Here is a 72,089-nt window from a genome sequence, read left to right on the forward strand (position 1 = left end):
ATATTCTGTTTTGAGAACGAGTTAAAGTGTTTACGTGCGTGGTTTGATGCATGCAACTTTATATATTCATACATATGCCATTCACATTCATTTCAGTTATTCGTTTAGGATTGAAAATTGTTGTACAACGCACTCTCTATATTTTTCTTCTTGATTATACTGAGCGTCGGCTCTCCATTTGTATACTAATTTTTTTTTATGACTCTTAATTTGTAGGGTTCACAGTTGTTATAACATCAGCACGATGTCATGCATGCATGCACTACAGTCATCTGATGCATTTTTTGATTATTTCTTTATAATTTTTATTGTTATATGAACAAATGTAATTTTTGTATTTTAATTTGAATTTGTATGATGTACTTTTATTTGAATTTTGAATTTTTTGAATTTTTTTTTTTTTTTGGTTATCTGAACATATGTTATTTCTTTATTTTAATTAAATTTGTATTTGAATTCAAAATTTTGAATAATTTACGAATTTTGTAGTAATTATGGTTTCAGGTTACGTATGCGAAAATGTAATTATAAATTTTTACTTGAATTGATGATAAAAAAAATTAGTAATATTTTTTATTTTTAATTATTAGTGAAGGATTCAAATTCATCACTAATAGTAGGATATTAGTGACAAATTACAAATTTGTCACTAATAATAAAGTATCAATTTCTATCACTAATAGTACAGTATTAGTGACTATTTTTAAATTTGTCACTAATACCTTACTATTAGTGATGAATTTGAATCATTCACTAATATTGTATTATTAGTGACGAATTTGAATAGAACCGATGTAGTATTTATAGTGACGATATTAGGGTTTTAGTGATGGTTGTAATTCGTCACTAATAATCTATTATTACTGACGAATTTTATATTCATCACTAATAGTTAATAGTAATTGTAGATATAACAACTAATTTAAAATCGTGACTAATACATATAAATTCATCACTAATAGTATTAGTGACAAATTTATATATATTAGTGATGGATTTGATACTTCACTAATACCTTGATTTTTTGTAGTGACAATCGACCATCCCATCTCCACACTCTTCACGAGACATGTGGGTGCACTAATCTCTACCAAAAAATCACCAGCAACAATACTGTACATAAACACGAAACCACAATCCACCGGAATTCTTAAACCATAACTTGCAAATTAACGTTCACATTTAACTCTGATTCAACAATCATACACAATAAATATTCTCAGTGCATTTCAGTATTTCTAACATCTCATATATATCATAATTCACCGCAATATATTCTTTTTACTCATGCCACACGATTTAAAATAATACACATATTTATACATTTACTAAAAATATGCTGTAAATTACGGTGTTATCCCAAAAAAGGGGGTGAATTGGGTATTTTTAAAAATACGCCCTTTACGTTCTAATTTTGAAAGCAATCAATTACGAACTTGCAAGCTACTAATTACCACCTCAATCAATTTATTTAATTAATCAACCCAATGAGTAATTTTATGTGTCTTTATCAAGCATACAATGTTACCCAATTATTCAATCATGCACCAAAATGTTTAACACATTCACAATATACATGGAAATTAAGTAGGGGGGGGGGGTAAGAGAGATGTAAACTCAATTTTACAAGGTTTGGTCTACCCCAGCTTACATCCTCGGCTTTAGTAACCCACTCAAGGATTCCACTAAATAATCCACTCCTTTAACTAGGACGAAGCAGCCTTTACAACCTACTGCTTATAAGAGGCATAACTTCCTCCTCAATCCCGATTTACAACCTGAACCATGTATACAAAATAGAGATTACAATTTTTGCAATAACTCAAAACGCTTCTAAACAAAGCTAGTAAGTACAATAGAAGCCTAACACATAATCATATGATAAACGCTTGAAGCTTAATGTGTATGTACCAATATGATCTTTATATTAAGAAAGAGATGTTTCACAAATCTACCCTTTAATCAATATCTCCCAAAATAATTTTATAAGTAGATGCTTTGGAGAACTTAGGGTTTGAGTTCAACTTACTAGATGCAAGAATATCAAATGTGTTCTTTCAAAAAAAAAAAATTGTCGTGAATGTTATGAAGATCTAAGTTCTCACTATCAAGTAACTCGTAAGATCACACCTTTGAATAAATATATGACTTTGAGTATTTCAAAGATTTAAAAACAATATTTTTTTCAAATACTTTTTTACACCAATAAAGTAGATCCCTTTGTATAAAAAAAATTACTTTTAATATTTCAAGGATTCAAACTTTAGAATTGTGACGCTGCGATTTTCGTAATTTTTTTTACAATAATAAATAAATATTCACTTGTCCTCAATAACATTCATAAATCGGCAATGTCAACAACCCTACTACCTTTTATACAACCCGACCCGCATTAGTTATCGGGTAAAAAGTCACTTTATTTATAAAACCTAACAACGAAAGGTAATACACGCTTAACAACTAGAATACAATACCTAGAGTATCAACATACATATACGAATACATCACCATCTGATACTCAAAAACAACTCAACTCTAGGGAAATTACACCTCCCCTGGTCCAAAACTCACCCTGTGTGTCAGGGTCTCAGGTCCCTAAGGTCTCGGAACTCTATCGCCTGACCTATCTATGTTCCCTAAAAAATTTAGATAATTTGGGTGAGATACATCTCAGTCAGAAGGAATAAATTATTTACAATGTGTGGTCATATAAATTCAGTTATAACATGCTATACTTTTCAAAACAACATTTCACCTAAGAAAAGTACACTGATAAATATATTCTCATAATCATATAGGTAAACAACAGAAGCTTTTATAAGTTTTAAAATCATTTCTTAAGTTTAATTATTTTCAACACATATTTACCCGCGAAGTTCCTGAGAATAGGAAAGATTACCCGCCCATACAGGTAGCTTCACTCTGCCCTAACACGTTATGTTACTAGATATGGCCACATCTGATACCTATCAGGGCACTCACCTTACTCAGTAAGCCCTTAGGCGGAGAGTTTCACTTTGCCTCAATTATTTATGTTATTAAGTCACACGAATCCATTTCTCAATTTTATCATTCTCTATTTCTCAATTTCCATTATTTCTTTCATTTCTCATTTTAGTCCATTTTATCATTCTTTCACTTTTCGTTTTTATTTTACTTTCTAGCTCATGAGTATCCTTGGTATCAAATATCAACATCGTGTCTGTAACTCATGGCCACCCTGAGAATCTTTCTTTCCACGCCATGCTTCCCCCCATAGTCAAGGTTGTGCAGCCCGAAGGTTGGATCTAACCGCGATTGGCTGACCCGGTTTGATCAAAATATCATATCACATATCGCGTCTGTAGTACGACTGGTCGGCCTATAGCCCTGATCCAGACTCAAGGGGTCCAACAACCCTACAAAATGACATAGTCGACTATCACGCCACATGCTCCAAGAGTCCGTGTGATTGCATTACACCACTAGTAATAATACCGTACTTAATATCATAACCATCCATCAGGGTTCACTACCACATACCCGCAACATTATGCGGTGTTAGCATTTCATCAATCATATTTCAGTATATCTTAATTTAGTTCAATATAAATATTCTCATCATTTTTTGTGCACATTCCATCATCTTATAATAGTATATATCATATTTCATGTATTTCCACAGTTCCCAAAATACTCATATCAGTAATTTGTACAATCTCATTTTTCATGCAAATAATTTCTACTCACATATAAATACCACATTTCATTATTTCCCACTAATCACATCAATCATTCTCATTTCAATATTTTCACAAAAAATACCCGTCGTTATATTTCACATTTTTCAACACATGTCATGTGCAACACAGTTTTCATCTAATATTATATTTCACACTCCAAAACATCACAATTTAATATTACTCAAATGTCACACAATTTATCTAATATTTATATCATAATAACTTTCAAGCAAAATATCATATGCTCATTTTCACCTATTAATTTAAACAGTAATTCTAAAAATACTGCTATAATTTATTCTCCTTACCTGGCTTACTGAGAGTCTCGTTAAGACCCAAATCTTATGCCCTTGGCACCCGAAATTCAAATCCTGCAATTTGCAATTTCCCCAGATTAATTAACACATTTCTCCAAAATAATACCCATCTAACATTTCTTAGGCTTCATACACCCCAAATTAACATTTAAACTAGCATTTAATAGTCCCACTTAATTTCCTAAATTATGCCTACGGGTCTCGAAATTACACCCGCGGAGCTTACCTAGACCCTAAATTTTAGAAATCCTACTTCAACACCAGATGCTTAATATTTAAGCATTTCTAAATTAATACTAATTATTTAAAAATAAGCCCATTAATAACCCCTATATCACAAATTTGGGGTTTTACCCATGACGACCCCACGAGAAATCCGTCCCGCTAGACTTGTAGAGAATTATCCCTAAATTCTCGTGGTGGTATTTGATCGTCAATCAGGCTTATAATTTATACGAAATTGAGAAAAAAGCAGAAATTTGCTTACCCCAAGAGATATGCCTACGTCGCTCTTACCACTGATCCGCTCCAATAGAAATGACGGCAGCGGAGAGTATAATCCAGCGGTATCTTCCAATTTTCGATCGAGCGAGAACCCGTCACGGAACTAAGGAGAGAGGGAGAGAGAGTTTCCTGCATGCAAAAGAAGAAAAGAAGAAGAAAGGGAAAGGAGGGGGTCTAGATTCGGGATTCAAAATCATACAGAAGCTTCAAAGAAGCTTCAGGAATGATTAATAATAATAATAATAATAATAATAATAATTAATATTAATAATATATTTTATTAATAAAAATTAAAATAAATTTTAATTATTATTCCTTTTTCTTTTTTATAAATTTGATTAATTAATTAATTTTCTTTTTCTTTTTTGGGACCACTCCACTAATTTTGTATAGCCCTTTTTGGGGTTATTACATTCTCCCCTCCTTATAAAAACTTTGTCCTCGGAATTTGCTATTCGTTTGCTTCCCATCCTTAAAGAAAACACTTCTAATTTTATTAATTACCCTCACTTATGGCGGAGGAATACCATGGTTACAAAGAGGGTTTCAGGAGATTACAACTATTTAAAATTCTCGCAAAACCATTCATATTTCAAAACTAAAACTCTATCTATCCTACGTTACACTATACAAATAAAAATACACAATATTATTCCCTTTACTTTGACTGGCTCAACACTAAATTCCACTGAATAAGTGTGGATATCTCTGGGGCATTTGATCCTCTAGTTCTCATGATGCCTCCTCAACGGCATGATTGCACCATAACACTTTCACTAGTGGAATCTTCTTCGTGCGTAACTCCTATTCCTTCCAGTCAAGAATCTGCACTGACACTTCCTCATAAACTAAAGTGTCTCCCAACTCCAGTGCTTCATAGCTGATCACATGGGAGGGTCTGGGACGTACTTCCTCAGCATAAAAGCATGGAATACGTCATGGATCCTAGATAGGGCCAATGGTAATCTCAAACGATAGGCAACTGGACCCACTCTTTCAAAAATCTCGAATGGTCCAATATATCTAGGGCTTGGCTTACCCTTCTTCCCAAACCTCATAACTCCCTTCATCGGTGCCACCTTCAAGAAGACGTGATCTCCTACATCAGACTCCAGTTCTCGTCGGCAAGTATCTACATAACTCTTCTACCGACTTTGTGCTGTTCTAATCCTGTCCTTGATGAGTTTGACTTTATCTTGGGTCTGCTGTATCAGCTCTAGCCCCAACATCTGTCTCTCCCCAATCTCATCCCAATATAACGGGAATCGACACTTCTTGCCATACAGCGCCTCATACGGTGCCATCCCAATGCTGGTCTGGTAGTTGTTGTTATACGCAAACTCAATTAGTGGCAAATACTACATCCAACGACCTCCAAAGTCCAGCACACATGCTTGTAGCATATCCTCCAGAATCTGTATTGTCCTCTCCTTCTGCCCATTTGTCTGAGGATGAAACGTTGTGCTGAACGACAATGGAGAACCCATGGCCTTTTGCAGACTCTTCCAAAATGAGATGTGAACCGTAAGTCTCTGTCTGAAACTATGGACACTGGGACACTATGGAGCCTAACTATCTCCTGGATATATAATTCTGTCAATCTATCCATGGAGTAGCTAACTCTGATCGGAAAAAGGTGGTCAGTCTTTGTCAGTCGATCTACGACTACCCATATAGTGTCCTATCCATGCAATGCAGGTGGTAATCCTAAGACGAAATCCATTGCTATATGCTCCCACTTTCACTCGGTAAAGTGGGGTGGCTGCAATGATCCTATCGATCTCTGGTGCTCATCCTTCACTTGCTGGCACATCAAACACTGATCTACATACCGTGTTATCTCCCTATTCATGTTGCTCCACCAAAAGGACTCTCAAAGATCTCTGTACATTTTAGTGCTACCTATATGTATAGTATACAGGGACCGATGTGCTTCCACCTAAATAACCTTCTTGATCTCAGGGTCGGTAGGAACGTATAACCTGGTATGGAACCTCAAGGCTCCATCATCTAAGATGCTGAACTCTGTTTCCTGACCATCATGTACCTTCCCCATAAGCTCTACTAGTTCTGCATCATTTCTCTAGGCTGCTTTAATCCTTTCCTGTAGAGTCGGCTGCAAAACCAAGTCAGCAATGAACACCTGGTGATCGCCCTCTACCAGCTCCATACCGAGCAACCATATTAGCCTTTCCTGGGTGGTAGCTGATAGTGCAGCCGTAATCCTTTATTAGCTCCAGTCATCTCCTCTGTCTCATATTTAATTCCTTCTACATGAAGAAATACTTTAAAATCTTATGGTCGGTAAATATCTCACACCTACCCCCATATAGATAGTGCCTCCAAATCTTCAGCGCGTAAACAACCGCTGGCAATTCTAGATTATGGGTAGGGTAGTTCTTCTCATATTCTTTCAACTGTCGTGAGGCATAGGCTATCACTCTCCCTCGCTGCATCAACACGCATCCGAGCCCTTTATGGGATGCATCACTTTAAATTACGAACCCCTCTTCTCTTGAAGGAATCGTCAATACAGGCGCAGTGATGAGTCGCTGCTTCAATTCCTGGAAGCTCTATTCACATTCAGCAGACCACTCAAACTTCACTCCCTTCTTAGTCAATCTGGTCAATGGGTCTGATAGTCTAGAGAAGCCCTCAACAAACATGTGATAGTACCCATCTAATCCTAGGAAATTCCTGATCTCGTGCACATTCTTTGGTCGTACCCAGTCTGTTAGCTTTACTGTGATCCCAAGAGGGGGGGTGAATTGGTATTTTTAAAATTTAACCCTTAGGTATTCCTCCTAACAACAGTATGTTCACAATCTCATGGTCAATCTAATGCAAGTAATATAAACATATCAGAAATTAAATAAAACTGTTTAATTAATCTCACAGCACCAAAAAGCAGTAAAGAGAGGGTAACACATAGATATGTTATCGAGGTTCGTCCAACTGCCTACGTCCCCACCTTGGCTAACTAGCACAAGGATTACCACAATAACTTGCTCACTTAAATGAGTGGAGCGGCACCTATACAAATTAGGTCAATTAACACAGGGTTGACCTCAACCTTTACACCAATCCTTACCGGGCTTGATTACTGCCCCCTTAGATCACGCCTGGAATCACTTAGATATTACAATCAAATGGTACAATATAAAAGTGTTTTCACATAAAGCAGATTTGTACCTAAATGCATTCAATCACATACACCACAGATGATTTAAAATGTAAGCTCAATGTGGTCTAAATAGTTCAACTCTCATATATATTTTCTACCAGTATAGTGAGTACGTGAGAGTGACAATAACAATCTGTGTATCACAAAATATTCAATCAAAAGTGTTCACGCAGAATATCAAGCGAGTTTCAAGTATGTCAATCAATAGTATGTCTCAATCACGAACATAGTGTATATGCTTGGTTTGCAAAAGCTATGCAATCTTTGTATTCAGCAAGTGATATAGACTTGAATAAGTATTGCCACAAAGATTAATATAAAAAACACAAATATTTTTTCATAAATACGTCAATATGAATACCACAAGATATTTGAGTAGGTTTTGAAAACGATTTTGTAACCCAAAAACAAATACAAAACTTCCTAAGATATTGCAACGAAAATTCAACACTCGAAAGTTTAATATGAGTCTTCTTAGGATAGGCTTATTAGAAAAGCCTCCTAAGAGAACTTAGGTATTGCTCTCGTAAAAGCCAATTCAAACACTCACGAAATGAGAGAGCAAACCTCTAAACAATAACACTAAATACACTAACAAATGATACAGAGTGATGAAGAAAGTAAGTTTGAGTGGATTTAGAAAGAGTGAGCAATGGGAAATAGTTTTCTTGAGAGAGAAATTTGGAATTTTTGTTTTGCTAATCAACAACCTAATTTTCCCAAATGAAGGGGTATAAATAGACACCCTATGATTTTTGACCGATGGGGGCCTATTAGGAATTGTTAGAAAAGTTTAATGACATTTTAAAAATTTTAACCCTATTTAAAAATATTAACTGCAGTAAAAAATGAGGTGCAACCCGAGAGGTCCGGTTGACCAAAAAGGTTTCGATCGACTAGATCTCATATGGTTCGATCGACCAAGGCATTTTTGAACTGAGTGGTCGGTCGACCGAAAGTGGGCGATTTCTCATTTTTTTTCGAGGTTCGATCGACCGGGCCATTTTGAACTGGCTGGTTCGATCGACCAGACCGTTAGGATTTTTCCCGAGGACCCTCGGTCGACCAGATAGTTAGAGTACAAAACTGGCTCGGTCGAATCAGATGGTCAAACATTTGACCCCAAGCAGTTTCGATCGATCGGGAGTTTTGAACTATAATGATTCAGTCGACGAGGGCCTTGGTCAACTATTGACCCAGGCCTGTTTCGGTCAACCAGGGCAAAATGAACTATCTTTGCTGGTCAATCGAAAATGCACAATGTGTGCTTTTTGGTCCTGTTTCAATACACATTCACCCTATTCAAGTGCCTAATGCATGCAAGTGCAAAGGTGAGTGTCCTAAGGTCATTTATGTCCAAAATAGAGACACTGAAAAAGTTCGGTGTCGGTCGACCTTCGGTCAACCAAAGGGTAAACCCTAAGGTCATTCTACGGTCACTTTTAATTCCTATTTGGTTTGAGCTTACATAATAAATCATGCATGTGTTGTGTGTGCTTATTACAAACCAAATATCCTAATTACTACTACAAACCCTTGAATAAATATAAAGTACAATACAATTAGAAAAAGGTCTTCAACTTCGCTCTCTCTTTGTGCATTGTGATTTCCCAATATGAGTTCCTGCACAAAACCTCAAACACCCATTAGTTGCAATGAGTATTTGTCATAATCAAAACCGGGCGTGACCTATAAGGTCAATACAGTCTACTACCACCCCACTCTTACTCAGATCAACAGAAATACCACCTCTTGATATAACGTGTTCAAGGAAGGTAAACTGTTCCAGCCAGGACTTTCACTTCTTGAGCTTTGCATACAACTTCTTCTCTTGCAACACCTGAAGCACTATACTCAAATGCTCCTCATGCTCCTCTTGGCTCTTCGAATACACCAGCATATCATCAATAAATACTACCACAAACTGGTCCAATACTGGTGAAAGACTCTGTTCATCAAATCCATAAACACTGTAGGAGCATTCATCAAACTAAACAACATAACTAGAAATTCATAATGACCATACCGTGTTCTAAATGCCATCTTTGAAACATCTTCCGCCCTGACATTCACTTGATGGTACTTGGAGCGTAAGTCTATCTTCAAAAAGATCTATGTCCCCTGTAACTAGTCAAACAAATCATCGATACGCGGGAGCGGGTATTTTTTTGTGATAGTTACTTTGTTTATTTCCCAGTAGTCAATGCACAACCTCATCAACCCATCCTTTTTCCTCACAAATAAAATCGGTGCTCCCCAGGGCAACACACTGGGCCAAATAAATCCCTTATCTAACAGTTCCTGCAACTGCTCTTTCAATTCTTTCAGCTCTACTGGTGTTATTCGATACGTTGCTTTCAAAATCGATGTCATCCTTGGAACCAGATCAATAACGAACTCTACCTCATGATCAGGAGGTAGTCCTGGCAAATCCTCTGGGAATACATTAGAAAAATCCCTTACCACTGGGATATCCTCCACCCTCAGCTCCCCTTCTGATACTACCTTCACATAAGCTAAATATCTCTGACAGCCTTCTAATAGCAACCTATGTGTCTAAATAGTAGATAGTAACTAAGGTGGGGTGCGTACACATGATCCCACAAATCTGTACTCCTGTCCCTCTGGGGGTTTGAATACTACCTCTCTCTGATGACAATCAATGCTAGCATAGTGGGCAGCTAGCCAGTTCATACCCAAGATTATCTCAAACTCATGCATGTCTAAAACCACCAGATTAGCTAACAAAGACCTCCCCTGAATATCCACTATACAGTCCTTGAGTACCTTTCTACATACCCCTACAGCCCCAGTTGGCGTAGTAACAAACAGACTAATATCTAACTGCTGAGGTTCAAACCCACACAACTTCACATATTCTCAAGCGATAAAGGAATGAGTCGCCCTAGATTCAAACAAGACAATAGCTTTAAATGACAGTATTGAAATAGTACCTGTCACCACATCTCCTTCCGCCTCAACATCTCTAGACATTAGTGCATAAACTCGCGCCGGAACAATATTCCTCTGTTATCCACCTCGAGGTGCCTAATAGCTTCCTCTGTATGGTTGAGGAGTAGCTGTTACCACTAGAGGTGCCTGACAGTTTCTCGCGATATACCCAAGCCGGTGGCACTGATAGCAGACAACTTCCCTTGCTTGGTACTCTCCTGGGTGCCTCCTCAAACATCTAGGCCAAGGAGGGGGCATCTATCTGCCCTATACTGCTCGATCTCCTCCTTTACTATCATATCTCTTCCATGGCCCTCAACTGGACCCTACCTGAAAATCAGAAGGCACGAACCTCTTCCTCTAGCTCTATGCTACTGCGCCTCTCTATATGCTGCTCTCAGTCACAATAGCTCTGTCCACTATCTCTGAGAAGTTCTAAGCTCGGAAGCCTACCACCTTCTCATACAGATTCTGCCACAGGCCTTCCTCAAACTTCCTCACCTTCCTCTCCTCATCTGGCAGCATATAGGGGACAAATCAAGACAGCTCAACAAATGTCGCTGCGTACTGCTGCACCTTCATATACCCCAGTGTCAGATACAAAAACTTCTATGCCTTTGCACTCCTGACCATAGCGGGAAAGTACCGCTCAAAGAAGATCTCCTTGAAGTGACTCCATGTCATTGCTACAGGGTCAAGCCTCTGCTCCTCCAGTAATCTCACTAACCTCCACCAACGCTTTACTTCCCGGTCAATTTAAATGTAGCAAATAACACCTTCTGCTCGTCTGTACATGAGAGGACTGCCAGTATGTCCTCTATGTCTTGAACCCAGTTCTCTGCTACCAGTGGATCCGCTCCTCTAGCAAAAGACGAGGGTTGCATACACGTGAACTGCTAGATCGTGCAGCTCCGCTCCCTTGAGCTCCTAGCCATCACAGCCATCACATGTTGAGTGACGCTACGCAACACTGCGTCAAAGTCTGCACCACTCATACGGGAAGGTCCTACTCCATCACCTCCCGCATTCATGTTACTGTTCCCCTGATCCATCCTGCAAAAGGAGCAACTAATTTCAGCATACAATTACTATCACACAACCTATACACTGCAATAACTCATAAATTACTCTTCTATGACCATTTATCCCCACATCCTTAATCCCCATTTAGGATTCAGCCCTACCACTCAGAAACAAGACCCAGCGATAGTATCCATGGTTTTCCTGAAATCGTCACCCCAGGAAAAACATAAAAACAACCCCGGTACTCCTGTCTCTAGGCCGCAAGATAGAACCCTAAATTCTCACCTCATCCTCTAACAACCACTAACTCATATTTCAATCTACCCATCTCCTATTCCCCTCAAAATCTGCTCCTATACTCTGATATTGTATTCCGCTGTTTACTAAAGTCTGTAGAACCTGGCAACCTAGGTTCTGATATCAAACTGTGACGTCCCGATTTTCGTAAATTTTTTTTTTTACAATAATAAATAAATATTCACTTGTCCTCAATAACATTCATCAATCGGCCACGTCAACAACCTTACTACCTTTCATACAACTCGACCCGCATTGGGGACCAAGTAAAAAGTCATTTTATTTATAAAACCTAACAACGGAATATCATACATGCTTAAAAACCAGAATACAATACCCAGAGTATCAACATACATATACAAATATATCACAATCCCATACTCAAAAACAACTTAGCTCTAGTGAAATTACACCTCCCCTAGTCCAAAACTCACCCTGTGTGTCAGGGTCTCAGCTCCCTAAGGTCTCGGAGCTCTATTGCTTGGCCTATCTCTATTCCCTAAAAAATGTAGATAATTTGGGTGAGACACATCTCAGTGAGAAGGAATAAATTATTTACAGTGTGTGGTAATATGAGTTCAGTTATAACATGTTATACTTTTCAAAACATTTCATCTGAGAAAAGTACACTGATAAATATATTCTCATAATCATATAGGTAAACAACACAAACTTTTATAAGCTTTAAAATCATTTCTCAAGTTCAATTATTTTCAACACATATTTACCCACAAAGTTCCTGAGAATAGGGAAGATTACCAGTCCATACAGGTAGTTTCCCTCTACCCTAACACGTTATGTAGCCAGATGTGGTCACATCTGATACCTATCAGGGCACTCACCTTACTAAGTAAGTCCTCAGGCGAAGAGTTTCACTTCGCCTCAATTATTTATGCTCTTAAGTCACACGAATCCATTTCTCAATTTTATCATTCTCAATTTCTCAATTTCCATTATTTTTTTCATTTTTCATTTTAGTCTATTTTATCATTTTTTTCACTTTCCGTTTTTATTTTACTTTCCGACTCATGAGTATCCTTGGTATCAAATACCAACATCACGTTTGTAACTCATGGCCACCCTGACGATCTTTCTTTCCAAGTCATGCTTTCCCTCATGGTCAAGGTATTGCGGTCCGAAGGCTGGATCTAACTGCGGTTGGCCGACTTGGTTAGATTAAAATATCATATCACATATCGCGTCTGTAGTATGACTAGCCGGCCTGTAGCCTTATCCGGAATCAAGGGGCCCAACAACCCTACAAAATGGCATAGTCGACTGTCACACCACACGCTCCAAGAGTTCATGTGGTTGCACTACACCATTAGCAACGGTACCGTGCTCAGTATCATAACCATCCATCAAGGTTCACTACGCAATCATTATGCAGTATTGGCATTTCATCAATCATATTTCATTCTATCTCAATTCAGTTCAATATAAATATTCTCATCATTTTCTGTGCACATTCCATCATCTCATAATAGCACATATCATATTTCATGTATTTCCACATTTCCCAAAATATACATATCAATAATTTGTACAATCTCATTTTTCATGCAAATAATTTCTACTCACATATAAATATCACATTTCATTATTTTTCACTAATCACATCAATCATTCTCATTTCAATATTTTCTCAGAAAATACTCATCGTTATATTTCACATTTTTAAACACATGTCATGTGTCACACAGTTTTCATCTAATATTCATAATATATTAATTTCACACTCCAAAACATCACAATTTAATATTACTCAAATGTCACACAATTTATCTAATATTTATATCATAATAACTTTTAGGAAAAATACCAAATGCTCATTTTCACATATTAATTTAAACAGTAATTCTAAAAATACTCCTATAATTTATTTTCCTTACTTGGCTTGCTGACAGTCTCGTTAGGACCCAAATCCTACACCCATGGCGCCCGAAATTCAAATCCTGCAATTTGCATTTTTCCCAAATTAATTAACTCATTTCTCCAAAATAATACCCATCTAACCTTCCCTAGGCTCCCTACACCCCAAATTAACATTTAAACTAACATTTAAAAGTCCCACTTAATTTCTTGAATTATGCTTCCAGGTCTCGAAATCACACCCACGGAGCTCACTCGGGCCATAAATTTCAAAAATCCTATTTCAACCTCAGATGCTCAATATTTTAGCATTTCTAAATTAATACTAATTAATTAAAAATAAGCCTCTTAATAACCCTCATATCCTAAATTTGGGGTTTTGCCCACGACGACCCCACAAGAAATCCGTTTCGCTAGACTTGTGGAGAATCATCCCTAGATTCTCATGGTGGTGTCCAATTGCCAATCGGGCTTATAATTTGTAAGAAATTGAGAAAAAAGTAAAAATTGGCTTACCCCAGGAGATACACCTACGTCGCTCCTACAATGACGGCAGCGGAGAATGGAGTCAGCGGTATCTTCCAATTTTCGATCGGACGAGAACCCGTCATGAAACTGAAGAGAGAGGGAGAGAGAACGAGGAGAGAGAGATAGTGTCTTGCATGCAAAAGAAGAAAAGAAGAAGGGGAAAGGGGGGGCGTCTGGATTCAGGATTCAAAATCATCCTAAAGCTTCAGAAATGATTAATAATAATAATAATAATAATAATAATAATAATAATAATAATAATATTGAATTAATAATAATAATAATAATAATAATAATAATAATAGTAATATTTAATTAATATTAATAATATATTTTATTAATAAAAAAATAAATTTTAATTATTATTATTTTTTTAATAAATTTGATTAATAAAATAATTAATTAATTTTTATTTATTTTTTTTATTTTTTTTTAGAATCACTCCACTAATCTTGTATAACCCTTTTTGGGGTTATTACAAGAATACTATTCCTAAAATATTTTTCACGATAAATAAGCATGGGAAAATATATTTCTTACTCCCAAGAATATTTTTATTTGAATGGTGAGTTTATACATGTGATCCGGATTCTTATGGTTTTCAAAACATGGGGGTTGTTCTACATATACTTCTTTATTTATGTAGTCATTTAAAAATGTGTTTTTGACATCCATTTGATATAGATTGAAGTCCTTAAAAGCTGCATAGGCTAAAAGCATTCGAATGGCTTCCATTCTATCTACAGGTGCAAAGGTTTCTTCAAAATCTATTCCTTCTTCCTGGTTATATCCCTAAGCTACTAGTCTAACCTTATTTCTAACAACTATCCCATGTTCATCTTTCTTGTTCTTATATATCCATTTCGTTCCAATGATTGTCTTCTCCTCAGGTCTAGGAACTAGTGTCCATATTTTGTTTCTCTCAAACTGATTTAACTCTTCTTGCCAATTCATCCTCAGTTGCTTCACTCACATTCTTAGGTTCTTCTTGCGATAGAAAGGCAAAATGACTAATCATATTCCTAAGTGAGGATCGTGTGGCTACTCCACATAATGGTTCACCTATTATTTGATCAATGGGATGATTCTTTATGTACTTCCATTCTCTAGGTGGTCCACTAACCTCATTTTCAATGTGATTTGTTTCAGTGGATGGTTCCTTAATTTCATTTTTCTTTTCTGAATCATTCTCAATGGATAGTTTCTCAAATTCCTTGTTTATCTCAATTTTATCTTCATCAGTTCATTTGGAGAAGGGATTTAATTCATCAAACACTACATGAATGGATTTTATAATGATTAGTGTTCATTTGTTGTATACTTTGTAGGCTTTACTATCTAAGGCATACCCTAGGAAGATACCTTCGTCTGATTTCATATCAAACTTTCCTAAATGTTCGTTGTCTCTAAGTACGAAACATTTACAGTCAAAGACATGAAAATATGATATGTTTGGTCTATGGTCATTCCAAAATTCGTACGAAGTCTTATTAAGTGATGGTCTAATCAAAACCCTATTTAGAACATAGCAGGCGATATTCACTACCTTAGCCCAAAAATACTTAGGTAATTTATGTTCGTTAAGCATAGTTCTGGACATTTCTTGTATAGACTTATTCTTCCTTTCAACTACACCATTCTGTTGTGGTGTTCTAGGGGCTAAAAAGTTATGATCTATTCCTAATGAATTACAGTAGTCTTCCATGCCTTTATTTTTAAATTCTCTACCCCTATCACTTCGAATTTTAGTGATAGTATATCCCTTTTCATTTTGAATTTTCTTGCACAGATTAATGAATTGTTCACACACTTCATCTTTGTGACCTAAGAATAGTACCCATGTATATCTTGAAAAATCATCAACTATGACGAATGCGTATGATTTTCCTCCTATACTCTGAATTGGGTTTGGATCAAATAAGTCTAAGTGTAGCATTTGAACTGGCCCAGTAGTGGAGATTTCTTTCTTTTTCTTAAAGCTCGTTCTTGCTTGTTTTCCTAGTTGACAAGCCTCACAAATTTTATCTTTGATGAATTTTATCTTAGGCAATCCCTTAACTAAGTCTCCCTTAACTAATTTAGATATTAAGTCCATATTTGCGTGTCCTAGTCTCCTATGCCAAATCTAACTAAGTTCATTTATAGCAGAGAAGCATGTCATACTCTGTGAGGTTAAGTTATCAAAACTGGTGGCATATACGTTTTCATGACGCTCAGCTGTGAATAGTATCTTATTAACAGTTTTGTGTTCAACAACGCAATTGTCATGTTCAAAAGACACTTTGTAACCTTTATCACACAGTTGGCTTATACTCAATAAGTTGTGCTTTAAACCATCAACCAGTAAAACATCATCTATAATTAATGACGAATCATTACCAACTTTACCTACACCTGTGATCCTTCCCTTAGCATTATCTCCAAAAGTGACAAATCCTTCATCCTTAGGTGTGATGGATGTGAGCTTCGCTTTATCCCCGATCATGTGACGTGAACATCCGCTATCCACATACCATCTATCTTTTAAGGATGATGATCTTAAGCATATCTTCCAAACGCAATCAGATAACTACTTTTGGTGCCTAGATTTTCTAGGGTACATAGGGGTTAGTACTAGATTCTCCTTTGACTTTCCTGACTTTCTTACTTTTGACATCTTTAGTTTTGAAAGGACAGTCAAATTTTATGTGAGCCAAACTCTTACATTTAAAACATGTAATATTTCTATGATAATCCTTAGTTGGAACATATGATTTTGACTCTCTTACAAAATATCTCATGTAAAGATGTCTTTGTGTTAGATTTTCTTTCCCATTAAAACCAAAACCTTCCTTTTCTAGGGAATTTCTTTGAGCTCCTAGGATTTTTCAAAATTATTTTGTCCTTCAGTAAATTTACAAATAATCTCAGATTTACCTTTCAAATACTTTTCTAACTCCTCAATTTTCAATTCTTTGTCTTTCACGAGAGATGCATGAGATTCATTTTGGCATTCAACTAAACTTGAAAGTTCTTTAACTTTACTTTTCAAATCAGAAATTTTCTTTATTTTCTTCTTAAGCATTTTAATAGAGTATAAATATTCTTGTTTCAGTTCATCATATGAAAGCATGTCATTCTCATTTTCAGAATCACTAGAATAATATGAAGATGATGAGAATGATGATTGTACCTCAAGGTCATCATATGCCATTGGACACAGATTGGCAATCTCATCATCATTGGATTCAGATTCTAAACAGCTTGTGTTGTGCGTATCCTAACCGACTTTTAGTGTCTTCTTCTTTTTCTTTGAGGCTTTCACTAGTTTGGGACACTCAGACTTGATGTGTCTAACCTCTCTACAGTTGTAGCATGTTGGTGGATCTTCGTTCTTTTTTATCATGCTTAACTCTCCTCTTTCTGATTTTGAGTTCCGGAATTTTCTATTGAACTTCTTATTCTTCTTCAAGAACTTTCTGAACCTCTTTGTTAGTAAGGCCATTTCATCATCTAATTCTAAATCACTTCCCTCACTAGAGCAGTGAGATGATGCCTTAAGCATTGTGGCTTTCTTTGCTTTACTTTGCTCATTCTTCCTCTCATTTATTGCAAACTCATAGTTGATGAGCGATCCAATGAGTTCGTCAACAGACATCTCCTTGAGATTTCTCCCTTCTGCTAATATTGTAGCTTTCGCTTCCCAAACTAGAGGTAGTCCCCTAAGTATTTTCCTGATCAACTTATAAGTAGAGTAAGTTTTTCCAAGTGCATTTAAAGAATTTGTGATGTGTGTGAATCTAGTGTACGTGGATTGAATAAATTCATCAACGGTCATTCTAAATGCTTCATATTCACTAGTGAGCATGTTTATCCTACTATCTTTTACTTCCTTAGTGCTTTCATATGTAACTTCTAATTTTTCCCAAATTTCTTTAGCAGAGTTATATGTTCCTACCCTATTAAATTCATTTACATCTAATGTGTTAGAATTGGTGTATTCCCAAGAGGGGGGGTGAATTGGAATTTAAAAATTTTTCTCCTAGGTTAATCTATCCTACAACAGTATATACACAACCTAGGATCTGTCTATTCAATTTCCAAATGCGTAGATAAATATAATGTGAAATTTAAGTCATACGCATCATTCACCCATAACATACATGTGCGGTAAATATAAAGTGCGGAAATATAAATGAACACACGATATGTTATCAGGGTTTGGCCAACCGTGCCTACGTCCCCGCCTCAAGCTTGCAAGTCGGAGGATTCCACTAAAGGCTCACTTAAGGATGGAGCGACACCGTTTACAACCAGGTCAAATTAACACAGGGCTGACCTCAACCTACACCAGGTCAATTAGCGGGGCTGACCTCAACCTACACGCCTTAACAGGACGACGCACCTAACTTTCCTAACCGGGTCTAAGCCAATCCGGGACTATTCCAGGGCTAGTCTCCCTCTTCAGGCCCGTGCCTGGAAATACAATAGATTTGAAATACAATCAAATGGTACAGTGATTGTGCTTTCAAGTCAAGCAGATGTGTACCGAAATTCGCCCAATAATATACACCACAATCATGAAATGATTTGTAAGCTCAATGTGGTCTAGATGATTCAACTCTCAAAGGTATTTTCTATCGGTGTAAAGCGTACGTGAGAGTGTCAAACAAACAATCTTCGTATCACAAGATATTCAACAAATAGGTTCACACAAAGATGTCAAGTCTTATGTATTTCAATCATTAAGATATCTCAAGCATGTAAGTATTAAACAATGTATATGCTTGATTTGCAAAAGACGTGTAATCTTTGCATTCAGCAAATAATATATGAGTGAAATAATATTGCAACAAAGATCACAATCACACAAACAAATATCTCTTCAAAATATTTTGCAATATAAAAGTATAATAGATATTTGGAAATGTTTGAAAAGTTTTTGCAAGCAAAAACAAATACACTCTTCTCAAGATCTTGCAATGAAGGTGCAAGCTTAGAAGATCTAACAAGGTTTTCTTAGGAAATGCTTATTAGCAAAAGCCTCCTAAGAATCCTTAGGTTTGGCTCTCAAGAAAATCATGTCAAACAAGTAGCATAAGGAGAGCAAACCTATTAAGCAAAACACTCAATCAACTTACAAAATATGTAGGCAATGATAGAAGGCAAGTATGAGTGGTTTGAGTAATAAAATGAGTAGTATAGGGTTTTTATTTTTCAGAGAATTCTTCCCTAATCAAGGTGGCTAATCTTCTCTTAATCTTTGCAAATGAACACATATATATAGCCATGGAAGGAAATATGATCGTTTGGGACCTTTTGGGTATTATTAGAAAAGTTTAATGACGTTTAAGGCATTTTAACCCTATTTAAAAAAATATTAACTGCGGTAAAAAATCAGGGCAACCCGAGAGGTCTGGTCGACCAGAAATGGTTCGGTCGACCAGGACTCAAATGGCTCGGTCGACCAGGGCTATGTTGAACTGAGTGGTCGGTCGACCGAGGCAGGGCGATTTTTCAAGATTCCGAGGATCGGTCGACCGGGCCCTTTTTGAACTGTGTGGTTTGGTCGACCAAACCGCTGGGAATTCTCCCGAGACCCTTCGGTCGACCAGGTTGTTGGAGTACAAATTTGGTCGGTCGACCGAGAGGTCAAAATGTTGACTCCCAAGTGGTTCGGTCGACCGAGGTCAAATGAACTATAAGGGCTCGGTCAACCGGGCCTTGGTCAAACTGTTGACCCAGGGCCGGTTCGGTCAACCAGGACCTTTTGAACTAAGTTGGGCGATCGACCGAAAGTGCACCAAGTGTGCATTTCGGTCCCATATTGACCCAAACAAGTCCTATTCAAGTGCCTAACAAATGTATGTGAATATGTGCGTGTCCTACGGTCACTTGAGGTCCAATTTGGAAACACCAAAAAAGTCCAGTGTCAGTCGACCGAAGGTGCACCCTAAGGTCTTTCTAAGGTCTTGTCTCATTCATGGTTCGGTTTGAGCTTACAAAATAAATCATGCATGTGATGTGTGTGAGCTTATTACAAACCAAATGCCCTAATTACTATTACAGACCAATATAAATTTATTACAATGAATATGATTTGGTCTTCAAGCTTCTCTTGCTTTGTGCACATCTTGATCTTATCATTCTTGATTCCTACACAAAACCTCAAACACTCATTAGATACAATGAGTATTTGTAATAATCAAAATCGGGCGTGACCAATAAGGTCAACATAATGCACATAAACGCAAGTTCATCGTAATAGCTTTTATTTGCACTGATTTCCAGTCCTCTTCAGTATACTCATCTTTAGTTTTAGGTACATTTACCTTATCAATTACTTTCATGGGAATATAATTTCTCTTAGTAGCTACTTTCCATACCTTCCAATCTACATTTAACAGGTATATGCTCACCCTATGTTTCCAATAAGTGTAATTTACACCATAGAAAATTGGTGGTCTAGTAGATGAGTGTCCCTCACCAAATGGAGTTACACCGATGTGTGTCATGTGATCTTTTTACAAATAAACTATTAAGTCTATGTAAACCCGCTCTGATACCAAATGTTGATTTAGGTGTAATCCTAAAAGGAGGGGTGAATTGGTTATTTTAAAATTCTTTGAAAACTATTTACCATTTAGTCCCTATTTCTATATTTAACCAATTACTTATCAAGATCGTGTGAGGTTATTCAACAAACACACATGAAATATAAGTAATGAAATGTAGTGCTGAAAGTAAAGAGATAAGGGAAAAGATAATGCAAACACGATTTTACGAGGTTCAGCCAACCCAGCCTACGTCTTCGCCTTGAGCAACCCACTCAAGGATTCCACTATAATCCCTACTCTTTAAATTGGGACGGAGTTTCCCTTACATCCGCTACTTACAAGAGGTACAACTTCCTCCTAATCCGTTGCTTACAAGAGATACAACTCTCTCCTCAAACCTGGTTCATAAACCGAACCGTGAGTATAATAAAATATCAAATCTGTAAAAACACTCAATGTTGATTCTAACAAAGCTAGTGAGTACAATTGAAATTCCTAATACATAATCATATGATGAAACTTGAAACTTAGAATGTATGTAACGATATAATTGTTATATGCAAGAGTATGATTCACTAACTTTCCCATTTTTTCAAATCTCTCAAAAATATTTATATAAGTCAATGCTTTGGAGAACTTAAGTTAAATCTTTGAATACATAAAAAGCTTTGAAGATTGCAAAGATTTGAAACACACTTTGTCACAACAATATTTCTCTCAAGTGTATATAGATAACCTTTAGACTTTTCAATCAAGTAGATTTTGGAATATTAAAAATATCAAGTCTTTGGATGAAAACTCACTTGAATAAAAAATATCTAATCAATAACAAGAGCTTTTCTCAAGTGGTAATCTTATCAAAATGATTTAATATATGCGCACTCAAGATCAACCTCTTAACAAATATTCAAAAATGGATTTTGCAATTACAAACTCTTTGAAAAATAGATATCAATTAGCAAATCAGTTTAGATGAAGAAACTCTATGAGAAGAACTCTTAACAAGTAGTGTGATTTACCAAACCTCAATATCAAAATGCTTGTACAATAATCATAAGAAAACCTTTTGAGGATCAAAGTAACTTTAGCTCAGATGTGTAGTATAAGATTTGAAATCCCAATCACAACCTCAGTAGTGTGATCTCCCAAGCTGTGCTAATATGCTCAATCGTATTCCCAAGATTTGATTTTCTTCGTTTTGTAGTTGTTTCTTATCATTCTTCTTGTTCTTGTTGATCTTAGCTTAAGCACTAGGGTTTAGATGTTTAATGTATAGGTGTCTTACCCTTAGAATCAATCCTAACCGTTGGATCAAGAATTAGCTCGCGTGTTCTCTTATTTAAAAATAGATTTTTAAACTTTCCTGCAAGTTCAGACGACTGAGGTTAAAGGCCCAGATGACTAAAGTTCCTTAGAGCTTCAAAAAATTAACCTGGACACAGGGTCAGATGACTGAAGTTTGGGTTCAGTCTTTTGAAGTGCCAGGTTCAGATGACTGAAGTCTTAGTTCAGTCTTCTTAGGTGATCTGTCAGGTTCTGTATTTCACCATAAATTATTCATACGACTAAACTTAATCTTCGGTCTTCTAAAGAAATTCTTCAGATGACTGAACTTATCTTTGGTCTTCTAAAGTTGCAACTTTAGGCAACTAAGCTTGAAGTTCGGTCTTCTGAAGTTCCCATTTCCTGAATTTTTTCCTATCTAGTTTAAAATTCTGCTTTGCTCTCTTTCTTGGCTCTTTTATAAAAATATTTTCCAGGGTTTTAAAAATATTTTTAAGTTCATAGATATCCCCTAATGATGCTCATGAAATGCATGAGTCCTAAGGTCATTATAGGGTATATGTTGAGCCTCAAATTAAATCATATGAATATGTAAATACATTAGCTCTAAGTATCCATTCTCATGACGATCTTGAACTTGCTGTTTGCATCTTCATTCTTATACTCTTTTAGTTCCATGGATTGTGTCATGTTGTGTATGCTTTAATCTTCATGGCTTCCAGAACTTGTTATCCTTCCGTGCAAGCTTAATATAGTTTATGTTCACAATCTCAATGCACATATCAAATACCAAGTGATTTGTTATTATCAAAATCGGATTAGACTCATAGAGTCAACAATATGCCTGCTGCACTAGATCTGGCCCCACAACTCGCCGCTCACCTAACTCATCCCTGTATAGAGGAGAACGACATCTCCTACTAAATAGTGCCTCATAAGGTGTCATGCTACTGCTGGCCTGATAACTGTTATTGTATGCAAACTCTATCAGCGGCATATATTGGGTCCAATAACCCCCAAAATTCAGAACGCACACCCGCAACATATCCTCTAATATCTAAATCACCCTCTCAGTCTAGCCGTCCACCTAAGGATGAAATGTTGTGCTAAAAGATAACTAAGACCCCAGAGCTTCTTGAAAGCTCCTCCAAAACCATGACATGAAACGTGGGTCTCGATCTAACACTATAGACACTAGCACACCATGAGAATGAACTATCTTCTGAATATAAATCTCTGACAATCTGTCCATAGAGTAGTTGATTTTAATAGAAATGAAGTGAGCGGTCTTTGTTAATCTATCAACGACCACCCAAACAGCATTCTAACCATGCGGTGCCAGTGGCAAACCCGTCACAAAGTCCATAGATACATGATCTCACTTCTACTTTAGGATGTAAAGTGGTTGCAACTCGCCCGCCGGCCTCTAGTGCTCAACTTTAACTCGCTGGCACGGTAGGCACTACTGCATAAACTCGGCAATCTCCCTCTTCATACCGCTCCACCAGAAAGACTTCCACAGATCCCTATACATTTTAGTACTACCTGGATGAACCGTGTACAAAGACCGGTAAGCCTTCTCTAAAATCATCCTCTTGATATCAACATTTGTAGGCACACATAATCTGGTGCAGAACAACGGAGCTCTGTCATCTGAAATATTGAACTCTTCCCCCTGTCCATCCTGCACTTTCTCGATTAACTCCACCAACTCCACGTCATTCTTCTGGGCTGTCTTAATCCTTTCCTGTAGAGTAGGCTGTACTACCAGGCTGGCAATAAATGCTTAAGGATCACTCTCTACCAACTCAACACCGAGTCTCTCTAGATCCATCTGGATCGAATGCTGAACTTCCCTAGCTGCCAATACTAGTCCTACTGATTTCCTGCCTAGAGCATCGCTACCATATTTGCTTTCCCTGGGTGGTACCTAATAGTGCAATTATAATCTTTAATATATTATAACCACCTTCTCTGTCTATTGTTCAGCTCCTTTTGGGTGAAGAAGTACTTCAAACTTTTTTTATCAAAGAATATCTCGCATCTCTCACCGTATAGGTAATGCCTCTAAATCTTTAACACGTGCACCACTGCGGCTAATTCCAAATCATGGGTAGGGTAGTTCTTTTCATACTCTTTCAACTGTCATGAGGCATAAGCTACAACCCTCTCGTCCTACATCAATACACAGCCGAGCCTTTTCAAAGACACATCATTGTAAATGACATAACCATCACCCCCTGACGGAATGATCAGTACTGGTACAATGACAAGCCTCTATTTCAGTTTCTGAAAGCTCTACTCTCAATCATCATCTCATTCAAACCCGACATTCTTCCTGGTCAAACGCATGAGAGGCCCTAATAAAGCTGAGAATCCTTCAACAAACCGATGGTAATATTTCACCATTCCCAAGAAACTCCTAATTTCTTGAATGTTCTTTGGCCTTTCCCAATTCAACATTGTCTCAATCTTGCTGGGATCCATTAAAATATCATCCCCTAAAATAACATGCCCCAGGAATGCCACTTTCTCCAACCAAAACTCATATTTACTGAACTTGGCATACAATCTCTTTTCTTTGAGCATCTGAGGTACCAGCCATAAGTATGCCTCATGCTCCTCAAAACTCCTCGAATAGACCAGTATCTCATCAATGAAAATCACAACAAACCGATCTAAATACTGATGAAAGATTCTATTAATCAAATCCATGAATACTGTAGGAACATTCATCAAACCAAAAGGCATAACAAGGAATTCATTATGCCCATAGCTGGTCATGAAGGCTGTCTTCAAGAAATCTTCTACTTTTACTTTCATCTGGTGGTAGCCTGATCTGAGGTCATTCTCGGAATAGACTCGCATACACTGAAGCTAGTCAAATAGATCGTTTATACGGGGTAGAGGATACCTATTCTTGATTGTCACCTTATTAATTTCCCTATAATCTATACACATTCTCATAGACCCGTCCTTCTTCTTTACAAATAACACTGGAGCTCCCTACGGTGATACACTGGGCCGAATAAAACCCTTATCCAGCAAGTCTTGCAACTGATCCTTTAACTTTCCCAACTTTGTTGGAGCCATTCTGTAAAGAACTTTAGAGATCGGTGCCATCTCGGGAAGTAGATCAATAGGAAAATTTACCTCGTAGTGAGGAGGCAATCCTAGTAATTCTTCTGGGAAAATATTTGGAAACTCCTTAACCACTAAAGTATTGCTAAGCTCCAACTCATTTCCTGACACCTCCTTCACAAAAGTCATAAACCCCTAACAATTATTCAGGAGTAGCCTTCTCTCTTGCATGGCTGACACTAACAGAGGCGGGGAACACACTTGCGACCCCAAAAACCTGAATTCTTGCTTGTTTGGTGGTTTGAAGATCACCTTTTTCAAATGGCAGTCAATATTAGCATAGTTAGCTGCCAGCCAATCCATACCTAGTATTACATCAAACCTATGCATGTCCAATACAATTAAATCAGCAGGTAGTACTCTTCCCTGAATTTTTACAGAATAATCTCTGAGCATCCTACGACACTTTACCACTGAACCAGCTGGTGAAGCTGTCGACATTTCTACATCTAATAATTGGGTCTCACCTTTAGAAAATTTAATGAAATTTGTAGACACAAAAGACTGAGTAGCACCCGAATCAAATAAAACAACAGCAAAGCATGACAAAATAGTAAGGGTACATGTCACGACATCTACAGCCATCTCAGCGTCTCCTGGCGTCAGAGCATAAACCCTCGTTGGGGCTGCATTCCTCTGCTGACCTCCACGAGGTGCTTGGTAACCTCCCTTGAACTGACTGGGAGTAGAAGCAGTACCAATAGGTGTAGGACAATCTCGTGCCAAATGCTCCGATCCTCCATAGCTGTAACATATACCTCTCCCTGCTCGGCACTCCCCTAGATGCCTCTTCCCACAAATCTGACATACAGGGTAGGTTTGAGCACCCTGAACCTCACGGCCCCTAGTCTCCTAGCTCTGACCCCTGCCGTAGTTTTCTCTCCTCCACTGACCACGACCAAAGCCCTACTGAAAGCCTGAAGGTGTGGACCTCTTCATTTGTCCTTGTTCCTTTGCACCCAATCGCCCACCGACCTCAACCAAAGCTACTTTATCAACTAAGACAACAAAGTCATGTATTATCAACACAATAACTTGCCTGTAGATCTCATGCCTCAAACCCCTTTCAAACTGTCTTGCTTTCTTTGCTTCATCAGGTATGATAAACGGGTCGAAGCAAGACAACAAGATAAACCTCACCGCGTACTGTTGGACCGTCAGTTGTCCCTACTTCAAATTCAAGAATTTTCCATGTTAGTTTCCCTGACAGTAATTAGGAAATATCTGTCAAAAAATAATTCTTTAAATCGGTCCCATGTTATAATTATCGGCGCGGTCCTCTTCTGCTCCAAAAGTTTCACCGTAGTCCACCACCTCTCGACCTCCCCTGTCAGTTTACAGGTGGCGCAGAGGACCCTTTGCTCCTCCGTGCACTATAATACTGTCAAAACCTTCTCGATCTCCTGCATCCGGTTCTCAGCAGCTGCAGAACCAATTCCTCCTGAAAATGCCAAAGGATTCATCTTGGTAAATTACTCTATCGTGCACCCATGGCTAGTAGATGAGCCACTCTGCTCTATGGAGCTCCTAACGATCTCAGCCATAACCTACTAAACCACGCTGCGTAATACCACATCAAAGTCAGGCCTGCCTGCACTCGAGGGCCCTATACTATCACTACCGGCATGTGCACTACCTCCTCCAGGGTACATCTTGAAAAGACAATAAACATAACTTAGGGACCCTATCCTTATAACTTACGCATCTAACCAAAATCCCCCATTTTGACATTCTTATCTTATTTTAAGATCCAGCCCTACACTCTAGAAACATAATCCGGCAATACTTTACTATGGCTTTCCTGAAATCATCACCCTAGGAAAGTCACAAAAATCACCATGGAAGTTATGCTTCTAAACTGCAAAACAAAACCTCAAATCCTTTTCCAATACTCTAGTATTGTTTTCGCAGCACTCTAAAGTCTAAAAAACCTAACAACCTAGACTCTGAGACCAAACCTTAACGACCTGCCTATTTTACCATATATTTTTTTCCATAATAATATTTAATATAATAATTCTGTACAAGTGAATAACATAATCAACCTAAACCCATGGGTACCATGGATATGCCCAAAATACAACTCAAACACCTAAGTAGTAGGAAACCTAAACTACAACATACCATACAACCAACAACAATAGCATAGTCTTACTAAAACTATATATACATACAATCATCCACTAAAAAGACCAAAAGTAGCCTAGGGTCGCTTCCCAAAAATAAATCCAACGCTGGCTCTACAACTCTCCTTTCTGACAGGGTAGCTCGATTAGACTCTACTGCCGTGGAGCTCTATCTGTTCGTCTACCTGGATTCCCTGAAATGTTTGTATATAGCTGGGGTGAGACACCTCTCAGTATGGGAAATAAACTAATATCAGTGTGTGGCATTATGAGTTTTTCATGTTATACATATAAACAGTATGATAAGCATATTTGGTAAAATCTATCTATAGAAAAACTGAATAAAACATGTTTTGTCATATCATAATAAAACATATTAGATTGCTATACATGAAAATCATCTTATATAACTGTACAATACTAAAATAACACCCAAGATGGATAGCTAGCTAATGTCATGTCTTACCCCCACATGACTAGGTTGTGTATCCCAAAGGCGGGACCTAGCAATGGCTGGCCGACCATACTAGATCAATCATAAGTCTGTAATAATGATGGGCATGTCCCTCCTGGTCCCGAACTGCCAAGGGGACTACTCCACTCTACACTAAAGCCACATCGACTGTCATCTCCCACACTACTAGTCATGTGGTAGCACTATCATAATTTTGAACATATAGCTACGATACCGTGCTCCTAAAACTGAACTAAACCATACCATCCAGGTTCTGATATCATATGATAAGTTTCATATATTGAACATAGTTGTTTCATATTTCATAATAATATCTGATGTCATGCCCCGAACCCAGTAATGCGACCTGAGGGTGAATAAGTAACCAAATCTTGTCCCTGTATCATACAAATCACCAATGACATAGTACAATGAATGAGGGTTCGTCCCCGTGGGGTTTCAAGCACCCTATACACATTCACATATACCACGGAAACACAGAGGAAGATAAGTCTTTCTATACATGTACAGTACCATATCAGAGTTTATACAAATGAGTCTAACTCCAAAAAATACAACACAGATCTAGGTGGTAGTCAAAAGCCCCAAAAGACCACCCAGCATAAGCTTAGGACTCACCCAAGTACTTCCCACAGTACACCAACACTACGCTCCTACACCAAGTAGCTAGCTCCGGTTACCCGAAGGACCTGAAAAATATGTATGTACAGCAGGGATGAGACATCCCTCAGTAAGGCAAATACAGGTTATATCGGTGTATGGCATTTGAGTGTTATCATGACAAAAAAACAAACACAGTTAAATGCAATTCTAGTACTTTCACAAAACAGTTTCAAAACAGTGCATACACGCACACACACATGATCAAGTAACCCGGTGTCGTCACACCCTTCGGCCTCAAGCCAGCCCGCGATACCTGGAATTGACCCATAGCCGACCCCCGATACACGGCGTCCCTGGCACATGGCGAACCACGGGCTCCCATGGCATCGTTTCGGTACAAACTGGTGGATCCACATCCTTCGGTGATTAGCTGGTAAGGCTCACGCTCTCGAATATAGAGCCAAACACTCTTTCCAAACATGGCAGGCGAAAAACAAACACCCTCAGATATAGAGTCAGACACTCTTTCAGTACCTGGAACAACTTGGAACCCAGTTCCTATTCCATTTCATCAAAAACACAACCATGCATACTCATATAACCAAACAATCCACACCTATTTGGTAATCTATAAATCATGATTTTATAAATGTACACAGTTTAATAAAGTCAAGGCATGACCATCCCTAACATAATATACAAGACAGTATACCAAAGGTTTTCCAACAAAACCAGGGAATGCAGCCCAATACCCTTTTTTTCCCGAAAAATGTTACATGAAAAACCCACAATTTTACAATTTAGATTTTCCCAAATGAGTAACCAAAACGCACGTAGGACCATGAACCATAGTTCTACCGAGTCCGATTTCAAAAAGAACCGACATAAACTGAATCCCCTTACCTTTTCCCGAATGACAAATCCCGAACTCCAAGGCCCCTAAACTGTGAACCGAGTTCCAAAACCTACAACCTACAATACAAAACTCGCTCACAACTCTATTACCTACAAGACTACTGAATCAGAACTGAAAACCAAGCTCTACCTCTATTTTGGACCAAAACCCAAGAATGGCCGAAACAAAAATCCAATTCGTAGAACTTGTAGAGAATCCTTCCCTGATCCTCGTGGTAACGTCGGATCTACGATTCCCGCTACATACGGCGAAGAAATCTAGAGAGATAGAGAGAGAATTTGACTTTTCTTAACTGAGAAGTAATGAAAATATCTATTTATAACCCTTCTCTTAATTAATTAATTAATTCCCTATATCAAGGTTCGGGTTCTTACATCTAACATGATAAAATTTCATGAATTCTGTCTTATCTTACTTGATTATGGCATCTAAGCCAACATGAATCTCGGCATCTTCGCCGGCATAACATAACATAAATCACGGCATCTGTGCTAGCATATCATAATATAATGAACATAATTTTTCTGTACTATTTAATATTATAATCATAAAATCATGGTTCATGTATTGTTTCATAATTATCATGAAAACTATCATATCATGCTTGATCTGGGAAAAGTATATTATTCCGACATACATAATTATATGAAAATTTTAAACTTATGCCACACAGAAATGGGTAATCTACTGAATGAAAAATCTGTTCCCAAAACCATATTTTTTGATAAAACACATTTAAAACATATCCCTGTTCATAACACTATTTCCCAAACATAATTATATAATATACGTATTTTCCTGAAATTTAATGTTGTAAAATAATAAATAATTTCATGAAAATCTATGACTTAGTTTATTCCCTTACCTGGCTTACTGGGAAGCCCACAAAACACCCAATCCTACACCTGCAGTGCTCCCAGCTCAACACCCTGAAATTAACATTTTTCCTAACAAAATTTTATATTATCTTCCCTAACATATTCCCCTCGGTCTAGAAACACCAAATACCCAATAAGACTGAAATTAATTAACTTACCCAAATTTTGAGATGGTTCCCAAGTTAGTTTGACCTACAAATCACTCCAGCAAATGTGAAGAGAATCTTCCCAAGAGTGACGTGGCAGCTTTAGATCATCAAACCAGCAAAGAACCAGCCCAAAATCCTAGAGAGGAGGTGGGGAGACGGAAGTGAGAGAAAGAAGAGAGATTTGCATGGGATTTTCTCACTAAAAATCAGAGTTAGAGCTATTTATACGCCTGCCTTCATCGACGAAACACGTCACTTCGTCGACAAGGCCAAGTAGAGTGTTCGTCAACGAAAACTTATTCATCGTTGACGAACTTCAGGCCCTACAAAACAGCCCTCTCGATAGTGTCTCAGGGACGAGACACGTGTCCCCGTCGACGATCCTAATAAGCCACTTTGTTGACGAACGCGCCAACTGTGACCCCCTTTAAAAATTTTCCTTTTATCCCTCTTTTATTATTTAAATACTATAATTCTTCAGGTCTCTACGTTATTTTCATTCACCCCTACGTTTCAGACATATTGGAGATGAAAATATGCAATCACCACCAATTATAATTCTCAATATTGAAGAAAGGGGGCTAGTTAAAGAAGCAGGAAAAGAAAGTCTCTAACTCTTAGGTGAATCATAAGTATGAGATATCAGAAGAACGCTTACAAGCTGTGGAAGGTACAAATGTGTTTGGATTAGTAAATATGTTTGACTTGTGCTTGGTGCCTAATATTGTTCTACTGCCAAAATTTTAAGTCCCAGATTTTGAAAAGTTTAATGGGTCCAAGTGTCCAGTCATCTATCTGAAGATATTGTCAAAAAATGATTGCATATTCAAATGATGATAAATTTCTCATCCATTGTTTCTAATATACCTTAATTGGAGCAGTTATGAAATGGTACATCTAGCTAGATCGTACAAGGATTTGCATATGGAAAGATTTGACTCATGCCTTCATTGCTTAGAATAGGCATTTAACTAAGATGACTCCTAACAGTTTAAACTTACAACACATGGAGAAGAAAATGAATGAGTCATTTAAGAATATGAACCCTTTCTTTTTAATGGACATTCAAACTTTACATGTCCCTTTTTCTTACATAAATAACATGTGGGATGTTTGTAGGCATTTAAGGAGGTGCTACCATAATCTTTAGATGTTTTTGTAAAATATCCCATGTTGAAATTCTTTTGCTTTTTATTTTTAATTCCATTGAATCATAGACATTCTTTGTGAGCGAATCATTTTGTCAAAATTTTCTTTTCCTTTTGTAAAATTGTAAATGATTTTGGCTTGATCCTCAATTTCTTTCTTAAGATCATAAATTTTAGAATTTTGTATATTTTTACCCTTTTCTTGATTTTGAGATATTTTTCTAATTTTATTCTCTAATTCAAAAAGATATAGATCTTTCTCATTTTCCATAGAGGATTGGGATCTTAAGTCTTCTAGTTCTTTCATCAACTTTTCATTATTGCTTTCTAATCTCTTAATTGTCAAATCTTTTTTTCTTTTTCAGCAAGATTTTTAGATTCTAACTCTTTTATCACTCATTCATTCTTATTTTTCAATGAAGTGTATTGTTTAGTTACTTTGACAAGCATCTTATGCACTTTGAATAAATCATTTTGTAACTCTTCATAAGATGGCATACACTCATCATTGGATTCATTTGCTCAATCCTCACAAGAACTATTTAAGGATTTAGATGAGGAGTTTTCCTCATCATCCCAAGCAATATAGCAAGCAACCTCGCGGTCACTTGATTCATTATCGGAACTGCTTGTACTCATATTGTTCCAAGTAGTGGCTTTTATTGCCTTTTTCTTTTTATTTTTAGAATCTTTCTTAAGTAGTGGACATTCCGGTTTTATGTGTCCATCCTTCTTACAATTATAACATATAGTGATTTTATTCTTTGATTTCTTTGTATTAGTTTCTTCCTCATATGATTCCGAGTTTTGGATTCTTCTTTTGAATTTGTTCTTTCTTCTAAGAATTCTTGCTAGTTTCTTGAATATATAGGCTAATTTATTTTTATTCATCTCTTCTTCACTATGACTAGAGTTTTCTTTTGATGTTTTAAAAGCAACAGATTCTTGAGCTTTAGATTTTCCACTCCTTTCATTTATTTTCATTTCATATGTGAGGAGAGAACCTATAAGTTATCTAAGGATGCGTTTTTCAAATTTCTTTCTTCGGTTATTACAGTGACTTTTGGTTCCCATATAGGTGGTAGCCCTCTAAGTATTTTTCGGATCATTTCATAGGTGGTGCAAGTTTTTCCTAATGCATTGAGGGAGTTTATTATGTGGGTGAACCTTGTGTACATACTAGTGATGGATTCCTCCGGGTTCATCCTAAAAGTTTCATACTCACTAGTGAGCATATCGATTCGATTGTCCCTTACACTAATAGTACATTCATAGGTTACTTCTAATGTATCCCAAATTTCTTTGGTTGATTTAAATGTCATTACCCTATTAAATTCATTTATGTCTAGAGCACAATACAAAGCATTCATAGCACTAAAATTTATTTGTAGCATCTTATGGTCATGGTCAGTCCATTCTTTTTCTTCTTTGGGTATTTCTTTGCCATCTACAATTTTAGTAGGAATTAAGTCACCATGTGTGACAACCTTCCAAGCTTTCCAATCCATGGTTTGTAGATAAATTCTCATCATTTGTTTCCAAAATGTATAGTTTAAACCACAAAAGATAGGAGGCCTAGTTGAGGATTGACCATCTCCAAAGGGAGCTAGGCCTAAGTGTGCCATCTAGATATTTATGTAGCTACTAGTTAGGATTTTCTACAACCCCGCTCTGATACCAATTGAAAACTAAGGTGTAATGCCAAAAGGGAGGGTGAATTGGATTATTAAAAATTTTATTTTAATTCCTTTTAAGAATCCTTAACCACTTTTACTTCTTTTTAATGAATTCTTGACTTCTTGTTTATTTATCCAATACACAACAAATACTTAAGTCTTTGTATAATTCACAACCACACAATTATTTAATCAATCAAGTAACCAATCAATCAACCAAACCAATCAACCACAACATGAGATTCAGCTTTTATGCAAGTTTCTGCTTTTACAGCCTTGTGTATATGAATTTGATTCAAACTCTTAAAGTAAAGATTGACAATGTAAGTTTGTTGATATAAAGCCCTGTATTAATGGATTTGCTTTCTCAAAATAAAGTGCAATATAAAATTCAACACTCTTTCCAAAAGCTTACACTTTAAATAAACTTTCAGTTAAAAAGTCTTTGGGTGTTAACCAATCAACGTACTTCCTTATGGTTTCCACAAAGTATGGATAAACCAACGTACTCCCTTTCGGTTTCCACAAGACTAAAAACAATTTAAACTTTAGTTTATTTAATTTTCAAACTTTGTAGTATTTATGATTAAGAATTTAAAACATCCACGCAGTTTATATGTATGCTGGAAATTAAAAAGAGTAAGGGAAAGAAAGTGACATTGGGTTTTATGAGGTTCAGCTTATCCCCAACCTACGTCCTCACCTTTGGCAAACCACCAAAGGATTCCACTAAACTAATTCCTTTCTGGGTGGAACAACACCGTTACACACTCCTTCAATAGGCTAAAGCCCGCCTCTCCAAGTGATATCTCACGCTTGGTCACTCCTTCAATAGGCTAGAGTAGTCACCTCTCCAAGTGATATCCCCTCACTCGGTCCAATGATCCAAATACCTTGGACTCATCACAATATACAAGAGAATCAACAAATAGATGTGTACAAGAAACACTCTCAAAAAGAGCAAGTTAGTACAATTTCAGCATTATATACTTCAATGTAAAATATCAAAAGAATTTAGATTGAAGCTCAAGAAATTTATCATCGGTTTCCTTCTCTTGAATTGAATCAAGAACTTGGTTTGTTTGCCTCAGAGAAGTTGTGATAAACTCAGAAATCACTCAGTTAATTTGCAGCAATTCAGAGCATAAAATAATAGCGAAAGAGCTTTGAGAGAGAGAGAGAGAGAAAGAAAGAGAGCTTTGAGAGATTATTCAATTCTTGGTTAGTTTGATTTTCATAAACCATGCATTTATAGGCTTAGAAATACTCTCATTCGTGCTGCCCAAGTTTACTTGGAGTGTCTCCCAAGGTTTTAGAAAGATTGGAGCGCAAGAAGTTTAAATTTGAAATCGGAATATTTTAAAAAATCTGGCTGTTAATAGTGTTCATTCGTCTAGGCCTTCGAGTTCAGTTGTCTAAACAGTTCAAAAACACTGAAGAATTTGAACTGATACAAGGTGTCAGCCGTCTAAAGATCCTATTCAGACGTCTGAGGTAACACTTCAGTCGTCTGAGGATCTAGTTCAGACGTCTGAAAGTGTATTGTCTCTTTAGAATCTATTCAAGAAATTCTTTAGCCATCTGAGGAAATTCTTCAGACGTATGAAGTGAACCTTCAGTCGTCTAGACGGACAAAAAAAATAATTTTTTCAATTTGTTTTTCAAACACTCCTTGCTCTCTTACTTTAATTACTTTATAAAACATTTTCTGGGGTTTTGAAAATTAGGTCTCTAAGTCCATAATACCTCTAATAAGCTTCAAAATATTTTCTCATTATATTTTAATATGAAGTACTTACATTGCATATCCGAAAACCCTACACTCTAAGCTTGAAGTCTTCCATGATATGGTCACTTAGAGTTTGCTTGGACTTTAACTTGAGTCAGCTTTAGATTCCTCATCCTTTGATCATTTCGGTGTTGCTTTGAGTTTCCTCTTTAAGTATGAATATAGCTTTAGTGGTCTTGATCCTTTATAACTATTGAAGCTTTTGAACTTTGCACTATAAGCAATTCTAAAACATCATCACTTTAACAAATATGTTAAGTTCATCTTATTTGTTATCATCAAAACAAGGTTTTAAGCCTTGTAGGGCCAACAACAAACAATACAAGGTCACCATTATAGAGAAAATGATGCTATATGGACAAATGATAGCCTAGTATTTAACCTCATAGTAAATGGTATAGTCCAACAGAATGCGCAACTACCCTGATGGAATGATGGAATGATCAAAGATATGCTTTATAGGTGATCCTCAACCAATGTTACCTTGATAAAATTGATGATGTCAGGTCTTATTAAATCGGTTTCTTCTTTAGCCCATACCCTTAGCCTATAATACGGTCTAAAAAGAAAGTCCTAACATGATTGGTATGTGTTAATACCTCAAATGACTTGTCTAACTTAATAGAGCTTGAACTACAATATGACCTGATCCTAATCAAGTATGTAGGCAACTTGTTCAAAGGAACAAGTTCGATCATCCTTTTACATCACTAGGGGCAGAAATGTCATTTTAGGGAAGGACTTCCGAGCCTTAGTTTTCCCATTCTTCTGGAAACTTGTACCTTAGCCTACGTTTCGCCTCGTGTCTTAAAGTCCACCTTGAGATTAGAATATTGATTAAAACACCTGATAAGACATTGGCCACAATTCAAGATGGACCAGTTGAAATGAGGTTTAGGACACACAACAAGAATATACCATCAAAAGTTAGGTTACAGTGGTATAATGAAGAAACAGGTGTAGCAGATGGCCAATGCCAATTCTACTTTTTTTTTTTTTTTTTTTTACTACGAGAAGGAAAAGGAATTTATTAGTGAGTTTGGAGTAAGGGGGAAAAAGCATAGGTGTCCACCAATTGTTTTGATCATCTAAGTTGACATCAAGGTTGCGCATCGCCTGAGTACTAATAAAACCACTTCCTAATAAGAAGGCACAGAAACCCGGTAAATAGATAGGTTTGAGTATTTCATTCATATCCTCAATGAGATTGTATTATCTAGTTGCATGCTTATTTATTTAGCTTCAAAATTATTTAAATATTTAGGGTACATTCCCTAAAGGTGTGTCGCTGTTAGAAAATTTTAGGGAAGCATTAGTTAATTTAACATTCTTAAGACTGATAGGTCAAGCTGTAAACTTGAGTAATTTGGTTCTAAGTGGTTTTGGAAGATGTCATGCCAAGTTTTAAAAGTAAGATCCAGAGGTAGTTAAATCAAAGAACACAAGTGATATCTTTTATTTAAGAGTATAGTTTTATTGAAAGTCATCAATAGGGGCATCATTGGCAAAGCATGAACCCTCCTCTCCATAGAGTGGAATTTGAAGACTGTTGAGGTGAAATTAAGATATGACAAAGATTAGTTTTAAAATCTCATCTATTGATTGGATAAATATTGGTTCACAAGAATTCATGGGGAGAAGATTTGTGCATCTTCATGCATTACATGAAGAGTATCGGTAGTGATAAGAAGCATTCCATATGTATTCTATAAAGTTTTATCATTGCATGAGTATAGTTAACTTCATGCACAATAATGTTCACACCATATGAATTTCTTACATAGATTTTGTGAATAGTGTTCATTTCAATTCTCATATCTTCAATTTGTTGCCTTCCGTAGATTGGAATAGTTTGTATTTTACTTAGAGTATAAAGACCAATTCACCTTCTCCAATATTATTTTTCTACACTGAAGGCATGTGGCATTAGTTCCCAAATCCAGGTAGTCATTTTCAAGATGTGATGTCTACTTCGGAGGCATGTGACATTAGTCCCCAAATCCAAGTATTTGCTTTCAAGTTGCAATGTTTTGTCTACCTCAGAGAAATGTGGCATTAGTCCCCAAATCTAGATACTCATTTTTAAGTTGTGATGTACATTCAGAGGCGTGCGATATTAGTCCTCAAATTTGGGTAGTCATTTTCAAGTTGTGATGTCTACTTCAGAGGCGTGTGGTATTAGTCCTCAAATCCAAGTAGTTGCTTTCAAGTTGTGATGTTTTGTCTACTTCGGAGGCATGTGGCATTAATTCCCAAATCTGAATAGCCATTTTCAAGTTGTGATATCTAATTTAGAGAAGTGTGACATTAGTTCCCAAATTTAAATAGTCACTTTCAAGTTGTGATGTTTTGTCTACCTCAGAGGCATGTAACATTAGTTCCCAAATTAGGGTAGTCATTTTCAAGTTGTGATGTCTACTTCAGAGACTTGTGACATTAATTTCCAAATCTGAGTAGTCACTTTCAATTTGTGACGTTTTGTCTACCTCAGAGGCATGTGGCATTAGTTCCTAAATCCAAGTAGTCATTTTTTAAGTTATAACCCAAAACCATGTATGCATTTTTCTTTTATATGTAATGAAATGCATGATGATGTATGAAATTTCTTTTTCCAATGCGCCCTTAATCAGCAACCCAATTTCTAAGTTTGGCCATGTTTTCGAACTCCAATCTAATGTGAATGCCTCTGAATCTGGCTCAAAAGAGGTTCAACCTAGGATCTGCCACAGTTACATGTCATTGATCTTGGTCCTACTTTTGAATTCTATTTTTATATGAAAAGCATAGGAAATGGCTCTACAATAGCTCAACATGAAATCTACCCCAATTACATTTGTTTGCAACTAATCTTGGCCACTGCTTTCAAAAGTAACTCGACACGGAGTTTGCCCCAGTTACATTTGTTTGCAACTAATTTTGGCCACTGCCTTCAACAGGAATTCAACATGGAGTTTGCCCTAGTTACATTCATCTGTGGCTGATTCTATTCACTTGGCATTCTTTCAATAGGGAACTTCTTGGCGATTCCTTGCAAGATACCTTCTTTGACTATCCATTCCTCTTTTGGAGCTTTTGAAGAGTGAGAAAGGGAGTCTCTTTTTCAAAGGATGAATGTTCATGCATTTAGGATATCAATTTGCTAAATCAAGAGATCAGATGCACAAAATAGATGTTTTACCATGTTCATGCTATTTTGAAAGGAAATTTTTTATGTCAGTATTCAAGAGTAATGTGACATTAATGCTAGTCTATCAGGCTAAATAATTCTCTCCCTTTGTCGATTGCCCCTATTTTGTTGAGGGAAACTTCTCCTCTTCTGTCTCATTTTGTTGTGAATCCACTGGAAATCTCTTGTTTAATTGTTGCTCCTAGTTTAGTCAGTCTGACCCATGTTTTGATCTCAAGATGGTCTTTAAGACTCGAGACGATACATAGGCTTAAGGATTTAGGTTTTCAGAAGAAAAGGGAAACTAAGGCTCAAAAATGTCATCCCCCAAATGATATCTTCTGCCCCAATTTGTTGCGAGGCATTTTCTTGCAAGAATTTGACCGAACTTGTTTATTTGAACAAGCTGCTTGTGTACCTTTTCAGGATCAAATCATTACGTAGTTCAGACTCAATATTAAGTCTAACAAATCATTTGAGACTATTGACCTCATAGGTCGCACCCGATTTTGATAATGACAAATACTGATATTTGATGATTGTCAAGTGCTTATGCAGGTTCAAATAAATATCCCAAGGAAAGACACTTAAAGAAACAAGAAGTCCACGAAGACTTGTATTTGTAATTGAAATTCATATCGATCTGTAATAATTTATATGGGTCTGTAATAGTAACCTAGGTTGTGGTTGTATGTTTATCACCTGCACATCATACATACAGGATATAGCGTAAGTTCAATTAGACCATAGCAAGACCTTAGGCTCCAACACTCACACACATAGCATAAAATATATGAGTGTGTTATAATTGTGCTTAAAATTGGACAAATCTAAGCAAGATAAGAGGAGTCGGGCGATCGAACCTTTGGAGTACAATACTCCTCGGGCACCCGAACTTTGAAAATCAAATAGTTGACCAGCCCTCGGGTGATCGAATCTCAAAAGCACACATCTTCCCTGGGAGCCCGAACCCTTCGAAAGGGACTGTTCACCAACTCGAGCGCCCTATGGTTTTAGTTCAAATATATCCCCAAGCGACCAAACACCTGCCTTCGGGCCACCAAAAATTTGACCGGGCACCCGAAGTCATGAAGCTTGGCTACTGACTTTGATTCGGGTTGCCGAACCTTTATTCGGGTGACCGAACTTAATTGAAAAACTTTTTGAACTGTGTCTTGTCAGGCGACCGAACCAAGGTTCAGCCACCCGAACCTCGCCTGGTTAAAATTAATTTAACCATAGTAAAACATGGTTATTTCAGGCAAATTGGATCTTAATCCTTTGAGACCTTTTTTAGTAATACCCATCCTGCCCCAAACGGTTATATTTTTCCACCTGACTATAAATATGTTCTCATTTGCATGATTAGTAGATTATTAGCAAAAAGTGACTAGCAAAAATTCTCTCTCTTGAAAATCCCATTTTTGCCCTAATATTATCAAACTTGCATCCTCTTGATCAAATCCAAGATTGTGAGAGTTTCATTTGTGTTTATTTGATTGTTGCTCAGAGCTAATACTCCCATTGTTGTGTGTGTGCTTGAGATTTATTTTGTTGGGAGCATAGCTTAGGTTTATCCCACGGATTTCTCATTTACAAATCTAGTGTGGGATTAAACCAAAGAAGCTTAGGATATTTGCACTTCATTGCAAGTATCCAATAGCTTTACTTTTGGTATGCAAAGATATTTTTTAAAAACAAGCAAGCAACCTTTTCAAACTAGCTTTGTGCTCATTTCAATGAAGAAAATCATTCAAAAACTAGTTTGATTATTTGCATAGTATACTTGGAATATTGATGTGTTGTTGAAATATTTTGTTTAGATTCCAAGTCATTGCTTTAGTTGAATACTCTTGAACTTCATATTGATTATACTGTGTTGAGTATTGATAGAACAAACCTTGCATCACTGAGCTTACGCTATATCTTTGCTTTTGATGCGTATGTGATTGAGCGTATTATTTGGGTACAAATCTGCTTTACGTGAAAGTACTATTTCATTGTACCATTTGATTGTAAATCTGAGTAATTCCAGGCGTGACCTGAGGGGGCGGTAATCCAGGCCGATAAGGATTGGTATAAAGGTTGAGGTCAGCCATGTGCTAATTGACCTGGTTTGCATCGGTGCCACTCCACCCGTTTAAGTGAGCAAGTTATAGTGGTAATCTTTGTACTTGTTGGTCAAGGCGAGGATGTAGACAATTGGTCAAACCTCGATAATATTTCTGTGTATCACTTTTACTTTACTACTCTCTGGTGCATATGGTTTTGATTAAAACTGCTTTACTTAATTTCTGACATATTTATTTTACTTGCACTAGATTGTCCTTAAGGTTGTAAACATACTGGTGTTAGGTGATTGACCTAAAGTTTAAATTTGAAAATACCAATTCACCCCCCCCCTCTTGGAATCACGGTAAATCTAACAATTGGTATCAAATCCACGTAGCATAGACTAGTTGTTATTTTGCCAAAAGATCACATATGACTCATAGCTCCGTGACCCCTTTCCCTGAGGGACCATCTTCCACACGACCTCCTGTGTTCAGTGGTGTTAATTACACCTTTTGGAAATAGAGGATGCACATCTACCTTCAAAATACTGATTGGAAGGTGTGGAGGATTGTCTCTAAGGGAAACTATGTCCCTATGAGAACTAAGGGTGCAACTAGGGTTCCTAAGACTGAGGATGAATATGATGATGATGATATGAAAGTTGTTAGTCTTAATGCCACTGCCATGAATATTTTATATTGTAGTCTTGACGTAAATGAATTTAACAGGATTATGGCATGTTCTACTGCAAAAGAAATATGGGATAAGTTAGAGGTCACATATGAGGGTACTAGAGATGTGAAAGACAGTAGGATAGACATGTTGACCAGTGAGTATGAGGCCTTTAGGATGAATGTAGGTGAGTCCATTCAGAGCATGTACACTAGATTCACACACATCATAAACTCACTAGATGCATTAGGAAATACCTATCCCACATATGAGATGATTAGGAAGATCTTTAGAGGCTTACCTCCTGTTTGGGAAGCTAAGGCTACGGCCATTGCTGAAGGTAGAGACCTTAAGGCCATGACCTTAGATGAATTGATAGGTTCCTTGATTACCTATAAATTGTTCATAAATGAAAGACTTAATGAGCATAATAGGTCTAAGAAAGTGACTGCACTGAAAGCATCTAATAACACATCTAGTGAGTGTAGTGAGTCTGACACTGATGATGATATGGTCATGCTAACCAGAAAATTTAGCAAATTTTTCAGGAAGAATAGGAAGCCATTTAAAAAATATAGACTCCACTAATGAGAAGGCAAAGTCCAGCAAAAGAAAAGAAAAATCAAGTACTCCTACGTGCTATAACTGCAACAAGATGGGGCACATCAAACCTGACTGCCCACTGCTGAAAAAGGAGGCTAAGAAAAAGAAGAAAGCCATGAAGGTTGGGACTTCATGGGACCAATTCAACAGCAGCGACTCGGATTCAGATCATAGTAACACGAAAGTCGCTAATCTGTGCTTAATGGCACATGAGGATGAGGTATTGTCTTCCAGTTCATCATCTTCTTATTATTCATCTGATGATTGTGATTTTGACAGAATGCCTACATTTAGAGAATTACAGTTTGAATATATTCGTGTTTCAAAATTGTTAGGCAAAATGACCAAAGAGAATAATGATTTGAAAAAGAAATGTGAAAATTGGTCAAAATTATTTAATATGATAAAAACCTCTCATGCCTCTATTTTAAAAGAAAAGGATGCTACTATTGTTGAGCTTGAGAGAAAATTAGGGGATAGCTCCAAAATCATTTTTAAATTCACTAAGGGCAAAGAAAATTTTGAAAAATTACTTGGTGTCCAAAGAAACTCCTTAAGTAAAAAGGGTCTTGGTTTTAATGGTATTGAAAATGTTAGACGATCTAATCTTTACTTAAGACACTTTACACATGAGCCAAAATCTCATATTCCTCCTAAAGAACCTAAGTGTAGACAAAGATGTTTTAAATGTAAACAGTTTGGTCACATTCAATTTGATTGTCCACTTAGGAATAAGCATGCTAGAATTAGGAAGGTATGAGTAGTTAAGGGAGATCCTGTTATAAACTCCCGTGGACCCAACAAAATTTGGGGACCATCATCAGTCATTTAGCTTATTTTGCAGGTATGCCTAAGATCGTCATCCTCCAAGGACAAATGGTACTTGGATAGTGGGTACTCACAGCACATGACCAGCGACAAGGGCAAATTCACATCAATTGTTCCCAAGGATGGAGGCTATGTAACATTTGGGGACAATGCCAAAGGACGTATCATCAGGGTAGGTAAGGTTAATAAGGATTCTTCTCTTACTATTGATAATGTTTTGCTGGTTGATGGACTAAAACATAATCTACTTAGCATAAGTCAATTGTGTGACATAGGATATAAAGTATCTTTTGAAAATGACAAATGCATAATAGAAAATAAAACAAATCACAAAGTGTTTTTTACTACTGATAGACATGAAAATGTTTATACTACCTCTCTTGATAATCTAACTTCACAACAAGTAACATGCTTTTCTACTATAAATGAAGCTAGTTGGTTATGGCATAGGCGTTTAGGACATGCTAGCATGGATTTACTTTCTAAACTTGTTAGAAAAGAATTAGTTAAAGGTTTGCCTAAGATGTCTTTTGTAAAGGATAAAATATGTGATGCATGTCAAATGGGTAAGCAAGCAAAATCTAGTTTTAAGAAAAAGAAATTCATATCTACTACAAGACCTTTGGAGATGTTTCACCTAGATCTATTTGGACCTAATTTTGTGCAAAGTCTTGGTGGTAAATCTTATGCTTTTATAATTGTGGATGACTTTTCTAGATTCACATGGGTGTTGTTTCTTGCACATAAAAATGAATCATGTGAACAATTCACCAAACTTTGTAGGAGAATTCAAAATGAAAAAAGGATATAAAATCACTCACATAAAAAGTGATAAAGGCACGGAATTTAGAAATGAAAGCATAGAAAAATATTGTGACTTAGAGGGCATATCACATAACTTCTCTACACCTAGGACACCTCAACAAAATGGTGTAGTAGAAAGAAAGAATAGGCCATTGCAAGAAATGGGTAGAACCATGTTGAATGAGCATAACTTACCTAAATACTTTTGGGCCGAAGCCATTAATAGTGCATGCTATGTTATGAATAGAGTGTTGATTAAACCATCAATTAATAAAACCCCTTATGAATTGTGGAACAACCATAAGCCTAATATTTCTTATTTTCATGTGTTTGGTTGTAAATACTTTGTGCTTAGAGATAATGAGCATCTAGGAAAGTTCGACTCAAAATCCGATGAAGGTATTTTCCTATGATATGCATTAAATAGCAAAGCATATAGGGTTTTCAATCAAAGAACTTTGACTGTCATTGAATCTATTCATGTTGTGTTTGATGAGTCTAATCTATTTTCTAATAAAGATGATGAAGATGATATTGATATTAGAAAATGCTTAGAGAAAATGTCTATTGAAAACAATGCAAGTGAAAATCAAGAAGCTAATGAAAAATCACCTAAAGATAATGAAAATGGAAATTGGGAGGTGCCTAGAGATTGGAAATTCATTAGAAGTCATCCTATAGATCAAATCATAAGCAAACCATCCCGTGGAGTAGCCACAAGATCCTAGTTGAGAAATATAGTAAATCATTCCGCCTTCTTATCCCAAGAACCTAAAAATATTAAAGAAGCAATAAAAGATAAGTCTTGGATAAAGTCCATGCAAGAAGAACATAACTGATTTAAAAGAAGCAAAGTGTGGACTCTAGTTCATAGGCAATGAGCACACCATCATTGGAACTAAATGGGTATATAGAAATAAGAAAGATGAGAATGAGGTAGTAACTAGGAATAAAGTTAGACTAGTTGTCCAAGGGTATAACCAATAGGAAGGGATTGACTTTGATGAAACATATGCTCATGTTGCTAGGTTAGAAGCCATTCGCATGCTACTTGCCTTTTCCGCTTTTAAAAATTTTAAATTGTTTCAAATGGATGTTAAAAGCGCTTTTTTAAATGGCTACATTATTGAAGAGGTATACGTAGAACAACCACCCAGTTTTGAAAATCATAAATATCCAAATCATGTTTACCGGTTATCTAAAACCTTGTATGGATTGAAACAAGCTCCTAGAGCTTGGTATGAGAGGCTTAGTGGTTTTCTACTAGAAAATGGGTTTACCCATGGCAAGATTGAGACTACACTCTTCATCAAATCTAAAAATGATGATATGCTCATTGTTCAAATTTATGTAGACGATATCATTTTTGGAGCAACTAATGAGTTGTATAATGAGTTTGCCAAATGCATGCAAAGTGAATTTGAAATACGCATGATGGGTGAACTTAGTTTCTTCTTTGGACTACAAATTAAGCAAGCCAATTATGGAACTTTCATATGTCTATCTAAATATATCAAGGATTTGCTAAAGAAATTTAATATGGAAGATTGCAAAATTCTTAGTACACCTATGAACCCTTCCATCAAGCTAGATAAAGATGAGCAAGGAATCCTTGTTGACGTAAAATTGTATCGTGGCATGATTGGGAGTCTCCTATATCTCACTGCTAGTAGGCCTGATATTATGTTTAGTGAATGTATGTGTGCTAGGTTTCAGGCTGCTCCTAAGGAATCTTACTTAAAAGCTGTCAAACAAAACCTTAGGTATCTAGTTGGGACTATAGAAATAGGCTTATGGTATCCTAAGCATACTACCTTTGAGATTGTTAGTTATACTGATGTTGACTTTGCCGGTAGTAAGGTTGATAGAAAAAGTACTAGCGGCACTTGTCATTACTTAGGACAATCTCTTGTTTCTTGGTTCTCTAAGAAACAAAACTTAGTTGCCTTGTCCACAGCCGAAGCTGAATATATTGCAGTTAGAAGTTGTTGTGCCCAAACTCTTTATATGAAATAACAACTTTTAGACTTTGGATTGCACTATGAAACCATACTGATTAAATGAGATAATACTAGTGCAATCAACATCTCTAAAAAATCTATCTCACATTCACGAACTAAGCACATAGAAATTAGACACCACTTTCTTCATGATCATGTGCAAAGAGGAGATGTGGCTCTTGAGTTTGTATGCACTAATGAACAATGGGCAGATATATTGACTAAACCACTACCTGAGGATAGGTTCATACAAATTAGACATGAGTTAAGCTAAATGCATAGTAGAGAAGCTTCTTAGGCTTATATATTCATAACTTGCATAAATTTAGGGGGAGCTCAATAATGGGAACTTTCCAAGTCTTAGCAACTAATATTACTTTTAACTTATCTTCTTGATTTAGACTTTGTGCAAGGTGATTATTGATTGTTTGCACATGTCAAATATTTATCTACTGCATAATCGTATTGAATGAAATGAATAATGATTATCATTTGTAATGCACAACTTGTTGATTTCATGTTCGTATTGAAACTTTATTTGCTTGATTGGACACTACTGGACTGTTTGAGTAGTCGTGAATAAATTGCTAGGATATATAACCTCAAACAGGTCACATTTTATACAGGCGATTATTTTTGAAAGTCTAATTTACAAACAGCACTCTGCTAAAATTTTTCCAAATCTTTCCAAATTTTCTAATGTATAAACGTAAAACTTACTCATTGCCTAGAATGTTCACTCCTATGGACCTTTTTGATGATGCCAAAAGGGAGAGATGTAAGGCAAAAACTTTGGTTAAATACATGATGCATATGGTTAGGCAAGCTTCTTTAAGCTTACTAATTTGGTGTATCTGTCATCATCAAAAAGGGAGAGAATGTTGACCTCATAGGTCGCACCCAATTTTAATAATGACAAATACTGATATTTGACGATTGTTAAATGCTTATGCAGACTCAAATAAATATCCCAAGGAAAGACACTTAAGGAAACAAGAAGACCACAAACACTTGTATTTGTAATTGTAATTCATATCGGTCTGTAATAATTTATATGGGTCTGTAATAATAACCTAGGCTGTGGTTGTATGTTTATCACCTGCACATCATGCATACAGGATATAGCGTAAGCTCAATTAGACCATAGCAAGACCTTAAGCTCCAACATTCACACACATAGCATAAAATATATGAGTGTTTTATAATTGTGCTTAAAATTGAATAAATCTAGGCAAGATAAGAGGAGTCAAGCGACCGAACCTTTGGAGTACAATACTCCTCGGGCGCCCGAACTTTGAAAGTCAAAATGTTGACCAGCCCTCGGGTGACCGAATCTCAAATGCACACATCTTCCCCGAGCGCCCAAACCCTTCGAAAGGGACTGTTCACCAAATCGGGCGCCCTATGGTTTTAGTTCAAGGATATCCCCAGGCGACCGAACACCTGCCTTTGGGCCACCAAAAATTTGACAGGGCACCCAAAGTCATGAAGCTTGGCTACTGACTTTGATTTGGGCAGCCGAACCTTTATCCGGGTGACCGAACTTAATTGAAAAAATTTTTGAATTGTGTCTTATCAGGCGACCGAACCAAGGTTCAGCCACCTGAACCTCGCCCGGTTAAAATTATTTTAATCATGGTAAAACAAGGTTATTTCAGGCTAATTGGATCTTAATCCTTTGGGACTTTTTTTAATAATACCCATCCTGTCCCAAACGGTTATATTTTTCCACCTGACTATAAATATGTTCTCATTTGCATGATTAGTAGATTATTAGCAAAAAGTGATTAGCAAAAATTCTCTCTTGAAAATCCAATTTTTGCCCTAATATTATCAAACTTGCACCCTCTTGATCAAATCCAAGATTGTGAGGGTTTCATTTGTGTTTATTTGATTGTTGCTCAAAGCTAATACTCTCATTGTTGTGTGTGTGCTTGAGATTTATTTTTTTGGGAGCATAGCTTAGGTTTATCCCACGGATTTCTCATTTATAAATCTAGTGTGGGATTAAACCAAGGAAGCTTAGGATATTTGCACTTCATTGCAAGTATTCAATAGCTTTGCTTTTGGTGTGCAAAGATATTTTTTAAAAACAAGCAAGCAACCTTATCAAACTAGCTTTGTGCTCATTTCAATTAAGAAAATCATTCAGAAACTAGTTTGATTATCTGCATAGTATACTTGGAATATTGATGTCTTGTTGAAATATTTTGTTTAGATTCCAAGTCATTGCTTGTGTTGAATACTCTTGAGTTTCATATTGATTATACTGTGTTGAGTATTGATAAAACAAACCTTGCATCACTGAGCTTACGTTATATCTTTGCTTTTGATGCGTATGTGATTGAGCGTATTATTTTGGTACAAATCTGCTTTACATGAAAGCACTATTTCATTGTACCATTTGATTGTAAATCTAAGTGATTCTAGGTGTGGCCTGAGGAGGCGGTAATCCAATCCGGTAAGGATTGGTGTAAAGGTTGAGGTCAGCCCTATGCTAATTGACCTGGTTTGTATCAGTGCCGCTCCACCCGTTTAAGTGAGCAAGTTATAGTGGTAATCCTTGTACTTGTTAGCCAAGGCAGGGACGTAGGCAATTGGCCGAACCTCGATAATATTTCTGTGTCACTTTTACTTTACTGCTTTCTAGTGCATGTGGTTTTGATTAAAACTGCTTTACTTAATTTCTGGCATATTTATTTTCCTTGTACTAGATTGTCCTTAAGGTTGTGAACATACTAGTGTTAGGTGATTGACCTAGAGTTTAAATTTGAAAATACCAATTCACCCCCCCCCCCCCTCTTAGGATCACGGTAAAGCTAACAGAGACAACAACGTGCACTAATCTCGTCAAGTCTTTCATTTGGACGGTAATGTAGGCTTAGGATATTGGTTAGAGAATAAAAGGGTAAAATACGACTCAAACTTTGCTGAATTTGAAAAGGGTAATCCTTGGTCAAAGATCACATCTTACGCATGTCTCTTTTCATTTCCTTTCTTTTTCTTCTTTTTCCGCTTCTTTTTTGCTTTCCCTTTTATGGAGGATTTTTTAGCATCATGTTCATTTGAAGCTCAATTGGGACTAATCTTTTTAGAACTGCCCCAATGTGGGGTGTGATCATTTGACGGGTTAATCAAAAATTGAATTCTTTTAGGTTCAAGAGGGCTTGCAAGGGGTTTTTCTTTTTCTCAACTTTTCTTTCTTGGCAGCTGAAAAAAATGGTTTGCTATCACTTTGGGTAGCCAATTGTTGTCTCATATGATTTATCAGACCTTTAAAACCCTGAACCCAGTTAAGTTTTTGGAAAATTACTTTTGAAGAAAAAGGCTTAACATTCAAGCTCAACAGGTTAGCAAATGGTAAATCCACCTTTGGGTTCATTTTAGGAGGACTGGTTGGCCAAAGATGGCCATCTATCATTTGATCAAAACAAGTGTAATGAACTGACATGAGATTGTTGGAACAACACAAGTATTTTGTTGAATTCCTTCGAGATTTGAAAAACACTTCAATGCGGCATTGGGATTTACATAGTGAGGAAAATTGTTTCATCTTCCTTTACTTCCACCTCCTATCTTGAATTTTTATAACTAAAATCTGTTTGTGGCTCATGAATGCTAGTATTTTGTTTTCCTTATCTTAGCATGAAACACGAGTAAACAAAATTTTGGCAATTGAACTCTTGACGCAAAGGATATATGAAAATGCATAACTTCATTTCATTGATGGGAATGAGATTTTCAAAAATGTCACAGGATTACAAATAGAAAATGAAGATAAAGATAGCAAATAAGACAAAAGCACCATATAAAGCGGATTGGATAGTCAAGAGTCTGTCTATTTTGTATTTCTATTCTAGCAGTAAAATGGTACACTGATTCATTCAGGCCATATATGATATATTCTTCTGCCTGGCCCTAGCTCCCAGATCTTCTCACAGTATGTTAACAACTTCCTTCCCCATGATTGGGGAGAGGTCCACCCTGGATCCCTAATTGCTTGCCATCAAACACTATCCATCCTGCATCCCTTAGTGATTGAACTTTATACTTGAAGGTCTAACAGCGCTCAATGGTGTGCCCGGAAGAGTTAGCGTGGTACTCATAATGGGCCTCTGGGTCATACCACCGTGGGGGAGGGTTAGTGACAGGAATCCCGAGAATAGCGAATATCATTCCTCTTTCAAACAACTAAAGAAACAACTCGGCATAGGTTATAGGGATAGGATCCACCCTTCAGAAGTTTCTAGGGACGTTCCCCACACACACTTGTAAATTCAACTGGGCTAGCATGGTCATGCCTTTCCCTTGATGAGAGCACTTTCTTGTCTTCTTTGAGGTTAAAGCTACATTACGACTATAATGAGTGATAAAAGCGCAAGTTAAATCCTTCCATGCGTGAATTTTTACTCGGCTATACCAGCTTAAGGCTTCCCCGGACAAACTATATTTGAAATAGTAGGCGAGCAAATCATCGTTGTCAGCATGTGTCGCCATCTTCTGGAAATACATCCCCGGGTGAGCTAAAGGGCATTCAGACCTACTAAACTTCTCAAAGTCCGTGATGTCGATCTTCAAGGGGAGAACAAAGTCTGACACCAATCTAAGATTACTAGTAGCTGATGAATTAGGAATGCTTGCTCCCTCCAAAGCTAGCATCCCCTTTCATGATTCATTCATAAGATGGGAGCGTGTCCTTTGCTTGCTTCTACAACTACTTTTTCCTCTGTGGTATCAACATTAATGACTTGTAGTGCATGGACATCTCTCTTTGGCTAGGAACCGGAGTCTTTGGTTGTTAGGACAAATGTGCACAAGCTGGGGCCCAAGCCGGCCAATGATTCTACCAATTGTGATGATGGATGCTCACTAGTAGCCGATTTTGGAGATTGCACAGTTTTGCTCAAAGAGGAAACAATCTTCATTAACTTATCCATCTTATTCTTAATCTCCTGAACATCTCGACAAATATTCTCCTGACTTTGTTCGAGAGCCCTTACATGACTTTCCAACTGTTCGGCCATAACTTTTGCTTTTCTTCTGGTAGTGCAAAGGTAGGTAAAGGTGGGCTCAATAATGAAATTCTGAATTTTACTTTGGCCTGATAGGAAGTTTGAACATGATTACTGGGCCAAACTGTGACGCCCCGATTTTCGTAGAATTTTTTTTTTTCTTTTAATAAATAAATAATCACATCATAAATCCACAACATCCACAAATCGGCCACGTCAACAATCCTAGTACCATTCATACGACCCAACCCGCATTGGATACCGGGTAAAAAGTATTTTATTAAACAACCTAACAGTGGAAGCCAGTATATACACATAAGTTAGAATACAATACCCAGAGTATCAACATACATAAATACACAACACTATCTCATACCCAAAAATAATACAATCCTAGGAAACCACAGCTCCCTAGTCAAAACTCACCCTGTATCTTAGGGTCCCAGCTCCCTATGATCATGGAGCTCTACCACCTGGCCTATCTCTGTTCCCTGAAAAATTTAGATAATTTGGGTGAGACACATCTCAGTAAGAAGGAATAGATTATTTACAGTGTGTGGCCAAGTGAGTAAAATTATAATACACTTTACTTTTCAAATCACCATTTCATTTGAGAAAATACATTGATATTCACAAACACATAATCATATAAATATACAACACAAGCTTTTATAAGCTTAAAAATCATTTATCAAATTTAATGATTTCCAACACATATTTACACACGAAGTTCCTGAGAATAGGGAAGATTACCCGCCCATACAGGTAGCTTCCCTCTGCCCTAACACGTTATGCAGCCGGGTATAGCCACATCTAATACCCATCAGGGCACTCACCTTACTCAGTAAGCCCTCAGGCGGAGAGTTTCACTTCGCTTTAATTATTTATATTATTAACTCACACTGTTCCATTTCTCAATTTTATCATTCTTTCACTTTTCATTTCCACTTTACTTTCCGGCTCATGAGTATCATCGGTATCAAATACCAACATCGCGTCTGTAACTCATGGCCACCCTGAGGATCTTTCTATACACGTCATGCTTCCCCCTATGGTCAAGGTTGTGTGGCTCGAAGGTTGGATCTAACCGCGGTTGGCCGACCCGGTTAGATCAAATATTTTATCACATATCGCGTCTGTAGTACGAATGGCCGGCCTATTACCCCGATCCGGACTCAGGGGGCCCAACAACCCTACACAATGGCACAGTCAACTGTCACGCCACACGCTCCAAGAGTCCGTGTGGTTGCACTAACACCACTCGCAACGGTACCGTGCTAAATATCATAACCATCCAACAGGGTTTACCACCACATACCCATAATCATTATGCGGTATTGGCATTTTATCAATTATATTCCAGTATATCACAATTTAGTTCAATATAAATATTCTCATCATTTTCTGTGCACATTTCATCATCCCGTAATATCATATATCATATTTCATGTATTTTTTTTTCACATTTTCCCAAAATACTCATTTCTCATGCAAATAATTTTCACTCACAAATAAATACCACATTTCATTATTTTTCAATATCAATAATTCACAAAATCCCATTTTCCAGGCAAAACAATTCTACTCATATAATAATACCATATTACATTATTTTTCACTAATCAGATCAGTAATTCTCATTTCAATATTTTCTCAGAAATTATACATTATTATACTTTACACTCCAAAATATCACAATTTACAATTACTCAAATGTCACACAATTTATCTGATATTTATATCATAATAATTTTCAGACAAAATATCATATGCTCAATTTCACATATTCATTCAAATAATAATTCTAAAAACACCGGTATAATTTATTCCCCTTACCTGACTTCCTAAGAGTCTCCCTAGAATCCCAAATTCTACGCCTTTGGCGTCTGAAATTCAACTCCTGCAATTTAAATTTTCCCCAAATTAATTAATCTATTTTTCCAAAATAATACTCATCTAGCCTTCCCTAGACTCCATATACCTCAAATTAATATTTAAACTATTATTTAACACCCCCACTTAATTTTCTAAATTTTGCCTGCGAGTCCCAAAATTACACCTGCGATGCTCACTCGAACCCTAAATTCCAGAAATCCTACTTCAACCCAAAATGCTCAATATTTTAGCATTTCTAAATTAATGCTAATTAATTAAAAATAAGCCCCTTAATAATCGCCGCACCCCAAATTTGGGGTTTTGGCCCGACACTCCCACGAGAATTCCGTCCCACTAGACTTATAGAGAATCATCCCTAGATTCTCGTGGTGGTGTCCGTTCGTCAATTGGACTTATATTTTGCAAGAAATTAAAGAAAAAGTGAAAAATGGCTTACCCCAAGGAATACGCTTACGTCGCTCCTACCACAGATCCACTTCGGTAGAAATGACGGCAGCAGCGAATGGAGTCTAGTGGTATCTTCGGATTTTCAATCGAGCGAAAATCCGTCACGAAATCAAGGAGAGAGGGAGAGAGAACGTGAGGAGAGAGAGAGAGAGAGAGAGAGATTGCAGGTTGCAGGAAGAAGAAGAAATAAATAATTAAATAAAGAAGAAGAAGAAGAAGAAGAAGAAGAAGAAGAAGATAAGGTGGGGGCTTTCAATTTAAAACAATCCTTCCGAAGGATTCAGATCCTTCAAGAAGGTATATAATAATAATAATAATAATAATAATAAATAAATAAATAAAATAAATATATTTAATTAATATTAATAATAATATATTTTATTAATAAAATAAAAATAAATTTTAATTAATTTTTTTTTTCTTTTTCTTTTAAATCCGAATAATTAATTATTATTTTTTTTTTTCTATTTTTTGGAATCATTCTATTAATCTTTTATATCTCTTTTTGGGGTTTTTACATTCTCCCCTCCTTATAAAATTTCATCCTCGAAATTTGTTATTCCCCTGTTTCCCTTCCTTAGTGAAAACACTTTCAATTTTTATTGATTATCCTCATTTATGGCGGAGGAATACCGTGGTTACAATGACAATTCTGGGAGATTACAACTATTCAAAATTCTCCCAAAACCATTCACTTTTCAAAACTAAAAACTCTATTTATCTTACGTTACACTATACAAATAAAAACTACAATACTATTCCATTCACATGACTGGCTCAGCTCTAACTCCACTGAATAAGGGCGGATATCTCTGGCGCATCTGATCCTCTAGTTCCCAGGAAGCCTCCTCAACAGCATGGTTACGCCACAGAACTTTTACCAGTGGAATCTTCTTCGTGCGTAGCTTCTATTCCTTCCAGTCAAGAATCTGCACTAGCACTTCCTCATAAGCTAAAGTATCATCCAACTCCAGTGCCTCATATCTGATCACATGGGAGGGGTTTGGGACGTATTTCCTCAGCATAGAAACGTGGAATACGTCATAGATCCTAGATAGGACCGGTGGTAATGTCAAACGATAGGCAACTGGACCCACTCTCTCAAGAATCTCGAATGGTCCAATATACCTAGGGCTCGGCTTACCCTTCCTCCCGAACCTCATAACACCTTTCTGCGGTGCCACCTTCAGGAATACGTGATCTCCTGTGTCAAACTCCAATTCTCACCGACGAGTATCAGCATAACTCTTCTGCCAGCTCTGCGCTGTCCTGATCCTGTCTTTGATGAGTCTGACTTTATCCTGAGTCTGCTGTATCAGCTCTAGCCCCAATACCTGTCTCTCACCAACCTCATCCCAATACAATGGGGATCGGCACCTCCTGCCATACAGTGCCTCATATGGTGCCATCCTAATACTGGCCTGGTAGCTATTGTTATACGCAAACTCAACCAGTGGCAAATATTGTATCCAACGACCTCCAAAGTCCAGCACACATGCTCGCAGCATATCCTCCAGAATCTGTATCGTCCTCTCTGTCTGTCCATCTGTCTGAGGATGAAAAGCTGTGCTGAACAACAACTGAGAACCCATGGCCTCTTGCAGACTCTTCCAAAAACGAGATGTGAACCGTGGATCTCTATCTGAAACTATGGACACTGGGATGCCGTGGAGTCTAACTATCTCTCGGATGTATAACTCAGCCAATCTGTCCATGGAGAAGCTAACTTTGATCGGCAAAAAGTGGACAGTCTTCGTCAATCGATCCACCACTACCCAAATAGCGTCCTGTCCATGCAATGCTGGCGGTAATCCTGAGACGAAATCCATCGCTACATGCTCCCACTTCCACTCAAGAATGTGAAGTGGCTGCAACGATCCCGCCGGTCTCTGATGCTCAGCCTTCACTTGTTGGCACGTCAAACACCGACCCACAAACTGAGCTATCTGCCTCTTCATGTTGCTCCACCAAAATGACTCTCAAAGATCCCTTTACATTTTAGTGCTACCTGGATGTACAATATATAAGGACCGATGCGCTTCCTCCAGAATGACTTTTTTGATCTCAAAATCGGCAGAAACACATAACTTGGTATGGAACCTCAGGGCTCCATCATCTGAAATGCTGAACTCTGGTTCCTGACCATCCTGTACCTTTCCCATAAGCTCTACTAGTTCTGCATCATTACTCTGAGCTACTTTAATCCTCTCCTGTAGAGTCGGCTGCAAAACCAAGTCAGCAATCAACGCCTGGTGATCGCCCTCTACCAGCTCCACACCAAGCCTCTCCAGATCCATCTGAATCGGATGCTGAATTTCCACTGTGGATACAGATGAATCCACTGATTTTTGACTCAAAGCATCAGCGACCACATTAGCCTTTCGCGGGTGGTAGCTAATAGTGCAATCGTAATCCTTTATTAGCTCCAGCCATCTCCTCTGCCTCATATTCAATTCCTTCTACGTGAAGAAATACTTTAAGCTCTTATGGTTAGTAAATATCTCACACCTACCCCCATATAGATAGTGCCTCCAAATTTTCAGTGCGTAAACAATCGCCGCCAACTCCAGATCATGGGTATGGTAGTTCTTCTCATATTCTTTCAACTGTCGTGAGACATAGGCTATCACTCTCCTCCGCTGCATCAACACGCATCCGAGCCCTTTATGGGACGCATCACTATAAATTACGAACCCCTTTTCTCCTGAAGGAATCGTCAACACAGGCGCAGTGATGAGTCGCTGCTTCAACTCCTGGAAGCTCTGTTCACATTCATCAGACCACTCAAACTTCGCTCCCTTCCTGGTCAATCGAGTAAGTGGGCCTGACAATCTAGAGAAACCCTTAACAAACCTGCGGTAGTACCCAACCAATCCTAGGAAACTCCTGATCTCATGCACGTTCTTTGGTTGTACCCAATCAACTACCGCCTCAATTTTACTCGGATCAACAGAAATACCACCCTTGGATATAACGTGTCCAAGGAAGGTAACCTGTTCCAGCCAAAACTCACACTTCTTGAGCTTCGCATATAGCTTTTTCTCTCGCAATACCTGCAACACTATACTCAGACGCTCCTCATGCTCCTCTGGACTCTTCGAATACACCAGTATATCATCAATAAATACTACCACAAACCAATCCAAGTACTGGTGAAAAACTCTGTTCATAAGATCCATAAATACCGCAGGAGCATTCGTCAACCTAAATGGCATAACTAGAAATTCATAGTGACCATACCGTGTTCTAAATGCCGACTTCAGAACATCTTCCGCCCTGACTTTCACCTGATGGTACCCGGGGCGTAAATCTATTTTCGAAAAGATCTGTGTCCCCTGTAACTGGTCAAACAAATCATCAATACGCGGGAGCGAGTATTTATTCTTGATAGTTACTTTATTGATTTCTCGATAGTCGATGCATAATCTCATCGAGCCATCCTTCTTCCTCACAAACAAAACTGGTGCTCCCCAGGGTGACACACTGGGCCGAATGAACCCCTTATCTAACAGCTCCTGCAACTACTCTTTCAATTCTTTCAGCTCTGCCGGTGTCATTCTATACAGCGCCTTCGAAATCGGTGCTGTCCCCGGAACCAGATCAATAACGAACTCTACCTCACCATCAGGAGGTAGTCCCGACAAATCCTCTAGAAATACATCAGGAAAATCTCTCACCACTGGGATATCCTCCACCCTCAATTCCCCTTCTGATACAACCTTCACATAGGCTAAATATCCCTGACAACCTTCTGATAGCAATCTACACGCCTGAATAGCAGATAATAACTGAGGTGGGGTGCGCACACGTGATCCCATGAATCTGTACTCCTGTCCCTCTGGAGGTCTAAACACTACCACTCTCTAATGGCAATCAATGCTAGCATATTAGGCAGCTAGCCAATCCATGCCCAAGATTACCTCAAACCCATGCATGTCTAAAACCACCCGATTAGCCAACAAAAACCTCCCCTGAATATCCACTGGACAGTCCCTGAGTACCTTTCTACATACCCCTACGGCCCCAGTCGGCGTAGCAACAAACTAATTTCTAACTGCTGAGGCTCAAACTCACACAATTTTACATAATCCCGAGCGATAAATGAATGCGTCGCCCCAGAATCAAATAAAACGGTAGCTTTAAATGACAGTATTGAAACCGTACCTGTCACCACATCTCTCGCCGCCTCAGCATCTCCAGGCGTCAGTGCATAAACTCGCGCCGGCGCAGTATTCCTTTGATGTCCACCTCGAGGTGCCTGGTAACCTCCTCTATATGGTCGAGGAGCAGCCGCTATCGCTGGTGGTGCCTGGTAGTTTCTCGCGATATGCCCAGGCTGGTGGCACTGATAGCAGACCACCTCTCTCGCTCGACACTCTCCTAGGTGCCTCCTCAAACATCTGGGACATGTAGGAAGCATCTGTCTACCCTGTACTGCTCGCTCTCCTCCTCCCTGTCGTCGTCCTCCTCCGGTATCATATCTCCTCCATGGCCCATGACTAGGCCCGGCCTAAAAATCAGAAGGCGCGGGCCTCTTCCTCTAGCTCTGGGCTGCTGCACCTCGCTATATGCTGCTCTCAATCACCGCAGCCCTACCCACTATCTCCAAGAAAGTCTGAGCTCAGAAACCTACCACCTGCTCATACAGGGTCTGCCTCAAGCCCTCCTCAAACTTCCTCGCCTTCCTCTCCTCATCTGGCACCATATACGGGGCAAAGCGGGACAACTGAACAAACCTTGCAGCGTACTGCTGCACCGTCATAGACCCCTGCGTCAAATACAGAAACTCCGATGCCTTTGCACTCCTGACTATAGCGGGAAAGTACTACTCGAAGAAAATTTCCCTGAAGCGACTCCACGTCATCACTACAGGGTCAAGCCTCTGCTCCTCCAGTACTCTCACCGACCTCCACCAGTGCTTTGCCTCCCCGTTAAATTTAAAGGTAGCAAATAATACTTTCTGCTCGTCTGTACATGATAAGACTGCCAGAATGTCTTCTATGTCCTGAACCCAGTTCTCTGCTACCAATGGGTCCGCTCCTCCAGCAAAAGATGGGGGTTGCATACGTGTGAACTGCTCGATCGTGCAGCTCCGCTCCCCCGAGCTCCTAGCCATCTCAGCCATCACCTGCTGAGTGACGCTACGTAATACTGCATCAGGGTCTGTACCACCCATACTAGAAGGTCCTACTCCATCACCTCCTGCATTCGTGTTACTGTTTCCCCGATCCATCCTGCAAAGGAAACAACTAATCTTAGCATACAATCACTATCACGCAACCCATACACTACAATAACTCATAAATTATTTTTCTATCCACATCTTTAATCCCCATTTAAGATTCAATCCTACCACTCAGAAACAAGACCCAGCGGTAGTATCCATGGTTTTCCTGAAATCGTCACCCCAGGAAAAACACAGAAACAACCTCGGCACTCCTGCCTCTAGGCCGCAAGATAGAATCCTAAATTCTCACCTCATCCTCTAACAACCACTAACTCACATTTCAATCTATCCATCTCCTATTTCTCTCAAAATCCACTCCTATACTCTGGTATTGTATTCCGCTGTCTACTAAAGTCTACAGAACTAGCAACCTAGGCTCTGATACCAAACTGTGATGCCCCAATTTTCGTAGAATTTTTTTTTTCTTTTAATAAATAAATAATCACGTCATAAATCCACAACATCCACAAATCGGCCACGTCAACAATCTTAGTACCATTCATACGACCCGACCCGCATTGGATACCGGGTAAAAAGTATTTTATTAAACAACCTAACAGCGGAAGCCAATATATACACATAAGTCAGAATACAATACCTAGAGTATCAACATACATAAATACACAACACTATCTCATACGCAAAAATAATACAATCCTAAGAAACCACACCTCCCTAGTCAAAACTCACCCTGTATCTCAGGGTCCCAGCTCCCTATGATCACGGAGCTCTACCACCTGGCCTATCTCTGTTCCCTGAAAAATTTAGATAATTTGGGTGAGACACATCTCAGTAAGAAGGAATAGATTATTTACAGTGTGTGGCCAGGTGAGTAAAATTATAATACACTTTACTTTTCAAATCACCATTTCATTTGAGAAAATACACTGATATTCACAAACACATAATCATATAAATATACAACACAAGCTTTTATAAGCTTAAAAATCATTTATCAAATTTAATGATTTCCAACACATATTTACACGCGAAGTTCCTGAGAATAGGGAAGATTACCCGCCCATACAAGTAGCTTCCCTCTGCCTTAACACGTTATGCAGCCGGGTATAGCCACATCTGATACCCATCAGGGCACTCACCTTACTCAGTAAGCCCTCAGGCGGAGAGTTTCACTTCGCTTTAATTATTTATATTATTAACTCACTGTTCCATTTCTCAATTTTATCATTCTTTCACTTTTCATTTCCACTTTACTTTCCGGCTCATGAGTATCATCGGTATCAAATACCAACATCGCGTCTATAACTCATGGCCACCCTGAGGATCTTTCTATACACGTCATGCTTCCCCCCATGGTCAAGGTTGTGCGGCCCGAAGACTGAATCTAACCGCGGTTGGCCGACCCGATTAGATCAAATATTATATCACATATCGCGTCTGTAGTACGACTGGCCAGCCTAATACCCTGATCCGGACTCAGGGGGCCCAACAACCCTACACAATGGCACAGTCGACTGTCACGCCACACGCTCCAAGAGTCTGTGTGGTTGCAATAACACCACTCGCAACGGTACCGTGCTAAATATCATAACCATCCAACAGGGTTTACCACCACATACCCGCAATCATTATGCGGTATTGGCATTTTATCAATTATATTCCAGTATATCACAATTCAGTTCAATATAAATATTCTCATCATTTTCTGTGCACATTTCATCATCTCGTAATATCATATATCATATTTCATGTATTTTTTTTTCACATTTTCCCAAAATACTCATATCTCATGCAAATAATTTTCACTCACAAATAAATACCACATTTCATTATTTTCCAATATCAATAATTCACAAAATCCTATTTTCCAGGCAAAACAATTCTACTCATATAATAATATCATATTACATTATTTTTCACTAATCAGATCAGTAATTCTCATTTCAATATTTTCTCAGAAATTATACATTATTATATTTTACACTCCAAAATATCATAATTTACAATTACTCAAATGCCACACAATTTATCTGATATTTATATCATAATAATTTTCAGACAAAATATCATATGCTCAATTTCACATATTCATTCAAATAATAATTCTAAAAACACTGCTATAATTTATTCCCCTTACCTGACTTCCTAAGAGTCTCCCTAGAATCCCAAAGTCTACGCCCTTGGCGTCTGAAATTCAACTCCTGCAATTTAAATTTTTCCCAAATTAATTAATCTATTTTTCCAAAATAATACTCATCTAGCCCTCCCTAGACTCCATATACCTCAAATTAATATTTAAACCATTATTTAACACCCCCACTTAATTTTCTAAATTTTGCCTGCGGGTCCCAAAATTACACCCGCGGTGCTCACTCGAGCCCTAAATTTCAAAAATCCTACTTCAACCCAAAATGCTCAATATTTTAGCATTTCTAAATTAATGCTAATAAATTAAAAATAAGCCCCTTAATAATCGCCGCACCCCAAATTTGGGGTTTTGGTCCGACACCCCCACAAGAATTTCGTCCCACTAGACTTGTAGAGAATCATCCCTAGATTCTCGTGATGGTGTCCATTCGTCAATTGGACTTATATTTTGCAAGAAATTAAATAAAAAGGGAAAAATTGCTTACCCCAGGAAATACGCTTACGCCGCTCCTACCACCGATCCGCTTCGGTAGAAATGACGGCAGCAGCGAATGGAGTCCAGTGGTATCTTCAGATTTTCGATCGGGCGAAAATTCGTCACGAAATGGAGGAGAGAGGGAGAGAGAACGTGAGGAGAGAGAGAGGGAGAGAGATTGCAGGTTGCAGGAAGAAGAAGAAATAATTAATTAAATAAAGAAGAAGAAAAAGAAGAAGATAAGGTGGGGGCTTTCAATTTAAAACAATCCTTCCTGAAGGATCTGATTCAGATCCTTCAGGAAGGTATATAATAATAATAATAATAATAATAATAATAATAATAATAAATAAATAAATAAATATATTTAATTAATATTAATAATAATATATTTTATTAATAAAATAAAATTAAATTTTAATTAATTTTTTTTTTCTTTTTCTTTTAAATCTGATTAATTAATTATTTATTTATTTATTTATTTTTATTATTTTTTTGAAATCATTCTATTAATCTTTTATATCTCTTTTTGGGGTTTTTACAATTGGAGATGAAATCTTATGCATGGATGCATGCAATGCAACCTAAATAATCATTTGGCCAGGGTTTTGAAAAAATCTCATTCATTAATGATCTCGGGAATAATCCGTTTTCCCTTTTACAGGGTGTCTTGGGAGATAAAATTTGACTCCATGAATGAAATGGGCTTTTTCTATAATATTGGCCAAGTGATAGGGGTGCCTTAGTGGATGCAGAATGTATAACACAGCATTTTCTAGACATATGTACAACAGACATAGATTACCCTAGGGGTGCCTATGGAGAAGGATGTGGCTTCTATCCCAACCCAAGGGAAGGTATGTACATAGGGTTCTCTAAAACTCTACCCTAGGCAAGGGATTATAGATAATGTGTGATTAAGCTCTAACCCCTATAGACAAAAAGATCCCTAGATTAAAAGCTTATCCTCCCTCACAGAGGTCCGGACAGAGTTCACACTAAACGAAGTGGTTCACGGGTCCCATCAAGCTTTAGCTACGAAGGGACAAATGTTATTACGCCCCTATCTAATCCTAAGAGGAAAAACCCGGATATAAAGCTGTGAAAGTGTGTGAGTTTAACAATTTTAGCCTACGCCCTCTACCCCACATCCATCCGTTATTCAGAATTAAACACATGTTTCATTCACACAAGTCATGGAAACAAGTAGTCACATGCTTATCATCTCATGCTAAATTAAGGCATTCATAGCTAATCACATGCTCATTCAGTAGATAATGAAAACAAAAGCAAAGTCGAGCAGTTATTTAATTACTTACTGTGATTTATTCGCGAACTACCTGCAAACAAAATAATCATATGGGCAATGTGTACAAAACAGGGAAGGAGCAATCAAGAAGGCTCATTATATTTGGATTTTGGGATAATCCTCAATTAATCATCGGCTCGACTCTCAAGTGTCCCCAGCAGAGTCGCCAATCTGTCACGATGTCACGCTCCATGCTAGAAACCACTCTGGAAAATGGGTGCGGCTGCGAACTGGGAAAAGATGAAGATGTGATTTTGAAAATGTGATTTTCGTGGAAAAAAATGTGTGATGGAATCGCCACTAAACTTTTGAAGTGCGATTAGAACACTTGGTTGCTACCCCGTTAGGGGTAGAATCGGTCTACATCACCAGAGTCGGGCTCAGGAGTACGGTTACGTGAGGGGAAGGTATTAGCACCCCCTACGCACCCGTTCTTATAAACAGTACCAAATTAATCAAAAATTATCCCAAAATAAATATAATAAGCTTTTGAAAATTACTCCCTTTCAAAAATCGAAGAAAATGTACAAAATAAAATATTATATAAGCATTCCCTCAGAACCGGGGCAATCCAATACTCCGAAGAGTCCATGCCCTTTGTTGCAATCATCAAAATGAAAAATCCAGAAAATAGTTTACAAAAATACACTCCCGAGATTTTGAAATCTGTAGAATTTTCTAAGTGAAAAGTAATATTCGGGGAGGTTTTCGGACTCCTTCAGGATGACACATACCTCAAAAACAATTTTTTTGTGGTTTTTCTAAGACTTTTCTAGATTTTATGTGATTTTTTCAAGTGCAAGCAAATTTTTGGAAATTTTTTAATTTTTTGATTTTTTTTAATGCTTTTCCCGAAGTATTTAAATAACAAAAAGGGAACTAAGGCAAAATCCGCAAAAATTGAAAAGAATATATGAAATAAAATGGAAGACTAAACTGGTTTTATATCGGTTCAAAAGACCCAACCGGTTTGGAAAAGAACCAGTCCAAGAAGGGTCGACCCGTTTTACGCCCGGTCAAGGCCAAGTCAACGCGCGGTACCTATAGGGCGTGCAAGTTGGCGTATGTTTTAGTGTGTGCATGGAATGTGTGAAAAATGTGTGTGCATGGAATGTGAAAAATGTGTGTGCATGGGCGTGTGTTGCATGCATGGTTGCATGGTACGTGTGAGTCTTAGTGTGTGGGGTGATTTTAAATTGGTGGGTTTGTGGTGTGTGTATCAGTGTGTGGATGATTTTAAATTGGTGGATTAGTGGTGTGTGTGTGTGTGTGTGTGTGTGTGTGTCAGTGTGTGGGTGATTTTAAATTAGTGGGTTAGTGGTGTGTGTGTGTGTGTCAGTGTGTGTGTGTGTGTGCATGTAGGTGTAACACTGTGTGTGTGTGTGTAGGTATGTGTAACAGTGTTGTGCATATTTTTTATTTTTGTGTAATGTGTGTGTAGGTGCGTGAGCTTTTTGTTTTTTTGTGAAACAGTGTGTGTACGTGTAGTGTGTGTCGCAATAGGGGGTGCATGTAGGAGTGTGAGTGCGTGAAAGCCGTGAGGTGATGCTGGGAGAGTGGGTGTGTCTAGGTCGTGAGGTAGTGTAGGGGTGACCAGAGATGGAGTTGGCAAGGGTGGTCGTTAGGCCTGGCAAAACGGTCATGACCCGTCGGGTCACCTGGATCCGTTCGTTTAAAACGGATTCGGGTTTAAAGAAGTTAACCCATTTAATATTTGGGCGGGTCACGGGTTAACCCGTTTATAAACGGGTTCTCCGAGTTTGGGCAAGTGACCCGTTATTTTGGATCTTTAATGCATTATGCCAAGCTGCCAGCTTCACAGTCACGACTCACTCACGCACACCGCACATGCCTTCAGGCTTCAGCAATTCTCAGAGTCTCAAACTCTCAGTCAACACAAAAAATCCCTAAGGGCTCTAACTCGCGTCGTGGCTCTCAAGCTCTCAGCCTCTCCTCATCTCTGACCTCTTAAGTCTCAACTCTCACTCTCTCAAATCTCATTCTCAATCCTCGATTCCTCTCCTTTCCAGACTCCTAACTCTCCTCTCCTCTGGATCTAGTGCGCTGCAACGTGCCGAACGTCCCCGACCTGTCCTCTCCTCTCCTCTCCTCTCCTCTGGTGTGCTGCTACTTGTCGGACCTGCCGGTGCTATGAGCCTGCGAACGATCCACTCCACACCTTGTCTTTGAGTAGCTCGAGTTGTCATCTCCTCAGGCTCCACGGACCACAACGACTGTCGTAGTCGTCGTCTCCCCTAGCTCCACAGACGGACAAACCACTTGACTAACTCCTTGTGTTTTTTTTTTTTTTTTACATTTTTTAAAAAATGTATTCATTAAAGGGATGTATTATTTTTTACATTTTATGTTCTTTATTGAGAAATTAATAAATATAATGCAGTATTTTTTTTAAAAATGTTATTTTATATGAAATTTAAAAAAAATTAAAATAAGTAAATTATATTTTTTTAAACGGGTGACCCGTTACCCGCCCGTTTATTAAACGGGCAGGTTAGGGTTGGCATGTGTGTAATCCGTTTAACATCGACCCATTTATGACCCAACCCGTTTATGACCCGGCCTGTTGGTGACCCGCCCAAACCCGGCTCACTCGTCCGTTTTGCCAGGCCTAGTGGTCGTGAGGGGGTGAGGTGGTTTTGCGGCTATGGTGAAAGGAGAGTTGGTGGTGCGGCAGGAACAGTGAGGGTGGTGATGCTGGTAATGAAGACGGCGGCTGCGAACAGAGGCTTGTTGTGACAGTGAGGATGAGAGTGTGGTGCTCACAGCCGAGGGTGGAGATGGTAGCGGAGATTGGAGGTGGCGACGACATTGCCGAAGAGATTGTACTTGTGAATCTTGAGGACTTGGATGGCCGTTTCGAGGTCTTGATCTGTGAGGGTGGTCACGGTGTTTATGAACGAAGGGATGGCTGAAGAGTTGTCTCGTAGGAAATGGTTGTTGGTATAAAGGGTAAAAGGTGAGGACGGCTGTGATGGTGGTGGGGATCGCCGGCAATGGCAGCGTCAGAGGCGAAGAGGGTAGACGAGAAGTAAGCGTGCGAAGGGCTCGTGAAGGAGTTGTGGTATTGGAGTTTCAATCTCCACAACCCATGTACATTGTCCACGTATTGTCATATGAGCTTCACCACCTTATGCCGTAACATTATATTGGAATTCATTTGCTGCCGGCATAAATCAGGACACCGGTATCTCAAAGCCTTCTGCATCATCTGCCACAGTAACCATGAATGGCAGCTTAAATCTCACAGCTTTCAAAACTTGAACATGTTCTGCTACAACTTCTATCATCCCATTCTTCATTTCGTGGTTGACAGATTAGGTTGGCCGGGATCGAACATCATCTTCCATAGCAATCACATGCTCGAGCCTCTACTCATTAACAGTGGGATGTGCGTCAGGAAACTCATAAGGGTTTCCACCAGAACGATACCAGTATGATCTCGAAGATTAAGAAAAGTAAGACCTCTGTGAACCCGATGAAGAGCAACTCGGTCGCAGAGCCGAACCCATTTACCCGTATCCGGGTTTTAGCAGAAGAAGGCAAGGTGAGAGGAGCAAAAACAGAGGAAATGCTTTTTGGAAGTTTTTTTAAGATTTAAGGTGCGGAATAGAGGTTGCAGCCAGAGAATAGGTGACGCCAGAAGGTGAGGTGAGGTAAAGAGAAAACCGAATTCTCAACCAAAGAAACAGACAACCACACAGAAACAAAATCTACATATTCAAACAAGAAAACGACCCCAAAAAGAAAAGAAAACACAAAACCACAAACAAAAACAGATCTAAATACAGAACAGGAGAATAACAAAAAGGAATGAAAAAAAAACAAAAGGTTACCTGATCGAAGACCCTGATAGAAAAGGTCGTGGAGATCCAATCGGTGATCCGAAGCTCTACTTTAATCTGAGGCGGAAGAAAAAGCGAAACCCAGCACATAGAGGATGTGCAGAGCAAGGTAATAAGGACGACGACATCTTCCTCGGCGAAAGGGACAATGACGAAGTGCTCGTTCCTGACTGGGTCGAAATGGCGTTGTCGGGTTTCGGTGGCAACGCGGTGTTCGGCTGCTGGTTCCGGGGATGTGAAGCAGATGAGGGTGAGGGAGATTGCCGAGAGCCGAGAGAATGGGAGAGAGGAGAGAGATGGTCCGTCAAAGTGACAGATGAATAGTAACCAAGCCTCCCCTGTGTGCGTGAACAGTAAGAAATAAAAAATGGAGACCTCATTTGCCTCTGCGTGAAATGAGCAATGAAAAATCGGATCGCTCCCCCCTCCCTGAGCTCTGCGCAAGGACTCTCTTTATAGGAGTCTGCAGATGGAGTTTTTTGGCGCGAAAAAGCACGCGCGAAGGAGGAAATATCTTAACAGAAAAATATTCTTTCCCCTTAGCAGAAAAATATTCCCTCCCGCGGTTCGGTTAAGGAGTGTGTAATTGCACACATGCTTTCATTTTTCTTATTTTAGCATTTCTTATTTATTTATTCTTTTGTTGCCCGATTTTATCTTGCAAAAGGAAAAACCCAGGTTTGAAAATTAAAACTCGATTCCTGGCAACGGTGGACCCAAACTCGAAAATTAAAAAAAAAAAAAACTCTATTTAAAAAACCCAATTTAAACTTAAACAACTCTATTCGGGAACTCTCGGGACTCAATTTTTTTAAAAAAAAATCCCTTCAAAAATTTGAAAGACTCAATTTAAAGATTAATACTCAATTAAAAATTGTTGGACTCAATTTAAAATTAAAAGACTCAATTTAAACTACCGGGACTCGATTTAAAACACCATGACTTGATTTAAAACACCAGGACTTAAATAAACAGGACTCAATTTAAAACACCGAGACTCAACTTAAGACACCGGGACTCGGTTAAAAATACCAAAACTCAAATAAAAATACCGAGACTTGAAAAAAAATACCAAGATTTGATTTAAAACACCGGGATTCAAATTAAAACTACCGGGACTTGATTTAAAAATACTGGGTTTTTCAACTAGGATCCTCCAATTTTCGGAATTCAAAATCAACTTTTATTATACCGGGTCTTTTTGAAAATGGTCTGATTAAAATTGAGGTATCGACAGACGTACCAAGAGTTATAACCTATTCTCAAAATAGTCATCCACATGTATAATATACACGTTTTACAACATAGGAAACTCATTTTTCCTTATATTTTCATTCTCTATTAAATATTATAAAAAATAAAAGTTTGTTTTAATATGACTAAAAATTTTATTCTCACTTTCCTCAATAACTAAACATAAAAATGTAGATTTTTTAATATTTTCCTTTATTTTTTTCAATATTTTTCTGAGTTTCAAAGGAAACTTTAAGGTAGGGGAAAAGTTAGGGTTGATTCTGATTTTTTTTTTTCAAAAGATATATAGTTTATGTTTTATACATAAATTATATATACATTATATGCAATCAGGCTGAGAATATAGTTGAAAAATAAAGGGTGGGGGCGGTGGTCCCATATGCCTATGGAGTATTCAAAATTTTTATGCCAAAAGCAACGTAATTTATTAACATATTTTAAAATTTTTGAGTTGGTTGAACGACCACGAGACATGGGTGCATTAAAAGTACGCTCAGTTTTTTGGTGTGCTCCTTTCTCGAACCCTGTATACGCAGTAGTTTTGTGCACCGAGCTACCCTTTTATAAAAAGTATCCTCAGTTGCCCTCGTTTTGCAATAAAACTATTAAACTAGTTTTATATTTCCATTGAGTAACTAAGAAGGTAGCTTCAAATTACTTTAAAATTTCTCCTATCGATGCATAAAGAAGCTAAAAATAAACCTTCGATGACTTTCTTTAACAATGGTCCATCAACACGAATCAATGCTACTTTTTTTGTGATGAATTACAGATTTACTTTGGGTTTAAGGTATAAAACAAAAGGTAACTCATTTTTCATTCTATATATATATTTTTTTGTCCGGAGATTCGAGTGTAAGACTTGTAATACAAAAGTTTCAAAACACCATATGCCTTTCAAGAAATTCATAAACCTAGATTGTAGGCTTGTAGCCTAAAAAAGAAAAAAATTATTACAATGTTCAATATTTTTGCATCTCAATAAAGTTTATAGAACTCACTCTAACCATATATCCAAGGACTATTGAAAAAAAAATTATTGAAAATTTTATTATTTTTAAAAAATAAAAATAAAAAAAAGAGGAAAAGTGGAAAAGCGATACACGAAAAACTGTATATCTTCTTGTTTTAAAATTTAAAACGTTGTAAGATATTGGAGATTATTGAGCCAAGATATTGCTTTTGACTTAAATTCTTAACATAAATAAATAATCTTTTTTAATTTTAAAGTTTCAACCTCTTGCATCAAATCTGATAGGGATTGTATGTGCATGTGCTCCCCCTAACCACTCTCCAACGACTAAATGTTTATTAATATTTTAAGACCTTCTCTTTTACTAATGTTACCGTATGGCCTCCTCCTTCTCCTTCTCTCTCACCCTTTTTCAGTTTTTGTTTGGCTGCATAGAAAGACAAATTAAAATTTGATTAAAAAAATAACATAGAACATATAGGAGGAATACTAAAAATAAAACTAAACTTGATGGTGAAAAAAATCAATAATACTAATAGATTTCGATCCATTGGATTCATTATACAAATTGAATAGGAAATTAAAGAAGATGTAATGGAAAAGAATTTCAAGTTTACTTTGTGATCATAGAATAACCTTAAAATTAAAAAAAAAAAAATTATAAAACGACGATCAGTTATGCGACATAAATCAGAATGCTAGGTGACTAGGGGACCATTTGTTATCACTGTCAAAAATTAGAAACAAAAACCAAAAACTATAAATAGAAATTAAAATTTTGAAATTAATAACTTGTTTGGTTAACATTTATAAAACTAATACAAATAAAAAAATTAATTAAAAAATGATCATTTTTATATTTAAATCAAATAATATTATAAAAAATATGATTAAACTAATAAAATTACAAATACTACACATTAAAAGTTACTATGATAAAAATAAATTTTATTACAATTATTTTATTTAATTGTTCTATTTTCAAATTTTAATTTGCAATAAAAATTATGTTAGACATGATAATAGTTAAAGTCTTCTATAATTAGCTTTATTATTATTTTTTAAAATTTATATGTATTTTTCTTTTAATTACACTTAAATTTTAATGATCATTTAACTTTTATTTTAATTTAAAAGTGTATAAAGTGAATAGTTTAATTTTAAAAAACTATTTTTGGATATTAAAAGTTATGGCAGCAGATTGCTAAAATAACTAAAAATTATAAAATATGATTTTCAATTTTTTTTGCAAACAACTGAAAATCAACAATGAAAACGAAAAACTGATAACATAAACAAACACATTTTTATAATCTGTTTTTTCACTGTGGAGAAATAGAAATAGAAATCAGAAAACAACTATACCAAACAGATCCTAAGAAACAACATTTCTAAAAAGTAAAAATTGTCGAGATGAAAATGTTTAGACAAATAAGTGGTATAACTCTAAAAATTAAATTAAAAAATTAACATATTCGTGGTAAATTAGGTGTAACTCCGATAGAAGATAAAATAAGGAAAAGACGACTCAGATGATTTTGGCACTTACAATATATGTAATACCCCAACCCCGAAGGGTCTGCGTTATTTACTTTTTACCATTGATTTACAGCGGAAGCAAATAAACTCAATTATTATTAAATCAGAGTGTTAATTATCCATATTACAATCATTTATTTCAAAAGAAGAAAAATTACACAAGCATAAATATCTGGCATCATACTAATATTTTTAATCAATCTTTATTTTTCTATCCCCACCCGTATGCTTGTTAAGCCTGATTTCCTACATACCCTTCAGAGTTATCTAAAATAAAAATATGATTGGAGTGAGACGACGTTCAGTAAGTAAATAAGATTATTATTAGTGTGTGACCAAAATGAGTTTTTAAAAATTTCGTAAAATAATATTTAATACTATAACTTCAAAATTTCTTCTAAAATAAATGTAAATTTAAAAATTTATACATAAAACTTTTACCATCAACTATAACAGTAAAATTTAATAAACATATATTGTGATCGTTAAATTAAACTTTTAACTTTAAGACTATAAAAATATTTAACTATACACATACATATACATTTCTTTTAAATCGTCATTTAGGCACAAGAATGTTCTTTGTCATATAAACATATAATTTTCCTTCAACTCATTAATAACTCTATACACATAATTAAATATGTATAAACATATATTGTAAAAACCACTCTTAGGCCTATTTGCCATAAGTCATGTTTACCCCCATGACTGGGTTGTGCGGTCCGAAAACTGGACGTAACTGGCTGGCCGACCAAACTAAATCAACGTACGTAAACATTAAGTGAAATTTTCCTTATTAAGTTCTAGTCCGGAACCAGGTGTGCACTCAGGAGAAATTCACTAACATAAATAACCACTATATAAACAGTGTGGGTGCACTCTGATCCGTTTAAATTTTAAGCTGCGGTACCGAGCATCTGTAACTTTGAACTTATTTTTCCATAAGAGATTTTAAAACCATCTTATTATAATTTATGCAATTTAAAATAATCTCGTGAAAATCTCATCTTTACTCATATTTTCATGAATTATGCAACGTAAAAATAAACTCATGCCACACAATTTTTGTGTTAAAAATATAAATAATTTTTTTTTAATAGAAAGAAATGCTGAAAATTTACCCAAGGGGATTAGAACATTTTTTAACCCAAAAATAAATGTAAGTATATTAAAAATAGAACTAATATAATTAAATATACGTAAAAATAAACTCATGAAAATTTTATGAAACTAAGCAATATAATTGAAATTTGCTTACAAAATAAATTCGGGTATAAATTTTAAACAAAAAAGAAACTAACATAATCAAATTTACTTACCTTCGTCTTTTACCTTATACTATGAACACAATAATTATCTCTAAAAAATGAGATCGAAAAGAGTGGGTGAGTGAAAACTTACTCAAAAATTCTCTCCACCACAAATTCTTTCACTCACTAATTCTTCTCTTTCTTAGAAAAATTGTTGTGAAAAATGAAAGTTGAGAGCTTCCTATTTATAGAAAAATTTTGGAGAAAAAATGGAATTTATAAAAATATGGGGAGATGAGTGAAATTATAATTTTTTTTTTAAATTAAAGAATGGACAACGAACGAGTAAGGTATGGGTTAAGTATGAGATGGGAATGGAGGCCATGTGGGAGTGCTTGCCACCATTCCTATTAAACAAAATTTTAATTAATTACTTACCTAATTAATTAATTAATTAGTTAATTAATTATTTTATTATTTTACTATTTTTCTTAATCATTATTATCATTGTTATTACTTTCAAACTATTTTTAGTATTTATTTATTTTATTATTTATTTTTGAACAATAATAAAAATATTAATTTTAAAAACTCATGTGGACCCTACATGGTCTTATGGGTCCCACACAACTTCGAGCCAAATGGATTCTACGTAACTCCAATAATCCTCATACGATTTTATGAACCCTATACAGTTTCGAGACTCGTGTAAACCTCCACACAATTTCGAGACTCATGTGAGCCCCACACAGTCTTGTGGGCCCCGCATAAGATACTTATATTATTATTATTTTATCATATATTTTTACAAATTATGTCAGTCAAAACATTATTTTATGTACTTATTTACGTATATAAATAGTGTCTACCCTGTTTATCCTATGAAATTCCATTTTGACCAGACCAACCTCCAGGAAGCGACTAAGTCGCAATAGTCTCTGAACACTCGCTAAGACAATGTCTTTCTTAGGCATCAAACATGGAATCAAGGATCTTATAGAAAAATACTTTTGTATTGATATTAACTTAATGACCATTTTTATTATTGTATTATTATTGTACTTTAATCGTATATATATTTTTGGGTCATCACAATATAAGTCACATAGTACCCCAATGAAGAAGAGTTATTTAATTGATGTGAGAGACAGTAAAATGGATAATGGTAGACCTAAAATAACTTGAAAGTAGATAGTAAGGATTAAATAGTCTTAATTTGTTAAAGGAAATTGTTCATGATTGCATAAATTGACAGAAAAAAATTCATATAACCGACTCCACCTAGTATGACTTGATGTTTGATTTGTTATTGTTGTATGTAAAAGATGATCGAAAAACATATTGGCATATATGCATGTCAAAATAAGAATAGGGCTGCCATTTTTTATTTTATTTTTTATATTAGTGACATACTGATCTAATATCATCAAATTCAAATGAATTGTAATTAACTACCAAAAAAAAAAAAGATGAGTTATTCAAAT

This window comes from Malania oleifera, chromosome 9 (assembly GCF_029873635.1).
Source record: "Malania oleifera isolate guangnan ecotype guangnan chromosome 9, ASM2987363v1, whole genome shotgun sequence".
Lineage (NCBI taxonomy): Eukaryota > Viridiplantae > Streptophyta > Magnoliopsida > Santalales > Ximeniaceae > Malania > Malania oleifera.